Raw genomic sequence first — 71905 nt, forward strand, 5'->3', positions numbered from 1 at the left:
AGAGATCCAAGGATAAGAAGACCCACCTGTTGGTGGCAGTTGACAAGTTCACTAAGTGGGTGGAAGCAGAGCCAGTCAGTAAGTGTGATGCAGCCACGGCGATTCAATTCATCAAGAAGGTGATTTTCCAGCTTGGTTTTCCACACAACATCATAACTGATAATGGCACTAATCTGTCCAAGGGTGCTATGAAAGAATTTTGCCAACATGAGCACATCCGGCTTGACGTATCATCAGTGGCTCACCCCCAATCTAATGGTCAAGCGGAGAGAGCCAATCAAGAGATTTTGAGAGGCATCAAACCCTGGCTCATGGTTCCTTTGCAACGGACACCGGGTTGTTGGGTGGAGGAGTTACCTTCTGTGTTATGGAGCATCAATACCACGCCCAACAGATCTACGGGTGACATGCCTTTTTTCATGGTTTACGGAGCAGAGGCGGTCCTCCCTAGTGGCATCCGTCATGATTCGCCTCGTGTAGCAGCTTATGTCGAAGCTGACAATGAGAAGGCACGACAGGAAGCACTTGACCTGTTAGATGAGGAGCGTGACATTGCAGCAGCTCGTTCGGTGATTTACCAGCAAGATCCGCGTCGTTATCACAGCCGCCGGGTTAGAACCAGAACTTTTCAAGAAGGTGATCTGGTGCTCCGACTCATCCAGGATCAGACTGATATGCACAAGTTATCCCCGCCTTGGGAAGGGCCCTTTGTGGTCAGCAAGAATTTGCATAACGGGTCATACTACCTTATAGATGTTCGAGAGCACAAAGACTCACGTAAATCGGAGGAGGAGACCCACCGGGCGTGGAATATCGCTCATCTTCGGCCTTACTATACTTGAGCCACAGGCTCTGCTTATATACATAGTTATGACAATGTATATATTATGATCAATATAATAAACCAGGGCCTCAGCTAAAGTGGGGTATCTGTTGTTTTTCTTACATCATGTGTGGTTACATGGGGGCTTCTGTTTATAAAGCGGAGTCTGGTTTACCTCTTGATTCATCTTATAAAGCCATATATAAAAATCACTTGGGGGCTTGGTCGTATTCGAACCATAGCTACACCTCTTGATCGGCGCAAGGCCACCAGGAAAATCGCTTGGGGGCTTGGTTGTATTCGAACCATAGCTACACCTCTTGAGATCGGCTCAAGGCCAAAAGAAAATTACTTAGGGGCCAAAGAGAGTGTTGCAAAAGCACAACTCAAACATAGGCACCCGCTGAGCACAGCTCAAAATATTGCTTGGGGATTCTTTGCTTCGCAATGAACAAAGAATCTACACTTGTAATAGGCTATCAAGCCACGGCTTGGAAGCCAGGTGTATTCACCTAAAACCCTGGGTTATCCTGCCTTTTTAAGTAAGCCACTCCGTCCAGGTAAACCTGGTATGACCCGCCGAACTTTTGACAAGTCAATCTCATAGACCTTGATCTTGTCAAAGTTAAAACGATGATTGGTTAAAGATTGAGGTCCATCTTAAAAGGCTTTGTAAAATGGTTTAACTCAGTGGCCTGGCAGCCCATGAAAAGCCTCGATTTGGGGCCTGGCAGCCCGTGAAAAAGCCTCGCATGTTCTTTTTATGCTTTTATTTGCCAAGTTCTTTTTCCTTGGATGAAATTTATAATATTTTTGATAAACCAACGTTTTATGACCCAGCTTGGCTTTCAACTACAAGTTGTCAGTACATGATCAGTTATAATCCGACGCTTATTAACCCGGTCTGGTTTCGGCTATAAGTCGCCAGTATTATATATGGATAAACCGGTGTTTATTACAACCCGGTACGGTTTTATCATAAGCCGGCACAATATGGAAGGAGTTATCAATACTCATGATTGGGTTATCGCCCTTACTACAAAAGTTGGTCAACCAACGATGTGATTCAATATCACAGGTATCATTTATTTTCATATTTGATCATCTTTTTACAGCCTTGGTTATAAACCCTGGCTAGGTATTTGGGCATCATGACCCGTCCGACGGTAAACCGCCAGGACACGTTTCAACTTCTTGTATGCAGGAGCAGCTACGGATTACAAACATCATATATCTTAAGCATGGCAAATTAACGGTGTCAAGCAAAATAAATATGCGCGATGGCATAGCAGACCAAGTGTTTGAACTAGCCTATTACAGGGCGCTTTAATGGCCAAAAGAATAATTGTTTTTTGGCAAGTGTTGCAGAACGTAGATGGTTAAACTGGCCTCCGGATCATGACTCCTCACCAGCCTGACCTGACGGCTGTGGATCATTGTAACGCCCAGATAATTATGCTATAGTAAACCCTTGTTAATGGTGCCATGTCATCATGTTACTGTTGCTAATCTCCGCTTGATCCAAATCGCATTTCAAATTCAAAATTGAGTTTAAAGACAAAAATTCAAATTTTGTCAAACATGCAAACTAAAATGCTCAAGTTGTTGCAAATAATCATTTGGTAATATTGGTGGAGAAACCAAAATTTTATAGAATGTTTAGATGCTCTTAAAATAAATAAATAAATAAATAAACATAAAAGGGGAGAGGCCCAATCCCTCACTGACCTCGGCCCAGGTAACCCCCAGGCCGGCCCACACGCCCCCTCTCTGGCCTACAAGGCCACCCCGACCCAAACCCTAGCGCTAACGACCCCGCACGATCTCCCCCACTTCCCTCGATCTCTCCCACGCCTCTCTCCCCTTCCCCCATCTGGATCGGGGAAGAGGAGCCAGATCCCGCGCCGCTCCGCGCCCCTGACGCCGCGGCCCTTCCCCAGTGCCACCACGCTGGCGCCACCTCGCCGAGCGCCGCCCCGTCCCCGTCGCCTCGCCGGACGCCTCGACCTCCTCCTCGAACGCCATCGCCTACCGTCACCGCCACCCCGTCGTCGTCCCGTCGACGACCACCGGTGCCCCGAGCTCCGGCGCCTCCCCGAGCTCACTTTAGCACCTCTACAGGGCCCAGTGAGCACACTCCCCCTTCCCCCTCTCTTCGCTCGCCGTATGGCGTCGTCTCCGGCCGTGGCTCGCGCTTGCCCCGCTGTGCCCGCGTCCCGACCGCGCACCGCCGTGCGCCACTGGAGCCGCGCCCGCATCGGCTGCCGCTCGCCGTGTCCGCCTCCGCCCCTGTCCCGCTGCTCGCCGCCCGCGGCGTCGGTCCGCCGCAACCACGGCCTTCCGCCTCGCCGGCCACCACCCACCAGCCGCGCCGGCGCCGTCCCTTGTCGTGGCCTCGCCCGCCATCTGACCCGCCCGGGTCTGCCCCCTCGGGCACGACCCGCAGCCGCTACACCCGCGTGCCCGCTAGCCCCTGTGCCACTTACACGTGGGGCCCAGCCCCTAAAACGAAAATAAAAGGGTTTTAAAAAAAGAATTAAAATAATAATAATAATAATAATAATAATAATAATTAATCCTATTAATTAACCTAATTAACTTATTGACTAACTAAACTGTTAATTAGTGTTAGTCAATGACAACCGGGACCCACGTGCTAGTTTGACTAGTCAAACAGGCTGTTGACTGATGACATCATGCTGATGCAATAACCCCATTTTAGAATTAATAATAATTTCAGAATAATGCTAGAACTTTAACAATTCATAGAAAAATGACCGTAACTCGGATGAAAATACTTTGTACATGAAAGTTGCTCAGAACGACAAGACGTATCCGAATACGCGGTTTGTTCGTCCGCCACACGTCCCTAGCATAGCAAACATGCAACCTTTCCCCTCTTTTTCATTTGTCCGGAAATGCCAAACTTCGGGAAAGCTTTCCCGGATGTTTCTCGCTTCGCCGGTAGCGTGTAGTGCCGCATTAGAACACGCCTAGTGCTTCTTATTGTCTTGTCATGCACTTGTTTGCTCTGTATTTACTGTTTCTTCCCCATCTTCTCTCCGGTAGACCCCGAGACCGCTGCTGATGCCCCTGTGATCGACTACGTCGACGACGACCCCTCCTTCTTGCCTGAGCAACCAGGCAAGCCCCCCCTTTGATCATCCCGATATCGCCCATTCCATTCTCTCATGCTTGCATTAGATTTTGCTACTCTATTTGATTGCTCCTATTCTGATGCATAGCCTGCTTTTGTAACCTGCTTATTGTTACCTACCTGCTTATCCTAAACTACTTAGTATAGGTTGGTTAGTGATCCATTAGTGACCCCCACCTTGTCCTGTTGCCCCTCCTTCATCTTTGACGACTCGATCAACGTGATCGATGACCAGAGCCTGACACCTCACATCACATCACGCCCCTTTAGTTGCTCGACTCTGCAGAGCTACTATCGAGTGCCGAGGGTGATCCCTCATAACGCACTCCTGATGATAATTCTGTAGTGTAGCTATTCGGTCGTGGTCATCGAGGGTGATTTCCTCTTTCACCATTCCCGATACGGCTCTATCGTTCAACACCTCAAGGGTGGTCCCTCTTATGTTCACCTTGATGATTACATCGAGTAGAATCCTCTGAGGGTGATTCCTTGGGTTTTCTCCTTGATGTTTGGACACACGGTTACCTGGACTTTACTTGAGACCCTTGGGAAAGTCGGGCGGGCCCGGAGAGCACCCGCAAGATGGTTACGAGGCACGGCCGGGCAGGCAGGCCGCCCCGGAGTGGGCTGGGCTAGCCCTTGCCGTATTTCCTCGAGACGGGGCGACGGGGTCACATTATCGTGAGTCTCTACTCATCTCCGCAAGCTAATAATACACTATGGTTTGGGTATTTGTTTTGAGTTGGCCTTTGGCCTTTACGCACTAACCACCACGCGAGAATAGTTATGGGCCTCGGCGACATAGTATCAGCTGAAGCTTTGTCAGACGTCCAGTTCAGCATTGCGGCACGGTCGGATCGTGCTGGCCATCCGAGGCGGTGCTGGTATTCACCCTGCGCGCAACAATCCGGAGTGCAATGGGCGATGGGCCCACACCCCGGAGTGCTTAGGATGTAGACCGGCGGGGACCTCTCTGCTGAGCCTAGGTAGGGCTACGCCGTGTTGATTTTCCGAGGCCGGGCATTGACCCAGAAAAGTGTGTCCGGCCAGAGTAATCAAGCGTGTTGGAAAACGTGGTGCACCCCTGCAGGGAAGATTATCTATTAATAGCCGTGTCCACGGTAACGGACGTTCAGACTGATATCCTGATCTTTTACAACTAGAAATGGATACTTGAGATATGTGGCTCCGAGATTGCTTTCTCGCGGGGAGTCGAGGAAGGATCTCTGGGCATTAATGTTACAACATGCTTGTTAATTAAACTGCTATTCTTTACTCTTCTACATGCTGCAAGACGCTTGGAGCTGCTTGAAGATGCTAGTCTTCGATAGGCTAGGCCTTCCCCTCTATTCTGGCATTCTGCAGTTCAGTCCACAGATACAACCCTTCCATTTGATACCAATGCATACTTAGTATAGATCTGATGCTTGCGAGTACTTTGGATGCGTACTCACGGTTGCTTTGCTACCCCTTTTCCCCCTTCCTTCTTCTTTCCGGTTGATGCAACCAGTTGGTGGATCCTTGGAGCAAGATGCCACCGCCGACGGATACTACTACATGGAGGCCAACGAAGACCAGGAGTAGTTAGGAGGTCCCAGGCAGGGGGACTTGCCTCTTCGATCGTGTTGCTTTTGTGCTAGCCTTCTTAAGGCATCCTTGTCTAACTTATGTCTGAACTCAGATATTGTTGCTTCCGCTGACTCTTGTGTATCGAGCTTGTATTCGAGCCCTCGAGGCCCCTGGCTTGTAAAGCTTGTATTATTTTGATTTGTGTCTAGAGTTGTGTTGTGATATCTTCCCGTGAGTCCCTGATCTTGATCGTACACATTTGCGTGCATGATTAGTGTACGGTTGAATCGGGGGCGTCACAATCGTCTTGCACCGGTTCATCCTCCTCCTCTCTACCCAGTGGCTAGAAGTCAACGGTTGCCCAATCGATCCCAGTTAGGGCTTGGAATACAGCTTCATCGCTTATAAGTGTGGACGGTTCAATGTCAGGGGCATAGGTGTGCTTGAGGATTGGTGGGATGAGATTTTGAGCCTCAGGAGTTGGTGCAGCAACCCGTTTGTTGTTGACATCATAACTCGCCTAATAGTATGAAAGGTCAGCTTCTTCAGCCAATTGGGAGGCCAGTGGACGCATCTCCCTGGTTATGACTCGGAGAGCATCATTGTCAAACTCTGATACGTCCTCCCTTAAGCTCGGAAAGCCTTTACCCACATCAACCGGATCAAGATCAGGCACCCATGCTTTAGCCCGGGTTAGCGCGGTCAGAGCACCTGCCCTTGCAGCCGATCTTTTCAATTCTTCAATCTGGGCAGGCAGCATTGACAAGCTTTCTAAGGTTTCTTTGATTAAGGTTGGGGGCGGCTTGTTGTGAGAAGCAGTGCATAAGACCCGTTGCGCGCCGGTATATAATTGCTCTATAAGAGTATAAGCAGCCTTCAGTTTCTTTCGTATGTCAGAGCCCAGATGACTAATGTGAGTTCCTGCATCATTGCGAACATCAGTAAACCAGCAATGAATGGGATGATATGTTGAAAACTTAAAGCAAGGATATTTACCAAACACAGCAACAGTCATGGCATGTATTTGCCGCTTCACACCAGTTAACTCATCTACCACCGGTTTAAGAGCTGCTTCTGCGTCCTCGGCTCTTTTTTGCAATGCGGATTTTTCTATGTCCCAATCCGCCCGCTCCTTGTTGAAACCCTCATTCAGCTTTTCCATGGCGGCTAAGGCACTGGTCAGCTCATCTTTGGCTTTGGAGGTTTCTGCTTGCTGGGACTTGGTGTTTTCTTGCAGATCACCGGTTTGAGCTTCCTTTTTGCTCAGCTCAGCCTATAAGAGATAGACATATCATGAGTCGCCAGTACATATTTGAAGTACCAAGCACATAACAAGTTATGCACCTGATACTTGGGGGCTAATGCCTATTTGCTTGTTATCAGAAATTTCTACAAGTCCCAAGCACAATACAAGTATTACCCTTGGCACTTGGGGGCTAATGTATGTTTGCTCAAGGTTACATTATGGGTATTCTTCTAAAGTCCCGGTTTACCTTGAAAAGATAAACTGGCCCTTGGGGGCTACACCGGCAAAAGTTACAATATTACAATTCTAAAGTACCGGTTCATCTTAAAAAGATAACCCGGCCCTTGGAGGCTAAGCATGCAAAGTTGAGATGTTACAAAGTCCCGGTTTAGATGGTTATCATAAACCGGCACTTGGGGGCTACTGGAGTTGATATTGGAATTGGACATAAGAGAGAAACAGTTATGCAGTTACCTCATATCGCTCCTTCATCAGATTCACTAAACCGACTTCAAAGTCACGGCTTGTGTACAGACGGTTTAAAAAACCAGAATGGATGTCTTGAGCGTTGAGATGGGCATAGCTTGACAAATCTGTGTTCCATTTGCCTTTGCCTATAGCAGAAAGCTCGTCCTTGGCACTATGCTTCGATAAAGCAACAGGATTGCCAGGAGCGGTGTGGCCGAAGCCAGTAATCATAATGTCATCTTCTTTATCATCAGTAGCCTTCACTGGAGTTGACGGTTTATCAGCAGCTTTAGCTGGACTTACCGGTTTATCATCAGTTTGGGCCGAGCTTGTCAGTTTGTCAGTATGACCCGTTGTATCAACTTCTGCTTGTTCAACAAAGAAGTCATGATCTTGTGGTGGCGGGTCATCAAGCATGGCGTCAGTATTGGTTTCCTCTGGATCTGGAGTTTTTTCCGGTTCAACAACTGCATTTTCATCAGACGGTTTATTTAACCGAGCCTTCTTGCTGGGCCTTGGCTTAGCACTGAGAAGAACAAATATAAAGGTCAATACATTGGGTGAACATAAGGCATTAAAGGTAAATTTAAAAGTATGACTCACCCAGGAACTGTCTTGAGGGGTGGAAGTTGTGTGGCCGTTGACTCGCCAGAGGATGAGTGAGGCGTGCCCTGATAATTCGAATCAGACGGATTAAGAGGCTGACGGAAACAACCCGCCTTGGGGCAAGAAGTATCAGGAATATAAGAGACCTCTGATCGATGTTTCCGGACTGGAGTGTTCGGTAAACCGGCGGAGGTAACTACCTGGCCACTGTGTCGGGTTGTGCGGCGGGCTTCGTGTTGCTGCTTCTTCAAAAGAAAGTTTGGGTCCAAGTAAGCTAGGGGTGAGAAAATTTTACTTTCCGGTTTGTGTGACGGATTTTCTGTGTTGGCAGAGGATCTGAACCAGAGGAAAGGATAATTACCTCTGCATCCTCAGCTTGGCTGCCTTCAGCGTCATCCTGATAATAGTCATTGTCAATGAGGTGTATCAAAAAGGAACCAAGGGAGTCAAGTTCTACCTCTGAGTCCGGATTATCCAGATCAGCATCAGCATTCGGTTCAGAAGACTTAGTGGTCCTCTTCTTGGCAGGTTTTTTAATAACTTTGGTCTTGGGGCGAGGTGTCTTGGCCGGTTTATCCTGAGATTTTTTCTTTCAGAACGGATCATCACCCTGTCAAAGATTAACGCAATTTTGAGGGAATATTTAAAGGGACCAAGTTAAAACAGGAGTCATATGATACTTACAGCCGGCGGTTTATTGGAGGTACAGAATGGATTCGGCCCTGTTTTGCTGCAAACAGCCACCGATTCATCCAAAATCTTCTTAACAGCCTCAGTAACTTCATCTTCTGTTAGCTGAATGTCGATATGTTGTTGAGGATCTTTCAAATCCCCTGTGTATTCACACATTAAACCGGGGCGTCGGCTTAAAGGCAGAATGCTCTAGGAGATCCAGCAACGAACGAAATTAATGCATGTTAAACCGTTTGCAACAAAGGCCCGAAGCTTTCAAAGCTGTGGTGCGTATTTGGATCGTTCTCTGGCATTAAGACATTGGGGAAAAGGATGTGTATTGCTAAGCCGGTGAGGACGATAACCCGGCAGGGGATTTTCGTCAGTTGGAGACGTATCTCGGCAGTAAAACCAGGTCTGATTCCAGTCCTTTGGGTGACTGTGATGCTTGGCGTGAGGGAAGCTGACATCTTTCCTCTTCTGAATCGCCATCCCGCCAAGTTTAGTATTGGGTCGATCTGTAAATTCGGTGCGGCGGTTCAAGTGGAAGAAATCCCTAAACAGTTCAACTGTGGGCTCCTCTTGAAGATAAGCCTCGCAAAATACTTGGAAGTTGCAGATATTGGACACAGAGTTTGGTCCAATATCTTGAGGATGGAGTTGGAAGTTAGCAAGCACATCTCGGAAAATTTTTGATCCGGGAGGGCTAAACCCTCGACCCAAATGATCAACGAACACAATCACTTCTCCGTCCTTAGGCTCAGGAGGATTTTATGGGCCAGGGACCCTCCAGTGGATGGCCTCATTTTTTGCTAAAGTGCCCATGTTGACTAAGTTGTTCAATTGTTCCTCGGTAACCCGGGATGGAACCCAATTGCAGGACAAAAAATGCTTGGCCATTTCAAGGAAAGCTGGAAAAAGATCAATGCCGGTTTAAGATTTATGACAGACAAGCGTAAAGCGATGCAACGTCAGAAGCAAAAACAGAGGCATATACACATTGTTAAACCAGAGTTTTGACATTGTTAAACCAGAGTCTGGCATTGGAAGAGTTACAAAGATAAACGAATTGGCGGTTTGAGAGGGGACTAATGGTACCTGCCGGATTATCATTTTTCTAAAAAGTTAAACCGCCTACTTTGATATGGAGGGTACAGATCTAAAATACCTAAGTGAGGGAAAAACAAGTTTCACAGATTGATATGATAATTTCAGATCTGCGGTGCAACGGAAAACTAGAATATATTCAGACCTAAATTTTAGGTGCCTAAACAGTTCATCAGGTTCAGATGAGTTTTTCTATATGCAGGGGATGCTCTAATGAGGAAAAAGGAACTATAATTATGACGGCACTGGAAAATATCAGATCTAACTTGCCATTTACGCTACTGAGAAGAACAGGGTAGAACAGCCCTAGAACTTCGATGAACTCCGATGAATACAAACCCTAATGACAAGATCTAGGGTGGAAGGAGAGAAGACTTACCAGTGTCACAGGAACAGCGGAGAGGCGCCGCGGCTTTCTGGTTCGATCAGGGTGATGCAGCGGCCGTTGTTGGGGCAGAAGCGAAGGTCGACAGGGGTGGTAGAGCTCGAACGTTCGGTCGGCGTGAGGAAGAGGACGATGTGAAGGGGCACGAAGGGGAAAAATGAAAATGACCCTTGGCCTTATTTATAAGGTGAATGGATAAGTGACAGGCGCGAGAATCGAGGAGCCCAAAAATTGGATATGTGACAGAGCGGTCGCCTCGATTGTCGGAGGCTCATTAATGAAGGTTGGATATATGCAATCTTTAAATGACAGGTGACGTCATGGCGGTTTATCATGATCCTAGAAGATGACATCATGACGGTTTACAAGATTTACGTGAAGGTGCTGACGGAGGAATTTTCCTAAGTGTTGAAGATTGACATGAACCAGTTCAAATTAATCTAGGGCCTAATGTTGGGGATATTACTGCTGGGCATAAACCGGCCAGGAGAGGCCGGGTTATCCCCATAATGAATTATTATATTTGAAGCCCATGAAGACAAGGATTGTGACGCTTTACGAAGGCCTAGGGCCCAAAGGCGGATTAAGGCCTGTAGACATAAACCGACATTGATATGTAGACTTGTGTTGTAAGATAGGAAGAGTAGAGACCGGGCCGGACACGTTTATGAACCGGCCTCGGGATTCTGTAAACCGGCGGGCGTCAACCTATGTATATAAAGGGACGACCCGGTGGCGGTTTAGGAACAACAAACAATAACTCGAGAGCCAGGCATAGCGAATTCGCTCCCTGGCCATCGAAACCCTAGCAATTCCACAACAACTGGATTAGGCCTTTACCTTCACCGCAAGGGGCCGAACCAGTATAAACTCCATGCGTCCTTTGTCCGCTTTAACCCCTTTAAGCTAACCCGTCCGGATGGCTCCACGACTAAGTCCTTTCACTAGGACATCTGTCGTGACAAAACCACGACAAGAATGGTCTTGAACGAACCTGCCATGCTAGCCGAGGTGATGACGTCGCATCGATCAATGAGTTCCTCCACCGCGTCATCATTCGGATCGGGGCAAGAATAACGGGGTCGTTTCCGGCTTGTTCCCTCCATGGAGAAGATGATCAAACAATGGCAGACGGAAGGGTGAAGGCAAATGGAGGAGGGAGGAAGAGCTAGCGTGCGACAGCAGTTCCAAATCGAGAGGGAAAGGCGAAGAGTCGGTGGACGGTTGCCACGATACACGGAGAGGCGCCTGGGGAGCGAACGGTTGCCACAGAGGTCACACACTGACGACAAGGCCCGAGTGAACCGCATGCAATCCCATCGCACAACACACACGTCTTGTTAAGTTGAACCGTTTCTGTTCTCTTGTGTCAACGCAAACAGTTCATCCGAGTGAACCGCATGCCGTATATCGCACACACCTTGATCTAGCTGACCGTTTCTTTTGTGTTGCCTAATCACAAACAGTTCATCTGAGTGAACTATATGCTGTATATCGCACACACCTTCATCTGGCTGCCCATTTCTTTTGTGTTTCCTAATCACAAACAGTTCATCCGAGTGAACCGTATGCTGTGTATCGCACATGCCTTCATCTGGCTGCCCGTTTCTTTTGTTCCTCCTCGCCACAAACAGTTAATTGAACTGAACCGTATGCCCTTCATCGCACACGCAACTAAAATCTGAACCGTGTTTGATGCATCCTCCATCGCAAATGTTTTCACCTTTTTTGACGGTTTTCATACACCACCGTTTGCGATTATTGCATCGCACACAGTTACTCGAAGGGTCTCTGATCGTAGTGTCGCGTTAGCAGCATCCTGCAGTAGTGGGGATCAAATCATTAGGAGAATGATGTGATGGACAAGACCCATTCGTTAGCTTAGCATAATGATCGTTAAGTTTTATTGCTATTGCTTTCTTCATGACTTATACATATTCCTTTGGCTATGAGATTATGCAACTCCCGAATACTAGAGGAATACCTTGTGTGCGCTATCAAACGTCACAACATAACTGGGTGATCATAAAGATGCTCTACAGGTATTTCCGAAGGTTTTTGTTGGGTTGGCATAGATCGAGATTAGGATCTGTCACTCTGAGTATCGGAGAGGTATCTCTGGGCCCTCTCAGTAATACACATCATGATAAGCCTTGCAAGCAATGTGACTAATGAGTTAGTTGCGGGATGATGTATTACGGAACGAGTAAAGAGACTTGTCGGTAACGAGATTGAACTAGGTATGAAGATACCGACGATCGAATCTCGGGCAAGTAACATACCGATGACAAAGGGAATGACGTATGTTGTCATTGTGGTTTGACCGATAAAGATCTTCATAGAATATGTAGGAAACAATATGAGCATCCAGGTTCCGCTGTTGGTTATTGACTGGAGATGTGTCTCGGTCATGTCTACATAGTTCTCGAACTCGTAGGGTCCGCACGCTTAACGTTCGATGACGATTTGTATTATGAGTTATGTGTTTTGGTGACCGAAGATTGTTCGGAGTCCCGGATGAGATCACGGACATGACGAGGAGTCTCGAAATGGTCGAGAGGTAAAGATTGATATATTGGATGATAGTATTCGGACATCGGAAGTGTTTCAGAATGTATCGAGTATGTATCGGAGTACCAGGGGGTTACCGGAACCTCCTGGGGGAAGATATGGGCCCTATGGGCCATAGGAGGGAGGCAAGGCAGCCCACAAGGGTGGCGCCCCCCCCCCCCAAGGGAGGAGTCCGAATTGGACTAGGGGAGTTGACGGCGCCCCCCATTCCTTCTCCTTCTCCCTCTCCTTCCCCCTTTCCCCCTCCGATAAAAGGAAGGGGGCGAATTGGACTAGGGGCCCAAGTGGGACTCCTCCCACTTGGCGCGCTCCTAGGCCGGCCTCCTCCCCTCTCCCTCCTTTATATACGGGGGCAGGAGGCACCTCTAAGAGAGATCAATTGTTCTTAGCCATGTGCGGTGCCCCCCCTCCACCGTTTACTCCTCCGGTCATATTGTCGTAGTGCTTAGGCGAAGCCCTGCACGGATCACTTCACCATCATCGTCACCACGCCGTCGTGCTAACGAAACTCTCCCTCGACACTTTGCTGGATCAAGAGTTTGAGGGGCGTCATCGAGCTGAACGTGTGCAGAACTCGGGGGTGTCGTATGTTCGGTGCTTGATCGGTTGAATCGAGAAGATGTTCGACTACATCAACCGCGTTAAGCTAACGCTTCCGCTTTCGGTCTATGAGGGTACGCGGACACACTCTCCCCCTCTCATTGCTATGCATCTCCTAGATAGATCTTGCGTGATCGTAGGAAATTTTTTTAAATTGCATGCTACGTTCCCCAACAGTCCGCACAGGGTAACCCATGTGCCAACCCTAGATCTCGTGCGCACGGGGTGTATCCAGAGAGATTTAGCACCCGAACCCATGTGCATGGCGTCGGAGGGGCCATGCGCATGGGGTGTCTAGAGAGATATCCCTCGACCCCGTTGCATGGGGTACCCAACACAAGTCATCTTTGGAGGGGGTTTAACCCATATTTTTTGTAGTAAGAGTGGGCAGGCTTGGTATATATATTTTGCATGATGCACATCCTTATGCAATCACCTCGACCCCTCTTAATAGTGAGGTTCTCCTATGATTGAAAAGAAACCAAAACAAAAACTTTGAGTCTTCAGAAAAACTGATGCCTTTTTTCCCTTTTGAACTAGGGGATCATTCATCTCCATATATAATCATTGAGAGACAAATGTAGTGAGATAAACATAGAAACCGACATTAGTCTCACTAATCATATTGTGGCCATCACCAGAATATCATTAGAGGATAAATGCACTTTCATCAACTAGCTCGCAACTATTTATGAGTCGACCGAGCTCGATATCCACCGTCATTTACCACCAATAGATATGAGCTACGTTTTCTTAATTTTATCGGGGTTTTTTGTTTTGTTTTGGAGTACTTCAAATGTAGGACATATATATTAAGTTCCAGTGAGAGAAGACTTTGACCAAGAATTATTTTATCACTGTGGGGTTTATAGGATAAAAACTCACATTTATTAGTAAGTACTAAGTATTGACGAAACAAAAACTAATGATACCAATTTCATGCCATATAAACCACATATTGACAAAATAATTCTCAGCCAAAGCCTTCCCTTAATGAAATCTAATATGCCCTACATACAAGAAATGCAGAAGTATAACATAATGTTTCACTAGATGGTAACAATGTTTCATTGGTTTACAAGACTATTTGAGACACCTGTAAATAACAAAGGACAAGACTACAATGTGATGTCACATCATAGAGTCTTCACATGTGACACCAATTCACTCTCTCACTTATGCATGCATGACTGCGATATATCAAGATACCACGCATGTAAGCATGTAATAAAACAATATATCACATATGTAAGCATGACATCAACAACTGAATTGTTTTTTAATTTTCAAGAAAAGATAGCTTTCAAACCATTAACCTGGTTGACGATTTATTTCACGATTGGCTTCATTATGACAAGATCTTCAAAACTAGATCTCAGGGATGACATTTTTCTTCTAGTAGTTGCTAGGACATACGACTGACTTGCGAGGTCATATGCATATTATAGCCACTTGATTGCCATGTAGCAACTTGGTTACCAAGTTACTATATGTTACACTCCACCCCCACATAGGATTTGCATGATAACACATTTATTGATGTCATCTCTACTTGCACAAAAATTTCAAGACTCACTCTCTAGGCACAATATTGCAATGTCTGGAATATTATAATTTATTACTAGATAATCATACAACATATTATATGGTGACCTAATTTTATAGTATGGTGCAGAGTGGCAGGCCTCATTTTGTAGTATGGCACATGGCCTTGCTTTTTCTCCAAGCAAAAACACCGCTAGTTCAGTGAGGCCACGGTGATGCTCTCATCCTGGCATTAGTGCCCCCTTCTCTGCCCTTCTCTTCGTAAATCTTTCATCATGTTGCTCTAGATATTCCTTTTTAAATACATCAACACATAGCATCCGGTGACTGGTTTGGACCCACGATCGATGACATTTTTGCAAGGTTGTGTTATGCACGCATGGCTGGCTTGATCTCACACTCTGTTCTCGACTGAGATAGTCTGGAGACATACCTGTAGGGAGAAGAAGTGTGTGAGAACAACATAAAGTGTGTGAAAGTGGACAGGAGAGGGTTTAGAAAGTCCACTAAAACAAGAAAGCCACAGGAGCTGGGAGCATATCAAGGCCAAGTCTTTTCCAAAAGGTTGTATATAGCCTCAGTTCAATTGTAACAATATATGAAAGCCTGCAAAATATAGCTCATGCGGCATTTGGTTCATTATGAAATGATAATATATACATTCAATGAAACTTTTTAACCACCCTCATCGAATGCATATATTACTATTTTGTTGTTAAGACAAGTTTTAAACCAATAATAGTCTTCCGGTCTACATCGACGATTTTCGGCCGCTGTTTCTACAAGCTCCTGCGTTTCAACAAGGTTGCTCCGGTGAGATGAAGGCTCGGAAGGGGCAACGAGCTTTGCTAACGGTGTGTCGTCGATGAATGCAGAAGGAAGACGATGCTGGTTTTTGCAAGGACTTCACTATAATTTCTTTTCTTTGTAAGGAAGTTCTTGTAAGGGCTGATCTTATTTAATATATGGTCTTTGGCCTTTACGTTAAAAGAAGATCATGTGACATGAAACTAGTACCACTAGATTAATTCGCTTTGAAAGTGTTTACGTTTTGTTGATACACTAAAAGATATTGTACTACTTATTTGCAACAGTAATTGCACATCACATGAATAAACCATACGCTACGGGAGTAGATCTCTTTTTTCTTTTGAACCGGAATGCTCTCTATTCCATTAACCAGCACAACCAGCCAAATCGCTGGTAATCATAGCGTGAACAAAGTCTAGCGCCCCATCCGGCCACAAGGCTGAGGATGCATGGCCCATACGCACACTAGGAGCAGCTAAAGTATCAGCTACTTTATTTCAGCCTCTAGGGCAGAAAACTATCTCAAAATGAGAAAAAAATAACCTAGCAAAGATTTTAATCTCTCTGAGGCCTTGTTCGGTTTGGCAGGGTTTGAAGAGGTTTGAAAGGGATTAAATCCCTTGCAAGTCAAAATCCTTCTCAAACCTCCCTAATCCCCTTCAATCTCTGTGGCAAGAGGATTAACCGAACATGGCCTAAAGATGGCACCAATTGCAGATTGGTCATAGTCCCTTCCTTTCATTGCATGCATTAGGACGGTGGAATCCGTCTCCACGATCACATAGGACATACCCAGCTGATTATTTTATTTTATTTGTGCGGCTTGTTTTAGGCAGGCTACAGATTTCAGTGTGTGGGGATGTTAAGGTATATTGCCCAGCGACAACCGCTTGACCTCACCATTGACATACAGGCACGCATGCGTTTCCAGATTGTAATAGGCGACAGATAATTTTGTGATGGACAACCTCCTAACCGGTAGTATTCAAGTATGGCACGGTAATAACACCACCGCATATGTTGGTATAGTAGTAGGATTGAAACGACGTCACTTTTGTCCTGATAACTTTATACCCAACTTTATACCCCCTCCCCCACAAAGCAATTTCACTTGACTAAGATAGCAATTATAGCAACCTGCATGCTTTATCAGAGATCGAACCCTACACTGCACTAGAGGCCCAATTGGCAAAAAGGTTACAATAGTAAACATAAGGTAAGCCTATATATAAGCATTGGTAGTATTCAACATCACATGAAAGAAAAGCAAAAACACTGTGATTATATAATATTAAACGCATAACCACCCTCGTCGACCAGGCAGCGGCACATACAGTTTCAGTCTCGCAGGCCAACTTTCTCCATGTACTATGCTTTGAGTTTGAACCCCAACTGGTTCTTTCGTCGGGGTGCGATGCCTTGCGTCCTTTTTTCTTTTCATTTTTTGAAATTTGTTCAAACTTCTTACGTTTATACATATGTAAACGGCGGTAGCAAAAAAGTAAATGAAAAATTGATATGGTGTTACAAAGTGCACCAGGAAAACAGCAATGTATACTCCATTAATTACTGTATTGCTGCTTTTGCTTTCTGGGCCTTGGAAACATCATATCATTTTAACTTAATTTATTTTTCGCAACCGAGGGAGGGAGGAGAGGACGCTCTAACCGACCAACTTTTCCAAGGCAAAGTTAAGAACTATCGGAGAGCACACACGCGCGCGTGTAGTCCTGTGCTATATAAAGCCCCACTGCCAGGTCCATTGCATTGCAGCAAGCGCAACAAAGAGTAGCGAAGCGATCGGTGCTGGCCAGTGCTACTGCTACCGCTAACGCTACCCATCCGGGCAGAGAGGCTGCAAGAAGTAAAGATGAGCCCCGGCCCGGCGGCCACGGGCGGAGGCGGCGGCGAGCGGCGGAGCATCCGGGGCCTGTTCAAGTTCGCGGACCGGGTGGACGTGGTGCTCATGGCCCTGGGCACGCTGGGCGCCATCGGCGACGGCTGCTCCACCAACCTCCTCCTCATCTTCGCCAGCGACGTGATGAACTCGCTGGGGCGCGGCCACGCCCAGCAGCAGGGCAGCGCCACCAGCGTGCACTTCATGCATGACATCGAGAAGGTTAGTTCCATGTCTTTGGAACACATGAATGAATTTCAGGGGAAATTCACTGTTATTCACACTTAAGAAACAAAAACAAAACGGAACAGGCCTAAATGCATAGCACATGGTTTTGTACACATTTCACCATTTCCCAGTGCCAGTTGCGCTTACACTAAGTTGTTGCCTCCATTTTGCGTCCTGCAGTCGTGCCTCAACTTCGTCTACTTGGCGTTCGCCATCCTGGTGGTGGCGTCCATGGGTAAGCTTCGAGTTTTGCTACATAGATCACCAGATTGTTTCAACAATAGTACTAACTCGTACCCCTATGGACGCACGCACTTACAATCGCAGAGGGGTACTGCTGGAGCCGGACGAGCGAGAGGCAGGTGCTCCGGATCAGGCACCTGTACCTGGAGGCCATCCTGCGGCAGGAGGTGGCCTTCTTCGACTCGCAGGAGGCCACCACCTCGGAGATCATCAACAGCATCTCCAAGGACGCCTCACTCATCCAGGAGGTGCTCAGTGAGAAGGTACTACACCTACGTACACACCAGTCAAACCTCCTTGGTTGGTTAATTTGCTTTTCAATGACCTTGATCATGCGTACGCGCTAGCCAGTCTTCCCAAGTCACGCACGCCTCGTTTTTATATTGTTGGATCCATCCATCCATATGTAGATTCGCCTTGGAACTTGGAACCTTCTTCCTTCTTGATTCATGTACTCCTAGCAGTGGTTTGTTTAAGATGAACCAAGGACAGGAGAAAAGTTGCTACTAGCTTTGTCATGGTGGCATACCTACCTACCTTGCCACTCTAGGTCGTCACTGAGTCAGTGCTGAATCTAATTGTTTGACTAGTTAATGCTACCCAACCGCAGAATCAGGAGAGATAGAGAGATTAGTATATCTTGTTTTAAAGAAAATCCAGATGAAACACTGATGCTACAAGCATATCCCTGGTTCTGTGATTAGTAGTAAGTACTGTATCTACCTTAAGCTCTCTTGATTCACACCTTAAAGGTAGACCAACAGAGGGAATATGGGATGGGAGCACATGGGAGTTCCGTATGCGACAAAGCATGGAATGTTAAGAGACTTCCTATAATAATGTCTGCATTAAATTAAGTCCAAAAAAAAACATGTCTTAGCTGGAGCTATTAAGACAGAAACTTCCTGTTGTGGTTAGTTAATTTTGGAAACACATACGTGCTAAAAATAATTTTGGAAAAGGGACAATAAGAACTAGTAGATCTGGAATGTGAAAAGAAATAACAGCAGAAGTGACTGTTTTTCTTGATTCTTTTACCTTGAACAGGTTCCTCTGTTTCTGATGCACTCCACGGTCTTCGTCTCCGGGCTCGCCTTCTCCACCTATTTCTCCTGGAGGCTGGCTCTGGTTTCCTACCCTCTGGTCCTGCTCCTCATAATCCCTGGTCTCATCTACGGGAAGTACCTTCTGTACCTCTCCCGCGAGTCGCGCCGCGAGTACGCCAAGGCAAACTCCCTCGTGGAGCAAGCACTTGGCTCCATCAAGACCGTCTACTCCTTCACTGCAGAGAAAGGGATCATCCAGAGGTACACGGCAATCCTCGACAAGACCATCAACCTGGGGATCAAGCAGGGCATTGCCAAAGGCCTCGCTGTCGGATTCACCGGTCTTTCTTTCGCCATTTGGGCCTTCCTCGCCTGGTATGGCAGCCGGTTGGTGATGTACCATCATGAAAGCGGAGGGAGGATATACGCCGCAGGAATCTCCTTTGTTCTGGGTGGCCTGTATGTTATTCATGTCCCTCCTCCCTTACTGACTTTTGATTATGTAATAGAAGCTTAACTATACAAAAAACTGAAATGTTGTTGCAGATCCCTTGGAATGGCACTCCCGGAGCTGAAACATTTCATTGAGGCCTCGGTTGCTGCCACGAGAATTCTCGAACGGATCAACCGTGTGCCCCAGATCAACGATGATGACCCAAAGGGCCTTGTTCTGGATCAAGTCCATGGAGAGATTGAGTTCGAATCCATCCGCTTTGTGTACCCGTCCAGGCCTAATATGACAGTCCTCAAAGACTTCAACCTCCAGATTCCTGCTGGCCAAACAATTGCTTTGGTCGGCTCAAGTGGCAGCGGCAAGTCTACCGCAATAGCACTGGTGCAGCGCTTTTACGATGCCAGTGAAGGAACTGTCAAGATCGACGGTGTCGACATCAAGAAACTTAATCTCAAGTCGATTAGGAGCAAGATGGGACTTGTCAGCCAAGATCATGCACTGTTCGGCACATCCATAAAAGAGAACATCTTATTCGGCAAACCAGATGCAACCATGGATGAACTCTATGCAGCAGCCATGACAGCGAATGCTCACAACTTCATAATGGGGCTTCCTGAGGGATATGAGACTAAGGTATGTTCATCATAAGGAAACAGAACATTCAGGCGCCTTAATAACCTGTCTCCCTTGCCTTATTGGTGATTTCACTGTACTTGCAGATTGGTGAGCGCGGAGCATTGCTATCAGGTGGCCAGAAACAGCGCATTGCCATTGCAAGGGCGGTCCTCAAGAACCCTGCTATACTTTTGCTTGATGAAGCCACAAGCGCACTTGACTCAGAGTCGGAGAAGCTAGTGCAGCATGCACTTGATCAAGCATCCATGGGAAGAACAACACTGGTATATTGACTGCCTCGGCTCTTCCTACTTTAGAATGCTAAGCTTAGGATTTCCTGAATCCTTTGGCACTGTAGCACTCATTATTTATACCTTAATACTGACCAGGTCGTAGCTCACAAGCTTTCCACTGTGAAGAATGCCGATCAAATCGCGGTAGTCGATGGGGGCAGCATAGCTGAAATTGGGACACATGATGAGCTGATCAACAAGGGTGGCCCATACTCACGACTTGTGAAATTGCAGAAGATGGTGAGCTACATAGATCAAGAAACTGACCAATTTAGAGCCTCCTCAGCAGCAAGGACCAGTGCCAGCCGTCTCAGCATGTCCAGAGCAAGTCCCATGCCACTCACGCCAGGTGTTTCAAAGGAAACCGAGTCATATGTTTCCCCACCTGCACCGTCTTTCTCCAGGCTTCTTGCAATGAATGCACCAGAGTGGAAGCAAGCACTCATAGGCAGCATCTCTGCATTGGTGTATGGTTCCTTGCAGCCCATCTATGCTCTAACCATCGGAGGAATGATTGCTGCATTCTTTGTTCAGGACCACAATGAGATGAATGCAATCATCAGCCGCTATGCATTGATCTTTTGCTCACTATCCCTGGTATCCATTGCTGTTAATCTATTGCAACACTACAATTTTGCCTACATGGGGGAGCATCTTGTTAGGCGTATCCGAGTCCAAGTGCTGGAGAAGATCTTAACCTTTGAGGCAGCATGGTTTGATGAGGACACAAATTCAAGTGGCTCGTTGTGCTCTCGGCTAAGTGACGAGTCTTCTCTTGTCAAAACCCTTGTCGCAGACAGGATCTCTCTGCTTCTTCAAACAGCCTGTGGAATTGTAATTGCGGTGACAATGGGACTCATAGTAGCATGGAAACTTGCCCTTGTCATGATTGCTGTACAGCCCTGCACGATGATATGCTACTATGCCAAGAAGATAGTTCTTTCAAATGTGTCAAGGGACTTGGCAAAGGCTCAGTATGAAAGTACTCAGATTGCCATAGAAGCTGTTTACAACCACAGGATGGTGACCTCATTTGGATGTTCATCAAAGATTCTTCAGCTCTTCGAGCATACACAAGAGGAACCATTGAGGAAAGCAAGGAAGAAGTCATGGGTAGCAGGGATAACCACAGGGCTGTCACCGTGCCTCACATTCTTATCATGGGCATTGGACTTCTGGTATGGTGGGAAATTGGCACAGTCCGGGGAGATCTCAGCAGGTGATGTCTTCAAAACCTTCTTCGTCTTGGTGAGCACAGGAAAGCTGATTGCTGATGCTGGCAGCATGACATCTGACCTGGCAAAGGGATCAAATGCCGTTGCTTCAGTTTTCGAGGTGCTAGATAGGAAATCTATCTCTCCGCAAAATTCACAGGTAACACATTCATACTCTCATGAGCATTGTATGGAATAAAAATCAGCAGCCTCGCAGAAAATAATGATTTTTAGGATGCTAGATTGCTGTAAGATAAAATACTAACATGGCTACACTGCAGGTGGAAAAGGACAATCCGAAGAGCAAAATACAAGGACGGATAGAGTTCAAGAAGGTGGATTTTGCATATCCAACAAGACCACAATGCCTGATCCTGCAAGATTTTAGCTTGGACGTCAAAGCAGGAACAAGTATTGGCCTGGTGGGGAGAAGTGGATGTGGTAAATCCACAATCATAGGTTTGATCCAGAGGTTCTATGATGTTGATAGAGGTTCTGTAAGGATAGATGGTATGGATGTGAGGGAGATGAATGTTCTTTGGTATCGAGGATTCACCGCTCTAGTTAGTCAGGAGCCTGCAATGTTTTCTGGCAGTGTCAGGGACAACATTGCCTTTGGTAAACCAGAAGCTGATGAAGAAGAGATTGTCGAAGCTGCTAAAGCCGCAAATGCACATGAATTCATCTCGTAAGTCTTAGCTATATTACCCGCTTGCATATATATTAAGCTATGTACTCGCAGTATCCAACATATGAAACTTACAGCTTACGCCTTTTCAGATCTCTGAAGGACGGATATGACACTGATTGTGGGGAGCACGGAATACAACTATCAGGAGGACAGAAGCAAAGAATTGCAATTGCGAGGGCAATAATCCGAAATCCAGCTATACTACTTCTTGATGAAGCAACAAGTGCTCTCGATGCACAGTCCGAGCAAGTGGTGCAGGAAGCACTTGATCGGATCATGACAGGGAGGACCACAATCGTAGTGGCACATCGACTAAACACAATCAAGAATGCAGACTCAATAGCCTTCTTAGGAGAGGGCAAGGTGATTGAGCGTGGTACTTACCCACAGCTCATGAACAAGAAGGGGGCATTCTTTAACCTGGCAACCCTTCAGAAATAAATTGATTGTATAATGTAACTGCGGCAATAAGTGATATCATAGCCTAATATAGTATAATATCAGCACTCATTGACAAATTTTGGAGCAATTCTCGATCATCAGCTTAATTTAGGAAGTGTTACTAAAACAAAAGAAAACAAGGAGGAGTGTGTGCACTAATGTTGTTCTCCTCTCCTGATAACATGCTGCGGATTTTAAGTTGTAACACGATGCTAAAGGATTACAACAGAGTGGAACATAGCCAGAAGAAGGAATACCTACAACTGAACATGGCCATCTCTCCACTATTACTTGAAAATGATATTTAGGAGTCTTCCTTTGGATATCTCGATCTCCTTCCTCAAGTTATCCATCTCTACCTTGACCAATGCATCGACATCAATTAATCCAAGTTCATCAGAGGCTAGCCGCTCTTTTACTTCGGCAAGAACCTGCTTATAGCTCTTTAGAACCGTCTTAACCCTTACTCTTTCCATTAAAGACTTCTGTACTAAGCTCTCATGCTCAGCAACTTGATGCACCAATTTCTGTATTTCATTCTCCATCATCATGGACTGCTGCAAGCCTTTGATCTCATCCTGAAGGGCATGCAATTTTTTCTTCTGTTCTTGCGATGTCGAGACAGCGATGTTACCATCACATGTTACTTTCTTGTAATCAAATTCCAAGGAAGTGCATACGCTTTCCAGCTCTTTGAGCTGCCACTTCAGCTGATCTTGTAGCTTTGTGGAAAACTCTTCCTTCCGGCTCTCCATATTGAAATTGTGAATCTCCTTGATTTTTTTAGCATGCTCCAGTAATGCAATCACTACCCTTTGAGCATCAACATCCTGAAGACATGAATCCCACTTAAGAATTTCTTTCTGCACAACAGCTTCAATTATAGCCGCACAATGTAGGTCTGAAGGAGAACTGCGAATGATTCCCTGAACGTGTGTGATGGTCTTCATAAAGTTGTCACATTGAATATGAAGTAACACATTTTCGAGGGAATTGGTGTGTACTGAGGGCTTCCATGTCAAACATAACTCGTTTATTATCATAGATGACAACTTGGACTTGGTCGGCGGTGACGGGTCTATCCAATCCCTCCCCATGAACGACTCAGAAGTCTCTGCAGCATTTCTATCGACTTGCTCTTCAAAGATTTCTCCATTATTTCCTTGATCTATTTTCTCCTCATTTTCTTGATTATGCTGAGGTTTCTCACTTAGGCCCACCTTACCTCGTGTTCGTTTGAGTCTCTTGAAGTCTTGAGATAAGGAACCTACAAAGGCACAAATCGGTTTAACTGCAGTATAAGGTGTTCGAAGGCAGTTGTGAGTTCTGATTAAGAAGAGACCAAGAATACCTATAGCATGCTGGCGATCTCCTTCGAAAACATGCTCTGGTTTCTCGTAGAGTAAACACGCATGCCCTGCTCTGTGCTCCACCTGATCAATTGTGCTGGATGGTGATGATTCTAACACTTCAGGTTTTTCTTTCAATCCACTATCTATGCTGCCGCCGGAATTCTTCAAGTGTGCCAGTCGTGGTGATCTTCGTGGTGTTTCAGAAATTTGCTGTGATCGCGACTTGACTATTCTCCTCTTCTGTTTGTACGACAAATCACATAACTCATGGTCGTCAACTAGCTTACTCTTCACTGCTGGCAGGTAATTTTGTAGTGCCTGAGTCGACAAGTTAGGCTCCTCAAGACTGCTCTCCCTGCTATCACGTATTTGAGGAGGACAATCATCCCCTGTGGGGAAGAAGTGTCGTAGTTCCCTCTTTATAAAATCAACTGATCAATAAAAAAAGATGTGTTTCAACATGCTAGATGCAAAAATGATAGAAAATGAGGCAATAGAAGTACTTACATTGCAGAACAAGTTTCTGCTTTAGAAACTGGTTCGGAATTTGTGGTTTGCCTCTACATGTGTTCAAAACCTCTGCAGCCGCATCTGAGTCCCACTTATACAAACAGAGTGTAGCACAGAATAAGTCAACTGTAACTCTGTCAACATGCAATCTGCTCATTACTTCAGCTATTACTTTAGCTTTATCATCATCCATTGGCACCTTCAACAATAAGTATATCTTTAACTCATCCTTCAAACCATCTACTTCATGAAGATGTATGTCAGCGAAGCTCTGTGGAGAGATATGTCCATTCCCCTTAGTACTCCTTTGGAAGGGAAATATCTAAAAATTAATATAAAATTATCAGTTTAAGGAGACAAAAATTACTGCTAAGGTGATAATCAACAATTTTAAGCCTCTGCTCCTCTGTGCACCCAATGTGAGACATGTGAAAACAAAATGACTTTAGGACCTTCTAACTTGACATGAAAAAATAGATCTTCTGATCCCTAAGCTTCCCGAGTCGAAGATAATTTCAAGAAAAAATTGTTTTACAGATGATAATGTGTTCTATATATGATTCCAAAATAAACTTGTGAACAAATTTGCACATAAAACTTATCTAAACTATTTGGAAAACAAAGTGACTCCATACAAACAAGAGAGTAGGCAAAATGTAGAGAGAAAAATGTGGCTTGTACGAAAATTACTTAATTATGTGCTCAAGATTAGAACAAAAGATTACTTTTGTATCAGATTGATCTGGTATCATAACCAGTGAGTGACTCTGCCTGAGATTATTGATGGTCTTCGTTAGTTCATCACCACTATGTCCTCGCTTACGAGTGGGTAACATATCACATGGGAGTTTCCTTTCTAGACTTTCAGTAGCTTGAGCAGCACTTCCTGAAGACCGGACTGCTTTCTCACAAGCATTCCGACCAAAAACCGAAACCATGAAATCCATTTTCTTGTCATGTCTGAAGAGTAGGAACTCATATTCCCGCAAAGAATTGTCCACCACAAACTTGGGCCATCCGGTGGTCAGAAATACACAGCGATCAACCTTCTCTAGCTCAACAACCCAAGTCTTCCCTTCTGAACGCTTAAGCATGGCTTGAACAGGTGAAATGTTGGAACCCCTGAGGCCCACCTCTGGAATGTAACTGAGGAAGTCTCGAGGTATCTCCTACGTGTGGAAGCAAACAAGGTTAGGGCATACCTTAAGCCATGAAATAGAGAGTCAAGATGCAAATGCAGCATGCACTCTTGTTTAATCATTGAAAACCAAAAGTGTATGCTCACAATGTGAAGCTTTACTTTCACATTTGCAGAACACGCATGCAGAGGGAAATAAATGTAGTATTCAGCAGCTGACTTTTTTCCGATAAATGGTGGATTTTATTGGGTCAAAATGGAGCATCAAGAGAGGATACAAACACAATGAGCCGACTCTTTCTTGGCCCAGCCTATCAGACATTGACACATTGCTCTGTTTTCTAGGAAAGATGATGTTTATGCATAAACAAGCACGCCATTTGAAGCTTCGATCCACCTGCACTGCATCGCATCGAGTTAAAAATGTTACAAATCGCACGCATGCGCATGCAAACATATTTCTTTTTAGGAAGGCGCACATGCAACCATGGGATTCCTTTCTTTATCTGAAAAATAGCAGCCATGGACTTCATATGGAGCATCCAATCCACAAATGAAGATAGTATACCACTTATCGGATAGCGCGTTTGCCGATAGCGCAAACGCAATGCGAGGATCTTGGAGTAGGAACAGCTATTGCGGGAAGGGGGGAAAGTGGAGCAGGGGATTCCTTTTTTGCCCTTTCTGATGAAGGGGGCCAAAAGGCGCGCGCATGCAACCACCGCGACAACTGAAACTGAAAGAAAGGAGGGAAGGGGGAGGAAGGAATAATACGCACGAGGCGACGGGCGAAGTCGCCGACGAGGACCTTGAAGAAGCGGGGCCTCCCCTCGTCTTCTTCCATGGCGGATCCCGCAGATCGATCTCCGTTCATGTTCATCCCTCCTCTCGCTCCGTCCGTCGCTCGAGGGGGGAGAGGAGCGAGTGCTGGGGTGGTTGGCTGGTGTGATGGATGGAGAGTGACCTCGGGCGGCAGAATCACCGCCGCTTCTCCGGCCCTGTCGAAGCGGAAAGCGATCCTTCTTTATTGCCTGCCACCTGGCGTCTGGTTCGGGGCGTGATGGAGGGAGCACGCCTACACGGCTTGTCAGGCCTGGAAACGGCTGCATACACACATCCGTAGGGCACGGTCTAGGCAGGCTATACAGCCAGGTAGGAGTAGGGGTCGACTAACGAGCAGCTCGGTTCGTTAAGCTCGTGCTCGTTAAACTCGTGGCTCGGCTCGTTTGAAGCTCGTTAAGCTCGTGAGCGCTCGTTAACAGATTATAATGTATTACGATATACAGTATGAATGTGTAGGTGTGGCTTTCAAGATGAAATATAATGACTACAAACAGAAATGCAGTAGTTTGTTGCCTCATATGTCGATTAGATTGAATAGATGGCTAAGGTTCTACAGAAGTTTGTCACGTAAGATAAGAATATGTGTTGTGTTGTTACTAACGAGCTTAACGAGCTACTCGTGAAACTCATTAGCTCGCTCGTTAAGCTCGTTAAGCTTAACGAGCTGAAATCAATGATTGGCTCTGTTCATTAAGAAGCGAGCTACGAGTTTAACGAGCCGAACTATCGAGCGCTCATTAAGCTCACGAGTTACGAGCTTTTGGTCCAGCCCTAGGTAGGAGTGATCAGTAAAACCATGGTGTGCTCACCCATCGTGGGCAAAATTTCCCCTTTTATGATACAAATTCAGGATTTGACCCCGGTTGGAAAAAAATCGAGATTTGACCTTTTTTCTTACCGCCAGGGGTTTTGGCGGTAGGGTTAGACAGACTACCGCCAGGGGCCCTGGCGGTAGGATACTAATCCACGTCAGTACGTGGAGACGACCGCCGTCCCCCTCCGTCGCACCCTACCGCCAGGGCACCTGGCGGTAGCCTGTCTAACCCTACCGCCAGAGCCCCTGGCGGTAGGGTCCGGGCAGTTATTTCGACCGAGACCCTGCGCCCCTGCCCATCTCCCCACCCCTCCCCCTCCCCCCCCCCCCCCCCCCCCGCGTCGGAAGTTCCTCATTTTCTTCCCCAACTCGCCCCTCTCTCCCTCTCTCATCTTCTCCACTCTCCCCCTCGGATCTTCACCGTTTCTTCATCATTTTTGCGGATCGAGATGGCCCCGAAGAGAGAAACATAAGCTCCTCCAATCCCTCCAATTAGTTTTTGCAAACTTGCTTCCGATTCGACGGATTATTTGCTTGAAATCCCTCATATTTTTAACTTAGATTGGGTTTTTTTTCACCTAAGATTGTTTTAGCTTGATTGTAGTTCTAGTTCTTAGTTCTTTAGTAACTAGTGGTATTGAATATGAACTCTAATCAATAGTTCATATGTTAGTGTGAAGATGAACCTTAGTTCATAAATTTTTTTGTTAAAAAAATTATGATGTAATGCATGTGGGAGGACTTGGTTGTAGTTTTATGATGCATGTTGATATGATGATATGAAGATGTTGTTTGGAAAAAATTGTTTAAAAATATGATGATATGATGCATGTTGGACGATTTTTTTTTTGATATGATGCATGTTGATATGATTTGATCCATCATGTGTAGTAGAGGAATATGCTTAAGATTTTATTTTGATATGATGCATGTTGATATGATTTTGATATGATTTGATTTCACTTTTTGTTTATGTATGCTTATGCATATGATGCTTTTGTTTATGAAATTTTATTAAGGCGGGCACCTCTTGCGGACAACATCGGCCCACGGTACTCCATGCTTGACTACGCATTCGACAAGGGTCATCGTGCCCGTTTCATAGATAACGGAGAGGTAAGTAATATGAATGAAATATTGATCAAAGTTTTCGGATTGATGAAAATAATTTCCTAACTTTTGGCGTTCACTTTTTGACAGATGCTCCAGCCACTGCGCATGAGGGGTCACGGGGTTCATGGGCATATGGACTACGACGAGCGCTACGCGCCGTTCTTCAAGAGAGCCCGTCTGTTGGGTTTTGTGTTGCAGTTCAAGCGTCAGCCGCCGACGCTTGTCCATGCAGCTCTGACAGCTTTGATTGACCGGTGGCGACCGGAGACCCATTCTTTCCATCTGCCATGCGGGGAGATGACGGTGACCCTCGAGGATTGGTCGATGGTTACTGCCATGCCGATCGAGGGTCATGCACTCACCGGGCGAGTGGAGAGGACCAACTGACAGCAGAGGGTTACCACCCTCATCGGCGACTGCCCCGGTGCTAAGGGTAACCGTACATCCGGTGTGTCGTTGCCCTGGCTCTCGGAGCACCGGAAGACATGCCCCGAAGACGCCGATGAGACGACTGTGGAGTGGTACGCGAGGGCCTACCTGTGGTATTTTCTCACGGAGGTCGTGTTTCCAGACAGCTCCGGGAACTCTGCCAACTGGTCGTATCTGTTCTTCCTAGCGGACTGGGATGCAGGGTACAGTTGGGGGACCGCATCTCTCGCCTACCTATATCGTTCGGTAAGAGAGTATCTAATTGCCTACCTACGAAAGTATGCCCATGACATTTTGTTATATCTTATCCTCATTTGATGTTTTGCAGCTTGACGACGCAACGCAGAGGACAGGAGACAAGTCCAATATGGGTGGCTTTGTCTGGGCCTTCTCCATTTGGATGTGGGAGCGGCTGCCGGTGGGGCGTCCGGAGAAGATGCCAAGACGCCCATGGGGTGCCTATAGCGAAGACGGCGACGAGACTCGACACCCCATCGTAGCTTATGAGTGGGACGTTGTCAAACTCTACACAAGCCTAAACAAGACTTCGTACAAGACCTACACCAACAAGTTGGACGCTTTGACGCATAAGCAGGTATATGAACTCGCTCAACACCTTTCTCTTTGATTCCACTTTTGACCGAGAGTGGGAACTTACCAACGTATATGTAATAGGTAAACTAGTGGCCGTATCATGACCGAGAGTGGGACTTTGATCTGAACGTGATGTGCGATGAGGACCGTGGTCTCTGGCGGTGCATCGTGCCCATGATCTGTGTGTACGCCGTCGAGTGGCACTTGCCACACTGCGTGGCCACGCAGTTTGCGGTGTATCAGCATACCCCACCGGGCCCGCCCACCGATACCGGCGGCCACGCGCTCCACCTGTGAGCGCTTTGTTCTCTGTGCCCATGATTTCATTGTGTGGCGACTTTATTATGATGTTTCTTGTGGCCTATGCCTTGCAGGATGAGCCGGCAGAAGAATCAGTCGATCACAGACTGGGGAGAGGAGCATAAAACTCATGTGACGGAGTGGAACCGACGGAGGTACCGGAAAGACGTGGAGAGGAAAGTGACTGACTGGGATGCTTACCTGGACCGACACATGAGGTGGTACGATGATGGCCAGAAGCACCGTCTTCATCTCAGTCCTAGGTGAACGGAGGAAGACATCGCGGAGATGGAGAGGGATGACCCCGAGGAAGAGGCCTACCAGACCGGCATCAGAGACATGCACGGTGGATTTAGGGAGTTTGCACCCCTCATCAACAAAGTGGTAAGTTTGAACCGATGGTTGTATTTAAATTATTTTATTCGTCATCGTGACTGACTTATGCCGTTGCAGTCTGGTGAGCTGAACAGATGCATCTTTGAAGCCTCAGATGCACTAGGTGATGTCCCCGGGAGCGTACACTCTGAGAACAAAATGAGGGAGACGATGAAGGTACAATTTCAGCCTCCTCGGAACAGATGCATCTTGTTCACTTGCAATCATAAACCTGATACTTATTATGCCCTTGTTTCATTGTGAGTGCAGAAGTTCGTGAAGCGTTGTCGCAAACTAGTAGGGCTGCTTGGGTGTGCTGGAGCTGGGTCGGTTGAAGCTTATCGGCATGTAGCCACACAGGGTCACATCGGCTCATCGAGCCATGTTCCCTCGCCGTCTAGGTTGGTTGAGGACGAGGAGGAGGAGGAAGAGGAGGAGGAGGAGGAGGCCACACATGAAGAAGGGGAGGAGGAGGAGGATGAGAGCAACGGGGAGGAGGAGTACGATGAAGATTATGGACCTCCACCAACTCAATCATCTCAACCACCTCAGCTGCCGAAGAGGAACCCGAAGACGAAGGATTTGCTGAGTCCGGGCCCTTTCTAGAGACCGGTTACTCGACGGCCCAAGAAGAAGACTGAAGAGACTCGTTCAAAGAGTAACGAGGACCATACCTCCAAGAGGGGAAGGAGCAACTAATTCTGCTCTTCGATAGTTGGCTCTTGTAGTTGGAACTCCGTTTGTGGAACGGTGTGTTTGCTACTTGTGTGTTGGAACTCCATTTGTGGAACTCCGTTTGTAGCTTATTTGTGGAATGGTGTGTTTGCTACTTGTGTGTCTATGTGGAACTCCGTTTTCTAATTAGATGAACTCCGTTTGCTATTTGTGAAACTCCGTTTGCTATTTGTGGAACTATATTATCTTCAAGTTTTGTTAATGTGTATGTGATGCCCAAGTTTAATTATTTAAGATCTGTGATATTGCTGTTATATTGATTTTGAAAAGAAGCAAACAATTGAACTTGAAACAACAAAACACAGGACCCTACCGCCACGGACCCTGGCGGTAGGGTCATACAGCCTACCGCCAGCCCCCCTGGCGGTAGAGTGAACCTACCGCCAGGGCCCCTTTCATATTTCGTTACAGAAGGTTTGCGAGGCAAAACCCAGCCACACCCTACTGCCAGGGGCTCTGGCGGCAGGGTTAGACAGCCTACCGCCAGGGGATCTGGCGGTAGGGTACTTATCCACGTCAGCTCGGGCAAACGGCCGCCGTCCCCCTCCGTCGTACCCTACCGCCAGGGCCCCTGGCGGTAGGCTGTCTAACCCTACCGCCAGAGCCCCTGGCGGTAGCAAAAGGGTCAAATCCCGATTTTTTTCCAAACCGGGGTCAGATCCTGAATTTGTATCCCAAAAGAGTCAAAACACGAAATTTTGCCCCCATCGTGGCCGTGCGTTTGGTCTGGCAATGAAGTGAAAGGTAACCGCGGAGAGGGGTATTAAGCTTGCTTAGGGTCAATTAGGTACCGTAGAATAGAATCATTAGGTTTCCATGTTTGGTTGCGCCCCGATGATGCGCATAGCCTCATCGGAGGATGTGTGGAGGTGTGTCTCCGTCGGATCTCATAGGATTCGGTCGGTGCTGTTCTTCAATGGTTCTATTTGAATCCAGTTTTTGTTCGTCTTCGTTTGTATGGTTACAGGTTTGATCTTTTCGATCTGCAACTCTCTTCATCGGCGATGGTTGCTGCTCTGGTGCGTTGATCCTTTGGGGTCTTAGCACGATGACTTCCCAACTGTCTACTACAACAAGGTTTACCCGGCTCCGGCGAGGGAGGGGTGATGATGGGGGCGCGACTTCGGCTCGCTCCAGTGTTTGTAGTCGTCGTTATGTGGTCCATGAACCTGGTTGTAATTTTTACTATCTGTAGTGTTCTTTGTACTGCCATGATTGAGGAATAGATTAAAAATTTCTCTCATAAAAAAAATACATTTGGATAGCTCGCCACTTTGTAAGCAATGGTGAGATTATCACCCATGTGTAAATTGTGTATTATGAGCATTTACAACTCTTTGTGTTTTAAGCAACAGATTATTCCAATTCTCAGCAAACATTTCAATTGTATTTGCGGCATCGGCATTTATAGTTCACAAGCATAACATACATAGTACTCCATTTCTTTTTAGTCCAACTTTAATACTTTATAAAGTTTGATCAACTTTATAAAAAAAATCAACATTCATAATATGAAATTAATATCCATACATTTCCATAACATACATATAACTTTAGTATTGTATATCTTGATATTTTATAATAGTATATAAATTTGGCTAGACCAAACTTTTCCCTCCAGGTATACCTGGCCAAATGTCGGGCCGGGCCAAACAAAGCCCGCTGCAAAAAAACCTGGGCCCAGGCCCGGCCCGGGCGTCGGGCCTAAATATCAGGCCCAGGCCAAGGCCATCAGTGCAAAAGCCCGCCAGGCCTTGGGTCGAGCCCTTCCCTAAATCGCAAATATGCCGGGTCCGAGCCCGGCCCGGCCCGGGCGTAAGGCTTAGATCCATGGGCAAGGTCGGGCCGGGCCGGGTATCCCATTGCCAGGTCTACCTCCAGGCTTCACCGCAAGTAGATTAGGCTAGAGTTTTTTAGTCCTCACAAATGCGACACTCGAGCGGATGGCGGCACTTCTTTTTTGAGTTTGTCTTTTGGGCTTCTATCCTCTCGAGTTCGTCTTGACGAGGTTAGCATTTCTTCAAGGACACGTGCACGAAGACTTCCCAACTAGACCTGGCCATGGGATACCCGGCCCGGCCGGCCCGACCTTGCCCACGGGTCAGGCCTCAACCTGAGATCTAAGCCCGACGCTCGGGCCGGGCCGGGCTCGGGTCAGGCATATTTGCAATTTAGGGAAGGGCCAGGCCTGACGGCCCGAGGCCCGGCAGGCTTTTGCACTGATGGGCCAAGCCTGGGCATGATATTTAACACAACGCACGAGCTGGGCCGGGCCCGGGTTTTTTGCAGCGAGCTTTGTTCGGCCCGGCCCGAAGCCCGGCCCGACATTTGGCCATTGTCATCAACGAGGTCAAGCCAACTCCTATAGGGGAAATTTCAAAAAAAAAACTCCTATAGGGGAGAGTGGTATTCGGTGGCCATCTCGATGTAATTTCTATTATGTATGAGATGCCCTCTGCTTCCGATGAACTTATATTAGATATGATCTTTTTCAGAAAAAAATAAATCAATGGGGCCAATGTGAGGTTGCACGGAGATGAGCTGGTGCAATTTTCTCCAAATTCCTTCATTTTTCCCCTTTCTTTTCTCCCTGGCTTGTCCTTGCAATTTATTTGCTCTTATTGTTCGGCCCAAAGAAGGAACTAGTAGTACATGTTGAGTGCTTTACACTAAATTTACCATTGGCAACAGCAGCCATAGTGTAGGAGATATGCCCTAGAGGCAATAATAAATGATATTATTTATCTCCGAGTTCATAATTATGTTTATGTTCCATGCTATAACTGCTATGATTCTCGAGTCTGCAATAACCACGAGGCTCGGAGGAAGACTCATATGCACGTGTGGAATAATAAACGGTAAAATGTATTCCTAGTCTGGCTTCTAAGACTAGCTCAAGTGTTGCATGATGGTTATGTTTTCCTGATCATGGGCATGTCTATGTGCAGCAACCTTGAGGGCACAATGTTAAGAGAACATTTGTGTTGAATCGACCCGGATTGATGTTATGCTATGAGATTCATTCGTCACAAGTTTATTGGTACATAACACAGAGATGGTTAACGTTTGCATGATTCCTTAGACCATGAGAGTATCGAGTTTCTTCATGCTTGCTTCATGAACTTTGGGGTTTGTTAAACGTCATCCGTAAATGGGTGGCTATTACGGCGGCTTACGGGTTCATGGAAAAGTGTGTCAAGTAACTTGATAGCTCAAGATTGGGATTTGCTCCTCCGACGATGGAGAGATATCTCTGGGCCCTCTCGGTGTTACGGTATCCATCATCGTCTGGCCAGACACTTTCTGATTTGATCACGGGGATGCCGAAACACGATAACGAGAAAAGAGAACAATACCGGTAACGAGGTAGCTAGCATAGTGGACAAGTTGTTGATCCACAGGAATGCCAACATGTCTCACCTCGGGTATTTGTAACATATCGCGAAGCAACAGGAATAGCACACGGCAACTGGAGGTTCACTCGAATATTTATTCGTGTGGGTATAGGGGTCAATATGGGTGTCCACGGCTCCGATGTTGATCATTGATCGGAAGGGGTTCCGGGTCATGTCTATACTTCACCGAACCTATAGGGTCACACGCTTAAGGGTCATCTATCTGCTGAATACTAGACAGGGAGTCTGAGAGAAAATCACCGAAAAAGTTTCGGACACCGAAAAGTTTCGGACAGCGGAATCGTACCGCAGAGAGAGGTCATCGGATAAGTTTCGATGAAACCGAAAAGTTGTTTCGGGATACACCATTAAGTCAAATTGGTTTCGGCACATGCCTGATAATTCTTGGAGGATGCCAGAATCATTCTGGAAGCTTTTTGGAATTTTCTGAGATAAAAACCGGAAATGTTCCGGAGCTGCCGGAGCCACTTCAGATGCGTTTCGCAGATGAAAATCACTAAAACCGGAATTGTTTCGGAACGCGTTGAAAATCATTTTAGTGGGTACTGGAAATGTTCTTAGCCCACATAAATATTTTCAGTTCGATCAGACGCTGAAAAATGTCGTCGTGAATAGTGAAAATCAGCTTTATGGTTACTTTATGGAAAGCCACCTTTTGGGGCTTTGCTCCAAAAGATCTTGGGGATGACATGGATGGATAGGAGCCATTTTTTGGGCCCCTCATGGGGGTGTGGCCGGCCACATGAGGTATCCCCCCTTGGGGACCCTCTTGTTCCTTGGTTTCACTCCTAGGTCCTTGTGGAAGGACTTCATTCATGTGCATTTTGGGTTTTTTGTGAAACTACCCTACCCCCTTGGGATTTCCTATAAATAGAGGTGGAGGGGCAGCCCTCCACACTCATCCCTTGCTCTCATACACATGCCATGCATTATCTGGCTTCTTCTCTCCCTCCCACGAAAAGAGTTTCGTAGAGCCGTAAGGCTGTCTGGGTTCCGGCAGGAACTAGTTCTGGACGGCGAAGCCCTGCTGGATAGATGACACCGTATGTGTGCAACTCTGTAGAGAGATCGTAGTTTCGGTCTTAGTTCGTGAGTCCCTCCCGAAGGGCTGTCCGTGTGACCGTCCGAGTTTCGAAGGTCCTCCCGAAGGGCTGTCCGAGTGACCGTTCGAGTTTCGAAGGTCCTCCCGAAGGGCTGTCCGCGACACCGTCCGGGGGGGCTGTTCGACCGCCTCCCGGAGGGCTGTCTGAGGAGCAGATGAGGGTACACATCCTCGCGGTTGGGAGGTTGTAAATCCTAGCTGCGGGGATCTGCACCGCCGATCGTCATCGACTCTACTTCCCGCTGCGCTACGAGTCGGTAACGAAAAAAGATCAAACCATGTATGCAGTCTCCATAGTGGTCCTGGGCTGGTGCGTAGGTCGGAAATTTTTTGTTTTCTGCTGCGTTCCCCTACAGTGGCATCAAGAGCCGTGCTATGCGTAGATGCAGGTTTCGATCTAGAATACATGGAGATGTATGGGTATTGCATAATATAATTAGGTAGTAGATGAGATCTATTGCTGAAAATTATTTATGCGGGTGACAGATGAAATCTGTTACCCGAGGTTCTTGTTGCTTCCCTAGAATTTGCGTTTGCTCAATCTCGAGACAGCATGGTGGAATTTGACAAAGTTCTGGCAATCCGTGATCCTGATTGATCATGGAAGTGCTATCAGTTCTTTGGGTTCTGCCGTAGTCAAAAGAAAGATGAAATTCGCAGATGAAACGGCATTGCAGATATGATCTGCACGGCGGTCATGCGTATGACGAAGTTTAGTATGGGGCTCGAGATTTAATTATCCCGTGTTTCATACACCCCGAGATGTTAATCTAGCAACCTGAATAATCATACTTGATGATGAACGTTGGTCGCTGCGGTTTAAGTCAAAACCTTAGAAGCCACGTAAAATAAATTTTGCATAAACCGATTAGAGGCGTCTAACTTGGTTTTGCAGGATGTGCATGTGATGTGGTATAGCAGTGCTCATACTAATTCGATTATGTATGAGATGACTATATGATGTAATTTGATTAACATGACCTGTGTGTCATGATTCGGCATGATGGCTGGAGCCATATGATTGCACTTTAATGACCTGCGTGTCAACCTTGTTGTAATGCATTATTTTGTTAGCTATAGAGATAGCAATATTATCTGGTGCATCGACAAGGTGGTGGCAATCTTCGCGAAGGTGAACACCGACGCGAATGCCGAAGACGAAGAAATGAAATACTTCTCCGTCAGAAAGGGCTATACCATATCATGCTATTATGAATTGCCTGAGATGTTTATCCCTTATGATGCACCCTTCTTGATTGCGCGGTAGTCGCTTTTATTAGGGTGATCTCTCACTTAAAATATCAAGTAGTTAGTGTTCTCCCAAGTGTAGCACCGTCACGGCACCTATCTTTTCGGGGTGCGCCATGGATGCATGGGTACGAACGATTAGAGAAGTGTGAGGCGGGTGAGGTCAGACCTCGCAGCAAGATCACTTGGTTGTCTTGACGTTCATGGCAGGATCGTCCTGAGCTCGGAACACACGCATCGAAAGATGAGCAAGAGTCACATAGAGATGTGATCGGCAAGTTGGCCTACCGATTAAAATTCCCGTTATGAGATGATGATTCTATGGCGATGAATTGAAGTCTGGATCTTGTATCACTCAAAATTAATTGTGAGAGATATTGATTTGAGTGGGAGCGCACTATTGAGTTAACATGTTTAATTCTCAGTGCAATTAATTATGAACACTGTCTAAGTGTTTTTTGCATAATAGTTGTAGAATAATGGCTCGCATTTCCACCTTCCCTATTAAAATTGAATAGCTGTTAAATATCTGGTTAAAACTTTACGATTGGTAACGTAATATGAGGATTGTCCTCAAAAGTGCCGAGAAGGACTTTGTCCTATCGCATGCTTTCCGTATCCTCCCGCTAATGTTGTGGATCATGTGACTCTCGTCCTTCGATCCAAAAGCTAGAATTCTGTTACGGTCAAGTGGAATATGGTTGCTTCCATGAAACCCAAACTTCGAAAGTTGGGATAGTTATATGATATTCATGGAACTGAAAATTATTTTCAGATACAAACAAAGCAATGTTTGTTTGCAAGTATTAGTAAAAGTGTTTACTATGCATTTGACTGTTGGGAAAGGGATCCAGAAGAACGCCTGTCATATAATGAAAGGTGAATAAAACAACAACTTAAAGAGAAAGGAAGTGTCCAAAGGGTGTTAGTATGACTTACACGCCTAGGAAGTCCGGGGCTAATGCCACTCTTAAGTTGGGTGCTTCTTCTGAGAGTAGGAGAAATACTAAAAGTTAAACTGTTAGAAGTATAAAGGCAAAAGGAAAGAAAACTGGAATATCCAGCTCAAGTATGAATGTCATACAAGTTTTTGATGTATAGAAGGCTGGTCAAAGATATAGTTCTTGCGAATTATGGTTAAACATGTTAATCACTAATTCTTGGGTATTGTGAGTTCATCACAAAATTGCCCGCTCGATTGCATTCTGTTGCAACTCGATGTAAGAACTACTATGGCCTGAAAGACTAGCTAGAAATGAGGTTAAGGTATACACAGGGAACATAGTAAATGTTACTATACCTTCCATCGGTGTATTGCCGTCTGTATTTATTTTCATAATTCATTTAGAGTTTTACAAACTCTATCCCATTGCATAAGGTATCTTGCAAGAAGGTTGTTCATAAGAGAACTTTTTATGTTCGATGTTATGAATAACACAAGGGCCATACTTTCATTATGAATGAGATGTATGTTATGAATATTGATAATAATACAATACCTCTGGGTTTACTTTCATAATTCATTTTAGAGTTTCATACACTCTAGCCCATTGCACAATGTTTGTTGCAAAAGAGTTGTTCATAAAAACAACAATTGTTGTTAAGTATTATGAATAACATGAAGGGCCATGCTTCCATCCAAGATGGCATGTATGTTATGAATATTGATGGTAATATGATACATCCATAACACTGACGCTAAATGTCGCAAGACTAAAAGAATACCACACAAGTGTGGCACTACATTTGGTCACATTGGAGAAACCGCATGGAAAATTCCATTATGATGGATTTTGAAGTCTTCTTGATTTTGAATCATCTGACACTTGCCACTTTCCTCCGAAAAGTGAAGTGACTAAAATACCGTTCACAGGCCATAAGGAACGAACAACAAACTTATTAGTGATCATACATTTGATGTGTGTAGTCCGATAAGTGTTGTTAGTGGTGGATTTATTTATCTTCAGAAATGACTCAAGTAGATATATGGATATTTACTTGATGAGACGTAAGTCTGGATCTTTTGAAATCATTCGAAAGGTTCTCAAAAATGAAGTAGAAGTTATTGTAACAAGAAAATTATGTTTCTGCAATTTGATTGCACAAAGGAATATTTGAGTTACATGTTTAGCGAATGTCTGATGAGTTGTGAAAGGGGTTTCATAACTTGCACCTCCCGGAACACCACTGCAAGTGGAAAGTCTGTGGAGATGTAATCAAACCATTTATGACATGGTAAGGTGAAAGATGACATAAATAAATTTGCCATTATCCCTTTTAAAGTGATGCTTTAGAGACTGCGGCTTTTACACTGAAAAGAGCTACATCGGGTCTGTTGAAATGAAGCCATGGTATGGTACGCCCAACCATGTTATATCTTTTCTTAACATTTGGAATGTGGGGCTTGTGTAAAAGGTTACAAACCTATTCCAAATCAGACAAGTGCTACTTTGTAGGTTATACCAAAATGTTGGGTATTCCTCCCTCACTATACCAAGGCAAATAGTTTTGCCGCGAAACGGTGTGCTTTTAAAGAGAATGGTTCTTTCAAAAAGGTGAGTGGGAGAATAGTGCAACTCGACGAGATAAACAGTATCTACGTCATCAGATCAAAGGAAAGAGACCTTGGAAGTAATTCCAGAGTTTCCTACCGCGACTGATACGGAAGTCTCTACAATAAAATGTATGAACTTCGGTCGAACTTGCAGCTGAACCACGTAGGCAAGGCTCGTGCAAACCTCTCAGGTGCGCAAACGAGATATTGTTGTTAGACAACATTATACCTACGATACACAAGGAAGCGTTGATGGGCCCTGACTCCGGAATTGGCTAAATGCCAATACAACCCGAGTTAGTTTCCATATAAGTGATTCAAGATTAAAACCTTGATACACCTTTCGGAAGACTTAGAGTCTAAAGAATATTTATGGAACTTAAAACTGATACGGATAAAATGTTTTATCCATAAAGCTCGACTTGTTGAAATAACAAGTTCAAGAGTTGACTACGATGAGGTTGTTTTCATCGTAGCGATGCTTAAAGTCAGTTCGGGTTGAACTAGCAATTAATACATATTTCAATCATGAGATATGAAACATGGATGATAAAAGGATTTCCATCTGATGGAAATGAAAGCTAGGACTTGTATATGATACAGTCCAAAGTAATTTGTCGATCCAGAGGATGCTAGTAGGTATGCAAACTTCAGAGTTCCAGCAATGGACAGAAGAGAGCAAAATGGAGTTGGAATCTTCGGGTTTTGATGAAATGGTCAAAGGGGTTTTGACTTCATCAATGGGTAACGAAGATGCTTGTAATTCAAGAAAGTGAGTGGGAGCGTAATAATATTTCTAAAAACCTTATGTGCTTGGCACATTGGTAATTGGAAATAAATTTCTTGACACAAATTAGGACTTCATTTGAAAATAGTTTTTCGATGAAGTGCTTAGGCTAAATAGCCTCAATATTAGGCATGATGATCTATGGATATTGATTTACCTAATGGGGCTAAGCAATGAATGCATATTGACAAGATGCTAAAACCTTTTAGCATTTAAAACGCCAAGGAGTGATTCTTGCCAAAGTCACATGGAAAGAGTTTTTGCAAGACTCGGTGTCCCAAAACACTGATGAGTAAAATACATGATGCAGATTCCACACACTTTTGTGTTTGGATTAATCATGTATTCCATGGTATGTAAAACAACCGGATATGTCCGATACTCCCATGGTGTTGCGAGTATGGATACTAAAGTGATCAAAGTACTGATCGTGGGACAACAATGAAAGATGTCATTGAGTACTAGAGTAAGTACTGATGATATGTTTTCTTGCAAGCGGAGATCATGAAGAGTTCGTTGTAAAATGTTACATCGATAGTCTTCATCTTTTCACCGTGCGATTTTCGATTTAAGTTAAGGGTTTTGTGTAACACACAATGTGGTGGCACAGTTAGTTGGAATTTGTTCAAACTAGTTACTGTGGCGAATTCTATAACAAGGGCTAAGTATGTTGACGCTTTAGAAGCGACAAAGAAGATGTTGAATCATATAGTTCATTCATGAACTTAGTATAGTTCCAAGATGGCTTTTGACAATGGGACACTACTGCAGGTAGTTGCTCCAAAACTCAGTCTGAGGAATCCAGGTTCGACCTGTGATTCACATACATACAAAGCCAAGTCCACACAAAATATGAATTTTGTGAAAACGTGAAAACGCGAGGACATGCAAAGATACACACGGAACTGAAGTCGTCAGATCCGTTGGACATCAGGCTATACCACAAGCGAAGCATATTTACACCGGTGTGCCACAGGTGTAAAGTGCATTAGCATTAACTAGATTATTGACTCTAGTGCAAGTGGGAGTCTGTAGGAGATATGCCCTAGAGGCAATAATAAATGATATTATTTATCTCCGAGTTCATAATTATGTTTATGTTCCATGCTATAACTGCTATGATTCTCGAGTCTGCAATAACCACGAGGCTCGGAGGAAGACTCATATGCACGTGTGGAATAATAAACGGTAAAATGTATTCCTAGTCTGGCTTCTAAGACTAGCTCAAGTGTTGCATGATGGTTATGTTTTCCTGATCATGGGCATGTCCATGTCAGCAACCTTGAGGGCACAATGTTAAGAGAACATTTGTGTTGAATCGACCCGGATTGATGTTATGCTATGAGATTCATTCGTCACAAGTTTATTGGTACATAATACAGAGATGGTTAACGTTTGCATGATTCCTTAGACCATGAGAGTATCGAGTTTCTTCATGCTTGCTTCATGAACTTTGGGGTTTGTTAAACGTCATCCGTAAATGGGTGGCTATTACGGCGGCTTACGGGTTCATGGAAAAGTGTGTCAAGTAACTTGATAGCTCAAGATTGGGATTTGCTCCTCCGACGATGGAGAGATATCTCTGGGCCCTCTCGGTGTTACGGTATCCATCATCGTCTGGCCAGACACTTTCTGATTTGATCACGGGGATGCCGAAACACGATAACGAGAAAAGAGAACAATACCGGTAACGAGGTAGCTAGCATAGTGGACAAGTTGTTGATCCACAGGAATGCCAACATGTCTCACCTCGGGTATTTGTAACATATCGCGAAGCAACAGGAATAGCACACGGCAACTGGAGGTTCACTCGAATATTTATTCGTGTGGGTATAGGGGTCAATATGGGTGTCCACGGCTCCGATGTTGATCATTGATCGGAAGGGGTTCCGGGTCATGTCTATACTTCACCGAACCTATAGGGTCACACGCTTAAGGGTCATCTATCTGCTGAATACTAGACAGGGAGTCTGAGAGAAAATCACCGAAAAAGTTTCGGACAGCGGAATCGTACCGCAGAGAGAGGTCATCGGATAAGTTTCGATGAAACCGAAAAGTTGTTTCGGGATACACCATTAAGTCAAATTGGTTTCGGCACATGCCTGATAATTCTTGGAGGATGCCAGAATCATTCTGGAAGCTTTTTGGAATTTTCTGAGATAAAAACCGGAAATGTTCCGGAGCTGCCGGAGCCACTTCAGATGCGTTTCGCAGATGAAAATCACTAAAACCGGAATTGTTTCGGAACGCGTTGAAAATCATTTTAGTGGGTACTGGAAATGTTCTTAGCCCACATAAATATTTTCAGTTCGATCAGACGCTGAAAAATGTCGTCGTGAATAGTGAAAATCAGCTTTATGGTTACTTTATGGAAAGCCACCTTTTGGGGCTTTGCTCCAAAAGATCTTGGGGATGACATGGATGGATAGGAGCCATTTTTTGGGCCCCTCATGGGGGTGTGGCCGGCCACATGAGGTATCCCCCCTTGGGGACCCTCTTGTTCCTTGGTTTCACTCCTAGTGCATTTTGGGTTTTTTTGTGAAACTACCCTACCCCCTTGGGATTTCCTATAAATAGAGGTGGAGGGGCAGCCCTCCACACTCATCCCTTGCTCTCATACACATGCCATGCATTATCTGGCTTATTCTCTCCCTCCCACGAAAAGAGTTTCGTAGAGCCGTAAGGCTGTCTGGGTTCCGGCAGGAACTAGTTCTGGACGGCGAAGCCCTGCTGGATAGATGACACCGTATGTGTGCAACTCTGTAGAGAGATCGTAGTTTCGGTCTTAGTTCGTGAGTGCCTCCCGAAGGGCTGTCCGTGTGACCGTCCGAGTTTCGAAGGTCCTCCCGAAGGGCTGTCCGAGTGACCGTTCGAGTTTCGAAGGTCCTCCCGAAGGGCTGTCCGCGACACCGTCCGGGAGGGCTGTTCGACCGCCTCCCGGAGAGCTGTCTGAGGAGCAGATGAGGGTACACATTCTCGCGGTTGGGAGGTTGTAAATCCTAGCTGTGGGGATCTGCACCGCCGATCGTCATCGACTCTACTTCCCGCTGCGCTACGAGTCGGTAACGAAAAAAGATCAAATCATGTATGCAGTCTCCATAGTGGTCCTGGGCTGGTGCGTAGGTCGGAAATTTTTTGTTTTCTGCTGCGTTCCCCTACACATAGAACATGAAAATTGTATCCATGGTAAGTATCCACCAACGATAGTTTCTTTCATGCTTTTTTTCCAAGCTGATAATCACGAGGGACCAGATTAAAATGACCGAGCAAATCCAGAGATTGGCCAAACGAAACATACACCTAACATTAGGTTATCTTCCATGTCCACAATGCCATCCACAAGGATTCAAATGTAAGTTCTTCCGGTGTCACTGGGGCGAACCAGTTTACAATATGTTTAAGTGACCAATTTAAAACATGAGACAAGCTTCATGGACCGGAAACTTTTCTTGTTGGAGACAGTAAATTGCCCAGGGGCAACTTACTCCACCTCTTCCAAGAAATCCTTGATCTCTGATGGAGTTAAAACTCTGCATTTTGAACGGGAAGTGTTGATAGTCAGAATGCAGAAAGGAATTTGTACACTAATCAAACGGCCTTATTATGACAGTTACAACCGATAAAAGAGTAGAAGCGCACACATATTGGACATATACTAAAAATTGCAGGCAAATACCAACTACACGACCAAGAGAAACATGAACGGATTAAATTGAGAGTAGCACAAGTTGTTAGCGAGCAAATGAAAGTTATTGTGACCAATGCTAAGTTAGGAAGGGTTGGAAGGCAAACGAAAAAATTGTACTCCCTCTGTCCCAAAATAAGTGTCTTAACTTTAGTACAACTCTGCACTAAAGTTAGTATAAAATTGAGACACTTACTTTGGAACGGAGGGAGTATCTGATAACTATGTTGCAGTAAAAACAGCGTAATTGACTTTGTATACATACTTAAATTCACGGTCAGCCCGGATAACTCCAATTTCAATGTTGTTGGCAGAGATTTGACCTTCATATCTGCAAGTCCGGAAACAGTCAGTACTCAATAAGCAACCAAATTGCTAGCATAAGCCAACTACTAGAAAGATGTAGCTACCCTTCTTTCAGAGTCAAAATTGCAGTATGAATGGCATCATCAAGCTCCATATCTTCGGTGTATCTAGAAGTTAAAGCTATGTCAGCTAAATCATGACCATGCAAAAAGGGAAAATAATAATAACCTTGACAAAATACATGCTGCTTGTATTAGTGAACAGATGGACAGCAATAGAATTTAATTTAGTATGATTATCAGATTGAGATAAATAACGCTGAAACATTAACAGTGACCAATAGTAATGGTAGGATAGATAGATCCTTCATCTACCTTTTCTCAAGAAATGTCTTTGCATTTGACACATTTTTCCCCATCGCTGATGCTTTCCAGGAGAAGTAAGATCCTGATGGGTCAACCTATAGAAATAATCAATAATGAGAAATCCAACATTTTTGTAACTATTAACTACTACACCCTAACAATATGAGTTTATGCCATGTGAAACATCAGTCAAAAGTAATACAAATCCTATGACATGTGAAATATCAGTCAAAAGTAATAAAAATCTGGTGCAAACTAACAAGCAACTGAATCTGAAATAATGGGAAGGGAAATAAGAAGATCTATATCATGTAGCTCTTTGCACATACCTGATACAACTGCGGACCATTGTCATCATACCCAGCAATCAACAGTGATACACCAAATGGTCTTACACCACTGCAACAAATAAGGTTATGAGTACAACATATATTTCTATTTAGTTTTGAACTGAACTTTTGCGATTTGGCTGACACGTGTAAAACAAATCAAAACGCATGTGACAATCAAATCTTATCTACTATTATATGTAGTGTCGAATTGCGTCATGACTAGCATTTTAAAACCTCAGTTTCTCGAGCTCACCTATTAAGTAAAGATCTAACAAATCGGTTGCACATAGTGAACTCTGGCCCTATACATTGTTGTGTTTCACAATTAAGTGACAAAATCAACAGACATTGAAGTTATATTTCATATTTGAATTCTTGTTAACAAAAACAAGTTACATCAAATGGTATTGTGAAGCTTTCGGTAAAACTATCAAGCAACTTATATTGTTCTAATAGTAATTTAGGTATAACAAGTGAGTGATTTAAACAATTTCATAACTTCATTAGTAGTAGAATAAATAGAAAGTGCCAAGTATAGTAACATACCCAGATTGTGTGAACTCCTGCATAACAGCAGCAGTCTCTCGGACAAGCTGGGTCACGGGGATGGTTTCCTGCATTTGGAAATAAATAATAATCAGAAAACATATAGTATTTGCTAGGGAAAACTGAGAGAACATGGCTACAGGTGACCTGCACATTATACAAAGTAGCAATTTATTAAAATAACATCTTACCTTGTACAACCGATAATACTGCTGTGCCTGCTTCCGACTTTTTCTGACAAGAACGCGGAAATCTGGACCCATCCCACTGGAAACAACAAGTAGGTAAGTGCACATACATGAAACAAGAGACACTTGGAAATTGCAAGAAACACCAAATTTGAGTAACAAGAACTGGAAAATATATTAATGGAGCCATGGTGGCAAGTCGGGAGATTTAATAAACAGCTTGGAAAAGGTGTGGTTATTCTGATAGCTTACGTGTTGGCACTACAGGTCTAGCTGTTGATCTCCAATGTGCACTTCTGTGGTCAAGCAAGGCTCTAGGTCACACCAGTACTAGTTTGCATGGTAAATTGGTAATGACAACCCTGCTTGCCCATTCATCATGTTGCCTAAAAAGGGTGAATGATTCATGTTTTCTCCCAGATACCTTAAGTTGATTGATCTAATCAGCTGGTTTCCTTGCATACTTTGTACAGGTATTTTAAATTTTTGCCTTTTCAGGGTCATCTACATATAAGGTGAAATGGATAAAGGGAGGAACCTCAGACAAATTGTTCATCTTATCTTTTATATATACAACCAGCTCATCAGTGATGAAAGTGAAAACACAGCAATACTAGCTCAGACACCATTGAGAATTAAGAGCATTAACCAATACATCATTAGTTAGGGTAATAGTAATACAGTAACAGAGGTAAATATTTCTACAATATAGAAAAATGAATAACAAGCAACACTGGAAAATACCTGTAGACAACTCCAATATTTGGAGTCAGTGACTGAATCTTCTGCACCTAGAAATTTGCAGGAACGGATTAATTAGCATTTTTATTTTGAGATAGCAACAAAAGATGGCAAGTAGAGAAAAAAATAAGGATGATGTTACACTTACAGATGTTTCGTCCACTAAAATAGAAGGCAATTTCTTCTCAGTGGCGATAACTACACCATTGGCAGCTACAAACATGATGCATATATCTCAGAATCAATAAGTCACTCAGAAAAGGAAGTGAAAGTGCTGTAGAACAGTAAAATAACTGATAAAATATGCACCATACAAACTAAGCTTAAATTCGTTCAATCATTAGTAATTATAATAGAAGAAAGAAACGTATCCGTGCTAACTTGCAGCTATATAAAGAGTGCATGTCAAACATTGATTTTTTTTTTTTTTTTGATATCAAACATTAGTTTCATTCAGTTGTTAATAAAAAAGGTCATAGGCGAAAAACCAATAGCCACTCTTTAACTTCCACAACACAACACAATACAACTGCTTGGTATGCTGAAAAGCAAACTAAGTGGTATGCTGGAAAAGAAGAAAACAAATAATGTGCAATTGTGCACTTATCATGAATTTATTATTCTAAATCTCCTAGGGCCTCGGTGAGTAGACATCATCCGGCCACACTACCAGTAAGCAAAAAGAATCGAACAACTCCAAGGTACATATAAATCCAACTTTGCAAAGAACGCACTCTAACAGTTTCTGTGGAACATCCAAGTACAAGAAGGCAATCAGAACTCCAAACTTTACAATGGATGTGCTCCTATGTAGTCAGTAGTTTACAAAACATATGTATACTTCTGAAAATATGTCACACCAAACATCAACTTCGCACTCATAAGCACAATGTAAAATAATACAGATTAAAAATGAACATGATATGACAAACACATTGGCATCATGGGCATGTGTCTATCAAAAGCATTGGATTATGAGCTGGTATATCAGTCTTTGTAGACATGAAGAAGCTCCGAAAGCTCAGGACGTTGCACACACACACGCAATTCCATTAAGGAACATTGGGCATAGATCTGCAAATAATCTCAGTGCCTTAAATTGGCACAGTAGCCCTGTCGCCAGCCGCAAACAAAAGAGCAGTGATTATTAATTACTCCCTCTGTAGTGATCTAAACGCTCTTATATTTCTTTACTGAACAAGTACTGTATTTCTTATGTGTTAAAAAGGCCTGCACTCCATTCTTGTCGTTGGAAGCCTGAATTTACGCAGACTAATGATTTCCATATCATATGCAATCGATTAGTCCCACAGCTAGTAGTGTAAATACTACCACGTGATTCTATGATGCCAAAGATACAGGAGAAAACCTAACTGAAGAACGGACATCAGCACTGTCATAAGCCGCACCACGTCGCCCTAAAATGCGAGCTAAATTCACACTTGAGAAACGAGAATGGAAACCCTCAGCATTGACCTAATGTTGTGCATAAAACCTTCACGTCGCTGTCTTAAACTTGTCTAAAATCACGAAACTTCCGCCGCAAATCGATGCTGGCAGCGTATAAGACTACTAATAGCAGAAAGTACAGGGCAAGATTACTGCGCGCACCGCACCTTTGATGCCAAGCGAGGTTTGGCCCGATCCGACGGCCGTGAGCGCGTGCTCGATCTGCACCAGCTTCCCCGACGGGCTGCAATGAAATCGGGGGAAAAGTCAGATCAAAGCCCCTACATCGCACCTGATCAGACCCAATCGAGAGGGGGGGTGGGGGTGGGGGGGAGCACAAACCTGAAGGTGGTGAGGGAGAAGGAGTACTGGCTGTCGCCCATGGCCGACGTGCGGGACTACCTCGTCGGCTTTCTCGGGCTGCGGGAGGAGATCGGACGGAGCGAGAGGGCGAGGCGGCTGCTAGAGAAGAGAGACGGAGGGGGGATGGGACGGAAGTAGTGTCGAACGCGAAGAGAAGAGGAAAACGGAGAAGAGCAGAGTGTTTCGCAAGAAGATGATTCTGGGCCGGAACCGGAAACTGCAAGGTTTTTGAGAAGGCGCTGAGACCCACTCTGCCGATTTTCTCCGAGGGCTCCTTTCTTTCAAAGAAATTTTATTAAAAAATAGAGGATTTGGATTCTTATACAAGGAAAAAAAACGGTGGCCATTTAATTCATACGATTATAATCTTTAGAAGTTTTTTCATAGGATTTTATTTGTAGTACTATAATTTGGAGCAATTTGGAGGAAAATTTTCATCTACACAAACTTTTTCATATAATTCCTTCGTTTTTCTTGTGATATCAAACACTCTTCTATTCACGGAGCTTTGCGTGTATGCGTGCGTGCGTACCATGTTAGAGGGATAGAGAGATTGGCGGAATTATTGATGGATGTTGTATTGAGCCTCGAGGTTGAGTATATATTGAATACAAGACTTGAAAGACAAGAAGTCTCTCCTGAAGATAAGATAGGAGACCCATAATATCAAATACATGTAACCCAAATATATATCTAACACGCATGACCTCAAATAAATACAAACCGAGTTGCAACAAACAAAAGCAATGTCTTTCGAGCAAACTTCTTGAGACTTGGATGCTTCCTCTTCTTGTTTCCATGCACCTCCCATTGAGCTAGCATCAATGCGACCTCCTCCACCAAGTCATCATCATATAAAACAAATCATCATTGACATCATTCGAGGATGAAGAATCCTCAATAACTCCTCCATTGGTGAGCTCATCTACATGAACTGTGCAAAAAATATCATCTACACGAAACAGAAAATCGTACACCACGAAAATCTAGGAATTCGAGCTTAAATTACCTCTTGTCAAACATCTTGAGGGTGTTGAGCTCGTCATCGAGGGATGTCATGAGGAGGTCCGTAAGTGGGGGTATGGGAGAAGGGAGAAGGGGTTGTGCGGCGCCCCCATGGTGCTCGAGTGGCCTGATAGGGGCATCAGTCGATGGATGTAGCTTGGCGTGAGAGGGGGGAGCTCGAGCGACTGATATGTCCTCGATGTATCTACGACTTTTGAAGTTTTCATGTCGATTTCTTCTAGTCATACAATATTTTAATATTTATTAGACTAGCCTACTAATTATCGCCATCGGGGGTAGAATTGCATGTTTATCTTGGTGCGTTCATGAACCTTTTAAAACTCTAAACAATCAAAGTATCATAACTGAGCTCTCGCCCGAGCCGCTCCCGCGGGCGGTAGGGCGAACCCTAGCCGCCGCCGGACCGCTCCTCCTCCACACCTCCTCTCCTCCTCGCCACCGTCGGGCGAAGCCAGGTCGGCGTCGGCGGCGGCGGGGTCTCCCGGCCTCCCTTCCCTGTTGCTCGCGACGCGGGCGCGGCGGCTTGGCGGGGACGCGTCGCTCGCGCGGAGGAGCTACCCGGGAGGCCATGCTGGCGACGCGGCTTGCCGGTGGAGCGGCGATGACTGCGTTGTGGTTGGGTGGCTGGCGAGGCGGAGATGGAGGGGACGACTCCTGCTGCGGGTGGTGTCGCCAAGTCGGCCCAGATCCCTTTGTCGGTCGGCTCGGGCTGCGACAGCTTGGGCCGGAGGGCACTCTACCTTGGCTGGGTGGTGCTCCGACGAGGCTGAGGGGCCTCCTGCTGTTGTTGGCTGGTGGCGGGAGCGGCTCGGGAGGCGGAGTGTGGCGGCACGAGGCAGGCTGCGGCTTCGGCGGCGCGCCTCTGCTGCTGCAGGGCAGTTCGGGGCTCCCCCTCGGGGTCCCGGCGTGGATTTGGGCTGCCACGGCGTGGTGGTGGTGTTGGGGAACATAGTAATTTCAAAAAATTCCTACGCACACGCAAGATCATGGTGATGCATAGCAACGAGAGGGGAGAGTGTTGTCCACGTACCCTCGTAGACCGAAAGCGGAAGCGTTAGCACAACGCGGTTGATGTAGTCGTACGTCTTCACGATCCGACCGATCAAGTACCGAACGCACGGCACCTCCGAGTTCAACACACGTTCAGCCCGATGACGTCCCTCGAACTCCGATCCAGCCGAGTGTTGAGGGAGAGTTTCGTCAGCACGACGGCGTGGTGACGATGATGATGTTCTACCGACGCAGGGCTTCGCCAAGCACCGCTACAGTATTATCGAGGTGGACTATGGTGGAGGGGGGCACCGCACACGGCTAAAAGATCAAACGATCAATTGTTGTGTCTCTAGGGTGCCCCCTGCCCCGTATATAAAGGAGCAAGGGGGGAGGTGCGGCCGGCCAGGAGGGGGCGCGCCAGGAGGAGTCCTACTCCCACCGGGAGTAGGACTCCCTCCCTTTTCCTTGTTGGATTAGGAGTGGAGGGGGAAAGAGGAGGGAGAGAGGAAGGAAAGGGGGGGCGCCGCCCCCCTCTCCTTGTCCTATTCGGACTAGGGGGGAGGGGCGCGCGGCCCTGCCCTGGCCGCCTCTCCTCTCTTCCACTAAGGCCCACTATGGCCCATTAAGCCCCCGGGGGGTTCCGGTAACCTCCCGGTACTCCGGTAAAATTCCGATTTCACCCGGAACACTTCCGATATCCAAATATAGGCTTCCAATATATCAATCTTCATGTCTCGACCATCTCGAGACTCCTCGTCATGTCCGTGATCACATCCGGGACTCCGAACAACCTTTGGTACATCAAAACATATAAACTCATAATATAACCGTTATCGAAACTTTAAGCGTGCGGACCCTACGGGTTCGAGAACTATGTAGACATGACCGAGACACGTCTCCGGTCAATAACCAATAGCGGAACCTGGATGCTCATATTGGCTCCCACATAGTCTACGAAGATCTTTATCGGTCAGACCGCATAACAACATACATTGTTCCCTTTGTCATCGGTATGTTACTTGCCCGAGATTCGATCGTCGGTATCTCAATACCTAGTTCAATCTCGTTACCGGCAAGTCTCTTTACTCGTTCCGTAATACATCATCCCGCAACAAACTCATTAGTTGCAATGCTTGCAAGGCTTAAGTGATGTGCATCACCGAGAGGGCCCAGAGATACCTCTCCGACAATCGGAGTGACAAATCCTAATCTCGAAATACGCCAACCCAACAAGTACCTTCGGAGACACCTGTAGAGCACCTTTATAATCACCCAGTTACGTTGTGACATTTGGTCGCACACAAAGCGTTCCTCCGGTAAACGGGAGTTGCATAATCTCATAGTCATAGGAACATGTACAAGTCATGAAGAAAGCAATAGCAACATACTAAACGATCGAGTGCTAAGCTAACGGAATGGGTCAAGTCAATCACATCATTCTCCTAATGATGTGATCCCGTTAATCAAATGACAACTCATGTCAATGGCTAGGAAACATAACCATCTTTGATCAACGAGCTAGTCAAGTAGAGGCATACTAGTGACACTCTGTTTGTCTATGTATTCACACAAGTATTATGTTTCCGGTTAATACAATTCTAGCATGAATAATAAACATTTAACATGATATAAGGAAATAAATAATAACTTTATTATTGCCTCTAGGGCATATTTCCTTCAGTCTCCCACTTGCACTAGAGTCAATAATCTAGATTACACAGTAATGATTCTAACACCCATGGAGCCTTGGTGCTGATCATGTTTTGCTCGTGGAAGAGGCTTAGTCAACGGGTCTGCAACATTCAGATCCGTATGTATCTTGCAAATTTCTATGTCTCCCACCTGGACTAAATCCCGGATGGAACTGAAGCGTCTCTTGATGTGCTTGGTTCTCTTGTGAAATCTGGATTCCTTCGCCAAGGCAATTGCACCAGTATTGTCACAAAAGATTTTCATTGGACCCGATGCACTAGGTATGACACCTAGATCGGATATGAACTCCTTCATCCAGACTCCTTCATTTGCTGCTTCCGAAGCAGCTATGTACTCCGCTTCACATGTAGATCCCGCCACGACGCTTTGTTTAGAACTGCACCAACTGACAGCTCCATCGTTCAATGTAAACACATATCCGGTTTGCGATTTAGAATCGTCCGGATCAGTGTCAAAGCTTGCATCGACGTAACCATTTACGATGAGCTCTTTGTCACCTCCATAAACGAGAAACATATCCTTAGTCCTTTTCAGGTATTTCAGGATGTTCTTGACTGTTGTCCAGTGATCCACTCCTGGATTACTTTGGTACCTCCCTGCTAGACTTACAGCAAGGCACACATCAGGTCTGGTACACAGCATTGCATACATGATAGAGCCTATGGCTGAAGCATAGGGAACATCTTTCATCTTCTCTCTATCTTCTGCAGTGGTCGGGCATTGAGTCTTACTCAACTTCACACCTTGTAACATAGGCAAGAACCCTTTCTTTGCTTGATCCATTTTGAACTTCTTCAAAACTTTGTCAAGGTATGTGCTTTGTGAAAGTCCATTAAGCGTCTTGATCTATCTCTATAGATCTTGATGCCCAATATATACTCAGCTTCACCGAGGTCTTTCATTGAAAAACTCTTATTCAAGTATCCCTTTATGCTATCCAGAAATTCTATATCATTTCCAATCATCAATATGTCATCCACATATAATATCAGAAATGCTACAGAGCTCCCACTCACTTTCTTGTAAATACAGGCTTCTCCAAAAGTCTGTACAAAACCAAATGCTTTGATCACACTATCAAAGCATTTATTCCAACTCCGAGAGGCTTGCACCAGTCCATAAATGGATCGCTGGAGCTTGCACACTTTGTTAGCTCCCTTTGGATCGACAAAACCTTCCGGTTGCATCATATACAACTCTTCTTCCAGAAATCCATTCAGGAATGCAGTTTTGACATCCATTTGCCAAATTTCATAATCATAAAATGCGGCAATTGCTAACATGATTCGGACAAACTTAAGCATCGCTACGGGTGAGAAGGTCTCATCGTAGTCAATCCCTTGAACTTGTCGAAAACCTTTCGCAGCAAGTCGAGCTTTATAGACAGTAACATTACCGTCAGCGTCAGTCTTCTTCTTGAAGATCCATTTATTTTCAATGGCTTGCCGATCATCGGGCAAGTCAACCAAAGTCCACACTTTGTTCTCATACATGGATCCCATCTCAGATTTCATGGCCTCAAGCCATTTTGCGGAATCTGGGCTCACCATCGCTTCTTCATAGTTCGTAGGTTCGTCATGGTCTAGTAACATAACCTCCAGAACAGGATTACCGTACCACTCTGGTGCGAATCTTACTCTGGTTGACCTACGAGGTTCAGTAACAACTTGATCTGAAGTTCCATGATCATCATCATTAACTTCCTCACTAATTGGTGTAGGCGTCACAGGAACCGGTTTTTGTGATGAACTATTTTCCAATAAGGGAGCAGGTACAGTTACCTCATCAAGTTCTACTTTCCTCCCACTCACTTCTTTCGAGAGAAACTCCTTCTCTAGAAAGGATCCATTCTTAGCAACGAATGTCTTGCCTTCGGATATGTGATAGAAGGTGTACCCAGCAGTCTCCTTTGGGTATCCTATGAAGACACATTTCTCTGATTTGGGTTCGAGCTTATCAGTTTGAAGCTTTTTCACATAAGCATCGCAGCCCCAAACTTTAAGAAACGACAACTTTGGTTTCTTGCCAAACCACAGTTCATAAGGCGTCGTCTCAACGGATTTCGATGGTGCCCTATTTAACGTGAATGCAGCCGTCTCTAAAGCATAACCCCAAAATGATAGCGGTAAATCAGTAAGAGACATCATAAATCGCACCATATCTAGTAAAGTACGATTACGACGTTCGGACACACCATTACGTTGTGGTGTTCCGGGTGGCGTGAGTTGCGAAACTATTCCGCATTGTTTCAAATGTAGACCAAACTCGTAACTCAAATATTCTCCTCCACGATTTGATCGTAGAAACTTTATTTTCTTGTTACGATGATTTTCAACTTCACTCTGAAATTCTTTGAACTTTTCAAATGTTTCAGACTTATGTTTCATTAAGTAGATATATCCATATCTGCTCAAATCATCTGTGAAGGCGAGAAAATAACGATATCCGCCATGAGCCTCAATATTCATCGGACCACATACATCTGTATGTATGATTTCCAACAAATCTGTTGGTCTCTCCATAGTTCCGGAGAACGGCGTTTTAGTCATCTTGCCCATGAGGCACGGTTCGCAAGTACCAAGTGATTCATAATCAAGTGGTTCCAAAAGTCCATCAGTATGGAGTTTCTTCATGCGCTTTACACCGATATGACCTAAACGACAGTGCCATAAATAAGTTGCACTATCATTATCAACTCTGCATCTTTTGGCTTCAACATTATGAATATGTGTATCACTACTATCGAGATTCATCAAAAATAGACCACTCTTCAAGGGTGCATGACCATAAAAGATATTACTCATATAAATAGAACAACCATTATTCTCTGATTTAAATGAATAACCGTCTCGCATCAAACAAGATCCAGATATAATGTTCATGCTCAACGCTGGCACCAAATAACAATTATTTAGGTCTAATACTAATCCCGAAGGTAGATGTAGAGGTAGCGTGCCGACGGCGATCACATCGACTTTGGAACCGTTTCCCATGCGCATTGTCACCTCGTCCTTGGCCAGTGTTTGCTTAATCCGTAGTCCCTGTTTCGAGTTGCAAATATTAGCAACAGAACCAGTATCAAATACCCAGGTGCTACTGCGAGCTCTAGTAAGGTACACATCAATAACATGTATATCACATATACCTTTGTTCACCTTGCCATCCTTCTTATCCGCCAAATACTTGGGGCAGTTCCGCTTCCAGTGACCAGTCTGCTTGCAGTAGAAGCACTCAGTCTCAGGCTTAGGTCCAGACTTGGGTTTCTTCTCTTGAGCAGCAACTTGTTTGCTGTTGGTGACCAGTCTGCTTGCAGTAGAAGCACTCAGTCTCAGGCTTAGGTCCAGACTTGGGTTTCTTCTCTTGAGCAGCAACTTGTTTGCTGTTCTTCTTGAAGTTCCCCTTCTTCTTCCCTTTGCCCTTTTTCTTGAAACTGGTGGTCTTATTGACCATCAACACTTGATGCTCCTTTTTGATTTCTACCTCCGCAGCCTTTAGCATTGCGAAGAGCTCGGGAATCGTCTTATCCATCCCTTGCATGTTATAGTTCATCACGAAGCTCTTGTAGCTTGGTGGCAGTGATTGAAGAATTCTGTCAATGACGCTATCATCTGGAAGATTAACTCCCAGTTGAATCAAGTGATTGTTATACCCAGACATTTTGAGTATATGCTCACTGACAGAACTATTATCCTCCATCTTGCAGCTGTAGAACTTATTGGAGACTTCATATCTCTCAATCCGGGCATTTGCTTGAAATATTAACTTCAACTCCTGGAACATCTCATATGCTCCATGACGTTCAAAACATCGTTGAAGTCGCGGTTCTAAGCCGTAAAGCATGGCACATTGAACTATCAAGTAGTCATCAGCTTTGCTCTGCCAGACGTTCATAACATCTGGTGTTGCTCCTGCAGCAGGTCTGGCACCCAGCGGTGCTTCCAGGATGTAATTCTTCTGTGCAGCAATGAGGATAATCCTCAAGTTACGGACCCAGTCCGTGTAATTGCTACCATCATCTTTCAGCTTTGCTTTCTCAAGGAACGCATTAAAATTCAATGGAACAACAGCACGGGCCATCTATCTACAATCAACATAGACAAGCAAGATACTATCAGGTACTAAGTTCATGATAAATTTAAGTTCAATTAATCATATTACTTAAGAACTCCCACTTAGATAGACATCCCTCTAATCATCTAAGTGATCACGTGATCCAAATCAACTAAACCATAACCGATCATCACGTGAAATGGAGTAGTTTTCAATGGTGAACATCACTATGTTCATCATATCTACTATATGATTCACGCTCTACCTTTCGGTCTCAGTGTTCCGAGGCCATATCTGCATGAGTATTCTGCGTGTGCAAAACTGGCTTGCACCCATTGTAGATGGACGTAGAGCTTATCACACCCGATCATCACGTGGTGTCTGGGCACGACGAACTTTGGCAACGGTGCATACTCAGGGAGAACACTTTTATCTTGAAATTTAGTGAGAGATCATCTTATAATGCTACTGTCAATCAAAGCAAGATAAGATGCATAAAAGATAAACATCACATGCAATCAATATAAGTGATATGATATGGCCATCATCATCTTGTGCTTGTGATCTCCATCTCCGAAGCACCGTCATGATCACCATCGTCACCGGTGCGACACCTTGATCTCCATCGTAGCATCGTTGTCGTCTCGCCAATCTTATGCTTCTTCGACTATCGCTACCGCTTAGTGATAAAGTAAAGCATTACAGGGCGATTGCATTGCATACAATAAAGCGACAACCATATGGCTCCTGCCAGTTGCCGATAACTCGGTTACAAAACATGATCATCTCATACAATAAAATTTAGCATCATGTCTTGACCATATCACATCACAACATGCCCTTCAAAAACAAGTTAGACGTCCTCTACTTTGTTGTTGCAAGTTTTACGTGGCTGCTACTGGGCTTAGCAAGAACCGTTCTTACCTACGCATCAAAACCACAACGGTAGTTTGTCAAGTTGGTGTTGTTTTAACCTTCGCAAGGACCGGGCATAGCCACACTCGGTTCAACTAAAGTTGGAGAAACTGACACCCGCCAGCCACCTGTGTGCAAAGCACGTCGGTAGAACCAGTCTCGCGTAAGCGTACGCGTAATGTCGGTCCGGGCCGCTTCATCCAACAATACCGCCGAACCAAAGTATGACATGTTGGTAAGCAGTATGACTTATATCGCCCACAACTCACTTGTGTTCTACTCGTGCATATGACATCTACGCATAAAACCTGGCTCTGATACCACTGTTGGGGAACGTAGTAATTTTAAAAATTTCCTACGCACACGCAAGATCATGGTGTTGCATAGCAACGAGAGGGGAGAGTGTTGTCCACGTACCCTCGTAGACCGAAAGCGGAAGCGTTAGCACAACGCGGTTGATGTAGTCGTACGTCTTCACGATCCGACCGATCAAGTACCGAACGCACGGCACCTCCGAGTTCAACACACGTTCAGCCCGATGACGTCCCTCGAACTCCGATCCAGCCGAGTGTTGAGGGAGAGTTTCGTCAGCACGACGGCGTGGTGACGATGATGATGTTCTACCGACGCAGGGCTTCGCCAAGCACCGCTACAGTATTATCGAGGTGGACTATGGTGGAGGGGGGCACCGCACACGGCTAAAAGATCAAACGATCAATTGTTGTGTCTCTAGGGTGCCCCCTGCCCCGTATATAAAGGAGCAAGGGGGGAGGTGCGGCCGGCCAGGAGGGGGCGCGCCAGGAGGAGTCCTACTCCCACCGGGAGTAGGACTCCCTCCCTTTTCCTTGTTGGATTAGGAGTGGAGGGGGAAAGAGGAGGGAGAGAGGAAGGAAAGGGGGGGCGCCGCCCCCCTCTCCTTGTCCTATTCGGACTAGGGGGGAGGGGCGCGCGGCCCTGCCCTGGCCGCCTCTCCTCTCTTCCACTAAGGCCCACTATGGCCCATTAAGCCCCCGGGGGGTTCCGGTAACCTCCCGGTACTCCGGTAAAATTCCGATTTCACCCGGAACACTTCCGATATCCAAATATAGGCTTCCAATATATCAATCTTCATGTCTCGACCATCTCGAGACTCCTCGTCATGTCCGTGATCACATCCGGGACTCCGAACAACCTTTGGTACATCAAAACATATAAACTCATAATATAACCGTTATCGAAACTTTAAGCGTGCGGACCCTACGGGTTCGAGAACTATGTAGACATGACCGAGACACGTCTCCGGTCAATAACCAATAGCGGAACCTGGATGCTCATAGTGGCTCCCACATATTCTACGAAGATCTTTATCGGTCAGACCGCATAACAACATACGTTGTTCCCTTTGTCATCGGTATGTTACTTGCCCGAGATTCGATCGTCGGTATCTCAATACCTAGTTCAATCTCGTTACCGGCAAGTCTCTTTACTCGTTCCGTAATACATCATCCCGCAACAAACTCATTAGTTGCAATGCTTGCAAGGCTTAAGTGATGTGCATCACCGAGAGGGCCCAGAGATACCTCTCCGACAATCGGAGTGACAAATCCTAATCTCGAAATACGCCAACCCAACAAGTACCTTCGGAGACACCTGTAGAGCACCTTTATAATCACCCAGTTACGTTGTGACATTTGGTCGCACACAAAGCGTTCCTCCGGTAAACGGGAGTTGCATAATCTCATAGTCATAGGAACATGTATAAGTCATGAAGAAAGCAATAGCAACATACTAAACGATCGAGTGCTAAGCTAACGGAATGGGTCAAGTCAATCACATCATTCTCCTAATGATGTGATCCCGTTAATCAAATGACAACTCATGTCAATGGCTAGTAAACATAACCATCTTTGATCAACGAGCTAGTCAAGTAGAGGCATACTAGTGACACTCTGTTTGTCTATGTATTCACACAAGTATTATGTTTCCGGTTAATACAATTCTAGCATGAATAATAAACATTTAACATGATATAAGGAAATAAATAATAACTTTATTATTGCCTCTAGGGCATATTTCCTTCAGGTGGCTCATGGCGTGGTGGTAGACGTCATACTCTCTTAGGTTGTGAAACTAAGGCTATGATCACCAAAGCTATGGAAATAAAGGCAAATGAAGACAAAGCTCTGATACCACTTGTAGGATCAGAAGTAGGTCTAGAGGAGGGGTGATTAGACTACTTGACCAAATAAAAATCTAGTCATTTCTCAATTTTAAGTCTTGGCAGATTTTAGCAAGTTAGCACAAGTCAAGAAATCAACCGACTCATGCAATTATAAGAGTATAACAGCGAAAAGTAAAACATTGCATATGAAGGTAAAGGGAAGGGTTTGGAGAAGGCAAACGCAATGTAGACACGGAGATTTTTGGCATGGTTCTGATAGGTGGTGCTATCGTACGTCACGTTGATGGAGACTTCAACCCACGAAGGGTAACGGTTGCACGAGTCCACGGAGGGCTCCACCCACGAAGGGTCCATGAAGAAGCAACTTTCGCTACTGCAGGATGCTGCTAACGCGACACTACGATCAGAGACCCTTCGACGAAACTGTGTGCGATGCAATAATCGCAAACGGTAGTGTAAAAAACGTCAAAAAAGGTGCAAAACGTTTTCGATGGCGGATGCATCAAACACCGTTCAGATTTTAGTTGCGTGTGCGATGTAGGGCATATAGTTCAGTTCAGTTAACTGTTTGCGATGAGGAGGAACAAAAGAAACATGCAACCAGATGAAGGTGTGTGCGATATTCATCATACGGTTCACTCGGATGAACTGTTTGTGATTAGGCAACACAAAAGAAATGGTCAACCAGATCAAGGTGTGTGCGATATACGGCATGTGGTTCACTCGGATGAACTGTTTGCTTTGAGCCAAGAGAACAGAAACGGTTCAATATAACAAGATGTGTGTGATACGTGGCAAACAGGTCTGTAATCAGAAATGTGTGCGAAGACTGATAATAACACAGACGATTGATGCTAATAAGCCGTGTGTGTTGTGGGCAAACGCTTGGTGGTATACAATTGTCAGCGATTGATGAAATCATCACCGACGGGTTCCCCAGTATGGTCCGTGTGCGATACCATTGCACACGGAACAATAACATATGTACTTATAACTTACAAGGACTTGATTCCATAAACAGATTGAACATCCAATTACATATGTGGCTAGTACACACATGACCTTTTCACACACCAAAGTATGTTCCAAAATGCCTAGGAAACTCTAATAATGTATAAAAAGGCAAAACGAACCGTGAATAATTTCATATTTTTAGGATGACGCTACTATAGTTGCATGTTGCCTCTGTAAAATAAATCAAGGCGGGAAGAGACAGTGCATGTCGTTTCGCATACATAGTTGACAAGGTCCCTCTCGGAACCATGAGCCTTTTTGAGAGAAGCTCCGGTTTGTAAGAAGTTTGTACCAAAACTTGTCCCAAATTGGACTAATTTTTACCACAACATGTTGGTGCTATGACATAACACCATGCCAAGTTTCATGATTTTGAGGTGAGTTTTGGACTTACAGTAATTTTAAAACCAGGTTTCGCAATGTTTACTGTCGAGTCGGCACCGTCCTGGATAGGCTTTTTCCTCGTGGGTCCCAAATGATAAATCCAAATCTGTCACTACCATGCAGCTTTTATTATTAAGAATTACAACCCATTTGGTGTGCAAGCTGAAAATAAGTTTGTGGGTGCTCGTGGGTGCTAAGAACTTGCGGTTCTGTAATGAACAAAGATCTCAAGGATCCCGCGAGAGTGATGTTATTTCCCTATGTTGTGAATGCTTATAATATCATGTCTTAATTAAAGAAATGGCAAGCCATTGGCCCACTATGAAAGAAAATATGGGTCAAAGCCGAGTTGAAAAGGGAAACAATATCTAACTCCAGCTAAAAAACAGTACAAAAGCACGAGGATTAATTGCTCATCAGATTTAGGCAAAATCCAGATTGAACGGGACAATGACATCTAACTCAACCAAAGTTTTCGGCAGTCACAATCAAATGGATCGGTCTTATCCATAAAATCAAGATCCCGACCCAGAAATTCTACTGGTCCATGATGACAAGCTGTTGTAAATAGAAGCCGAGCACGATCAGAAGCCCTTAGATCCACCTGAAACTTCTTTTTATGCTACTCAACACTTGCAACCGTAAGAAATTTGTTGTCGAAAAACTTAATCCTCACGGACAATAGTGCCCTCGCATTCAACCTGAAGAATGTGACAAAGCTAGTGTTTGCATTGTTGGATGCATATCCTTCCAGGGTTACTGTCTTCAAACGAATGTCAGAGATCTAAGAAAATCCTGGTGCTTCTTGAACCATCGATTGGTTATACCTTCTCGTCCATGTGTTAGTGCCTAAATAGAGATGAAGATATTGAATACAGTTAATGTCTAAAAAAGATTATGTTGAAAGAGTGATAGTTGAACGATTAATTATAGTACATTATATATGGGATTTCATTGTGCGTGAAATCATCACCTTTATATACAAATTCTCCACACATGGAAAGCATTGCAGCAAGCCAATAATCATGTTCAGATCAAAACACCACATACTGATATGTAAGGTCTTGACAGAATCCACCACCACTGATATGATGGACAAGCTCTTCATTGAGCATAGAACATAATATTAGTACCAAAAGTGTACTCCAAGATGATACTTAACTTATGCGGACAAATAAAAAAAGCAGATTACAAAAGTTTACGTGAATAATATATAATACCTCAATAGGTGTGGAGCCAAACACCATCTTGAACCATCTAAAAGGATCACGAATTGCACCCAAGGTCTCCAGTTTAGGCGCAGAGACTACAATTATTTGCGAAGGTACTATAACAGAATCAAGGAGCAACCTTTGAAGTGAAGGGGCATCTTCGACGATGAGATCATGCCCAACAAAACAAATTCCCATGCTTACAAGGTGGGGCAACTTTATTTTGAGAGAACGGATACGAATTTCCATTCCAAAAACAAGCAACAAGCGCTCCAGGGCAGGGCAGCTGGAGTGGATGATGTTGTGCAGTGCGGCCTCCGACAGATCAACCACCACAAGCGCAAGTTTTTTTAGCAGTGGGTGTCAAAGCATTTGTACCAGATTGTCTGCTAGATGGCACCAGGCGAAGGTGGTGGTGTGGAGAGAGGAGGTGATGTCGCTTGAAGCTACGTTGGTATTTCCCCAAAGAGGAAGGGATGATGCAGCACAACGGCGGTAGGTATTTCCCTCAGATATGAAACCAAGGTTATCGAACCAGTAGGAGAACCAAGCAACACAACGTAAACAGCCCCTGTACACAAATAACAACACCTCGCAACCCGACGTGTTAAAGGGGTTGTCAATCCCTTTCGGGGTACGGCGCCAGAAATTGCATGATGATGGGAGGAAGTTGTAATAGATTGAATAAATAGATCGCAAATAAAATAAAGTGCAGCAAAGTATTTTTGTATTTTTGGTTTAATAGATCTGAATAAAAATGCAAAGGAAAAATAGATCGCAAGCAAATATATGAGAAATAAGACCCGGGGCCATAGGTTTCACTAGTGGCTCTCTCGAGAAAAATAGCAAACGGTGGGTAAACAAATTACTATTGGGCAATTGATAGAACCTCAAATAATTATGATGATATCCAGGCAATGATCATTACATAGGCATCACGTCCAAGATTAGTAGACCGACTCCTGCCTGCATCTACTACTATTACTCCACACATCGACCGCTATGCAGCATGCATCTAGTGTATTAAGTTCATGGAAAAATGGAGTAATGCAATAAGAACGATGGCATGATGTAGACAAGATCCGTTTATCTATATGGCGGTAGATATAGATCTCGTCTTTTTATCCTTAGTAGCAACGATACATACGTGTCGGTTCCCTTTCTGTCACTGGGATCGAGCACCGTAAGATCGAACCCACTACCAGGCACCTCTTCCCATTGCAAGATAAATAGATCAAGTTGGCCAAACAAAACCCAAATATCGGAGAAGAAATACGAGGCTATAAGAGATCATGCATATAAGAGACCAAAGAAACTCAAATAACTTTCATGGATATAAAAAGATATAACTGATCATAAACTCGAAGTTCATCAGATCCCAACAAACACACTGCAAAAGAGTTACAACATATGGATCTCCAAGAGACCATTGTATTGAGAATTCAGCGAGAGAGAGAAATCCATCTAGCTACTAACTACGAACCCGAAGGTCTACAAGGAACTACTCACGCATGACCGGAGAAGCACCGATGGAGGTGGTGAACCCCATCCGAGATGGTGTCTAGATTGGATCTGGTGGTTCTGGACTCTACGGCGGCTGGATGAATATTTTGTCGACCGTCCTAGGGTTCTGGTATTTTTGGGGGTATTTATAGAGCAAAGAGGCGGTCCGGGGGCACCCGAGGTGGGCATAACCCACCAGGGAGGCCTGGGCCTCCTGGCGCCCCCTGGTGGTTTGTGCCCCCCTCGGGGCACCCCCCAGGTGCAACCAGGGCCCATTGCCTTCCTTCTGGCCCGTAAAAAATCATCGTGGAGTTTCGTGGCATTTGGACTTCATCTGATATTGATTTCCTGCGATGTAAAAAACATGGAAAAAACAGCAACTGGCACTTGGCACTATGTCAATAGGTTAGTACCAAAAAATGATATAAAATGACTATAAAATGATTATAAAACATCCAAGATTGATAATAAAACAGCATGGAACAATCAAAAATTATAAATACGTTGGAGACGTATCAGCATCCCCAAGCTTAACTCCTGCTCGTCCTCGAGTAGGTAAGTGATAAAAACAGAATTTTTGATGTGGAGTGATGTTCATCATGTCATATCATATTCTTTTTTTTTCTTTATAGCACGCACATTTGGACTTTTATGTGATTCAAAGCAATAGTCTAGTTTTGACTTAATAATTTAGATACTCAAGTATATCAACAAGCAACCATGTCTTTCAAAATATCAACGCTAAAATAAGTTATCCCTAGCCCATCATGCTCAAACATTGATCCATTCATGAAACACACTCGAATATTAACTACACCCAATACTTAAGCACGATCATATTGCCTCCTAGTTTGTGCTTTTTATGAGAGAAGATGGAGACTCAAATTTCAAAATAAAAATTGCATAAAGTAAAAGAAAGGCCCTTCACGGAGGGAAGTAGGGATTTGTAGAGGTGCCAGAGCTCAAAGCGAAAAAATTAGAGATAAAAACATTTTGGGAGGTTTATTCATCCCACCAACGAAAACGACTTAGAGTTCCCAACACTTTCCATGCTAGATATGTGTCGGGGGGATGAACCCCAAGCAGGCAACAGAACCCGGATCCTTTTCAAAAACAACGGGCCAGCATTGCCCCTCAATCCGGCTTGCACTTGGCCGGGTCGCTCAACCCGGCAAGTCCCTCGACCCGGCCGGACTCCTCAACTCAGCCCCAACAACCAACTCAAGACTTCCCCAACAAGCCAGCTCCACCCTTGGCGTGTTCTCCAACCCGGCCGAGGGTCAGCGGCCGTCCCATCCCGGCCGTACGATGGGACGAGTCTCCACCAACCGATGACCGAAGCCACAGTGCCCCGCTCGTGCCTCTGGTCAGCCGGGCGTGGCAACAGTGCCCCCCACCTACTCGCTGACCGCGGCCGGTGTGGCAATAGTGCAATCATCGTCACCCATGACGCCAGCAAGCGGCGACCTGACAGAACGCCATGTAGCCAACTCGACTCGGCCACACCCTGACGATCGACAAGACGACGCACAGTGCCCCTAGGCGCATGGGGCATGCGCCCGAGGAACCCGGCGAGACCTGGCACCCGGCGGGTCCCAGCATCGGGCTCCCTGGACACTGACAACCTGGCCCTACGGCCTTGTAACATTACCATTGTACCCCTGGGGGGTTGACCTATAAAACCCCCCAGGAGCCCTCATGCATACGGGCAATGCTCTCACCCATCCGCCCACTCACACACCTAGCAAGCAACACTTGAGGAGAGGGAACTGCCTAAGCCTTGGCCAGCCACTCTTCTTCCTCCATACAGCTCTAGGAGCAACCCTGTACTCATACATATCAACTACACCCGGCAGGACTAGGGGTGTTATCTCTCCGGAGAGCCCCGAACCTGGGTATGTCTTGCGTCTCGCGCTCGCTCATGCCAACCTCGCCTCTGGAGCCCACCAGTGCCCTCGAGCCTCCTCCTATCTTTAGCCATCCCATGGCATCTGCCGTGTGCCCACCATGACAGTTGGCGCCCACCGTGGGGCAGCTCGAGGTCCTGGTCGGGAGCATGCTCCGGACGGGGCTCCTCTCCGACTCCGACGAGCCCGTCATGCTGGCGGATGACGTCATCGACGCACTCGCCGCATCCTTCGCCGCGCTGCGCATCTCCGACGCGCCTACGGCCGACGAGTACCCCAACGAGGTACTTAGCTTTTCCGACTCCCCGCTCTCCATCAACGACGGCGCTCCCGCCGGAGCGATGGACCTCTGCGTGGAGGTTTTCGTCACCGACACCGGCGCCTCCTCCTCGTTGAGCGTGGCAAGGAAGGCCGCCGAAGCTAAGGCCGCAGCGGACAGGGCCGGCTCGCCCAACCTGCTGCGCACCACAATGCAGAGCCTCCGCGTTCCCATCGGCACCGACATCGATGCCTCCAACATCGCCAAAGCCCGGACTCGTCTCAACGAGGACCGCTAGCGCCTGCTGGAAGTCACCGAGACGCTTGGTGCTACGCAGCGCCGCCTCGACTCCGCTCGGCTGGAGCGCAACGCCGCCTATGGCTTCACGCCGAACGCGCCCGAGCCAAGCCGGGTCGCCGACGTGCAGGCCCGGGGCGGCGCGATCGGGCGTGCTTTCGGCGCTCTCCCTCCCGTCAACGAGACTCCCGTGAAGAACATGCGCGCTGCCCAGGCGGCCGCGGTCGGCCTGGACCAGATCGCGGGCGAAGAACTGCAGGACCGCCTCAAGAGGGTGAACGACCTCCTCGCTGCGGCCAACGCGCAGCAGGACCGCCTCAACGAGCTCGCCAGACCGGCCGGATCCGGCTCCGTCCGCGTCGCTGGACCCAGTGACAACCAGCACACGACATCCTCGCCACCCGGCGAGGTGCACTCCGGCCGCACCTGGACCCAGCACAACCCCGCTCCAACGACCGCCGGCGGCCTGGGCGATGAGCCGGCCTCGGAGGTCCGACGCCGACTCGATCCTCTGCTTCAACCCAGTCGACGTCCGGCTGGGCCCGCGCGCCATCGACGACACCAACGCCCGTCACCGCCTCGACCGACTCGTCCTCTCCCAGGAGCTGGAAGAGACAAGCCTCGTCGGATCGGCGTGCTTCGGGCCACGCATCCGGGGTGAGCCCTTTACTAAAGGGTTCACGCTCCCCCGCGACACCCCCAAGTACAACGGCACTGTGAAGCTGGAGCACCGGCTCATCGACTACACCACCGCCATCGGCATCGCCAGCGGTAACCACCGCCTCGCCATGCGCTACGCGCCTCTCATGCTCCAGGGGTCGGCCCACACCTGGTTGAACAGTCTGCCGGCTGGCAGCATCAAGGCGTGGGTCGACTTTGAGCAAGCCTTCGTGCGCAACTTCACCGGCACCTACAAGCGACCCGGCCGCCCCAGTTAGCTCGCCATGTGCGTGCAATGGCCGGCGGAAATCGGCCGCGAGTACCTCACACGCTGGACTGAGCTCCGGAACAGCTGCAAGGGCGTCCATGAAGTCCAGGCGATCCAGTACTTTGTCAACGGGTGCCGAGACGACACCCTCCTCAAGCACAAGCTCTTGCGCTCCGAGCCGGCCACCATGGTCGCGCTCATGGTGACGGCGGACAAGTACGCCAACGCCGACTCCGCCATGAAGATCCAGGTGGCACTGGATGAAGCCGGCAAAGCAAAGCCGGAGCCCCCCCGAAGCCGGCCAGTGAAAGCAGCCAACAGCAGCACAACCAGCAGAACAACAAGCGCAAGGCCGATCAGCCGGCCCAGCGCTACGACAACCGGCTCGTTGCGGTCACCGAGCAGGCGCCCGTGGCCGAACCGGCCGCCAAACGCCGGTAGACCGGCAAGACGACATGGCAGCCCACCATGAGCTTCGAAGAGATGCTCGACGCTCCCTGCAAGCACCACAGTGGCGCGAGGCCGTCCACACACGCTCTCCAGCAGTGCGCCATCACCAAGCGCATCGCGAGGGGAGACATCCCGCCGCCTCCGCCTCCACCGCCGCCTCTGGCCGGCGGCGCAATGCACGACGACCCCTACCCGGCCCAGAACGCGACCTACGTCGTCTTCACCAGCCTCGGCGACGACAAACGCAGCGAGCGCCTCCTTCGGCAGGAGGTAAACACCATCGTCCCGGCCAAGACGGAGTACATGCACTGGTCTGAGCGCCCGGTCACCTGGACCCGGGAGGACCACCCGGCCGTCATGCCGAACCCGGGTGGTTACACTCTCATCCTCGACCCCACCATCGTCGTGCCTCGGCACACGTGCAAGTTCTCCCGGGTTCTCGTCGACGACGGCAGCAACATCAACATCCTGTACCACGATACCATGACCAAGCTCGGCCTCGAGGCCAAGGACCTGGAGCCAACCCGGACAATCTTCCACGGCATCGTTCCCGGCCTCTCCTGCTCCCCGATCGGCCGGATCCGGCTCGACGTCCTGTTCGGTGATAGCAGCCACTTCCGATGCGAGCCGATCTGGTTCGAGGTGGTGGACCTATCCAGCACGTACCACGCACTGCTCGGCCGGCCAGCGCTCGCCAAGTTCATGGCGGTCCCCCACTACGCCTACCTGAAATGAAGCTGCCGGGTCCGAAGGGCCTCATCACCATCGCCGACGACTACCGCAAGTCCCTGGAGTGCGCCCGAGATGGCGCCAAACTAGCCGAGTCACTGGTCGTAGCCGAGGAGCGGCGCCAACTCGACCGGATCGTCGCCTTGGCCCAGGAGGCGTCGGCCGCACAGGTCCCGGCTGAGGAGCCGGCCGACGAGGCCGCGTTCAAGCCCTCCAAGGAGACCAAAAAGGTGAAGCTGAACCCGAAAGACCCCAGCTGCAGCAAGTACGTTGTTGTGGGCACCCGCCTCGGCAGCAAATAGGAAGGCGAGCTCGTCGACTTCCTTCGTGAGAATCGGGATATTTTTGCATGGACCCCTGATACGTCTCCAACGTATCTATAATTTTTATTGTTCCATGCTATATTATATTCTGTTTTGGACATTATTGGGCTTTATTATACACTTTTATGTTATTTTTGGGACTAACCTATTAACCGGAGGCCCAGCCCAGAATTGCTGGTTTTTTGCCTATTTCAGAGTTTCGTAGAAAAAGAATACCAAACGGAGTCCAAACGGAATGAAACCTTCGGGAACGTGATTTTTGGAACGAACGTGATCCAGAGGACTTGGACCCTACGTCAAGACATCAACCAGGAAGGCACAAGGTAGGGGGGCGCGCCCTCCACCCTCGTGGGCCCCACGTTGCTCCACTGACGTACTTCTTCCTCCTATATATACCTACGTACCCCCAAACTACCAGATACGGAGAAAAAAACCTAATTCCACCGCCGCAACCTTCTGTACCCGTGAGATCCCATCTTGGGGCCTTTTCCGGAGCTCCGCCGGAGGGGGCATCGATCACGGAGGGCTTCTACATCAACACCATAGCCTCTCCGATGATGTGTGAGTAGTTTACCTCAGACCTTCGGGTCCATAGTTATTAGCTAGATGGCTTCTTCTCTCTTTTTGGATCTCAATACAATGTTCTCCCCCTCTCTTGTGGAGATCTATTCGATGTAATCTTCTTTTGCGGTGTGTTTGTTGAGACCGATGAATTGTGGGTTTATGATCAAGTTTATCTATGAACAATATTTGAATCTTCTCTGAATTCTTTTATGTATGATTGATTATCTTTGCAAGTCTCTTCGAATTATCAGTTTGGTTTGGCCTACTAGATTGATCTTTCTTGCAATGGGAGAAGTGCTTAGCTTTGGGTTCAATCTTGCGGTGTCCTTTCCCAGTGACAGTAGGGGCAGCAAGGCACATATTGTATTGTTGCCATCGAGGATAACAAGATGGGGTTTATATCATATTGCATGAGTTTATCCCTCTACATCATGTCATCTTACTTAAAGCGTTACTCTGTTCTTATGAACTTAATACTCTAGATGCATGCTGGATAGCGGTCGATGTGTGGAGTAATAGTAGTAGATGCAGGCAAGAGTCGGTCTACTTGTCTCAGACGTGATGCCTATATACATGATCATACCTAGATATTCTCATAACTATGCTCAATTCTATCAATTGCTCAACAGTAATTTGTTTACCCACCGTAATACTTATGCTCTCGAGAGAAGCCACTAGTGAAACCTATGGCCCCCGGGTCTATTTTCCATCATATTAATCTCCCGTCAACAAGCTATTTCTGGCACCGTCTTTATTTTGATTTCTTTACTTTGCATCTTTATCATAAAAATACCAAAAATATTATCTTATCATATCTATCAGATCTCACTCTCATAAGTGACCGTGAAGGGATTGACAACCCCTTTATTGCGTTGGTTGCGAGGATTTATTTGTTTGTGTAGGTGCGAGGGACTCGTGCATGGTCTCCTACTGGATTGATACCTTGGTTCTCAAAAACTGAGGGAAGTACTTACGCTACTTTGCTGCGTCACCCTTTCCTCTTCAAGGAAAAACCAACGCAGTGCTCAAGAGGTAGCAAGAAGGATTTCTGGTGCCGTTGCCGGGGAGTCTACGCAAAAGTCAACATACCAAGTACCCATCACAAAACCTTATCTCCCGCATTACATTATTTGCCATTTGCCTCTCGTTTTCCTCTCCCGCACTTCACCCTTGCCGTTTTATTCGCCCTCTCTTTTCCATTTGCCTCTTTTTCGCTTGCTTGTCATTATGACTAATCCTCTATCTTCTCCGTTGTCTCCCGAGAATGAAGTTCTTAATTTTAAGCAAAGGGAGGGAGAAAATCTAAAAGACGCTTGGTATAGAATTTGCAATGCTCAAAATGGTTCTACCAGGAAGCAATCTACTTCCGTTCTTCTCCGCAATTTTTATGTAGGCGCTACTCCTTGGTACAGATATATCCTTGATACCATTACTGGAGGGAATTTCTTGGGTAGCCATACTTTTGATTCTTATAATGCTATGATAGATTTGTTCGGCTCACCGCCTCTTTTGGTTAATGGAACTATGTTAACTTTGGAGCATGTAATGCAGAGACTTGAAATTATTGAAAATAAAGTTGCTACCATAGAGTTAATTGAAAATTTGGATAAAAAGATCCACAACCAAATTACCCAATATGGATCTAAAGTAGGAGTCACTTTGAAAAATATTAAGGAGAAGGAACCCATAGTTAATGAAAGAATAAAACAGGATTCCACTAGAATCGATAAACTTGAGGGTATCATTACCAACTTGGGAACCACTTTTTCTTCCGTAAAGAATACTCCAAGCCCTCCAACTAAAATTGCCAAGCTTATGTATGTTCCTAAAAATAAGGGTGAATCCTCTAGCAAGGAAACTGCGGATCTCAAATCTATAAGTATTCATCCCAATCTTTTTGCTTTCATTAAGGAACCATTTGCTACAGATGAATTTTTTGATTTTGTGCCTAGAAGTTTGATAATTAATAAAAAGAAAGAAACTCATAAGGGTAATAGATGTCTCATTAAAGAATTGCCTACCAAAGATGGCAATACCTAGATCTATCCTTGCTTTTATGCCTAGCTAGGGGCGTTAAACGATAGCGCTTGTTGGGAGGCAACCCAATTTTATTTTTAGTTTTTTTGCTTTTTGCTTCTGTTTAGGAATAAATCTTTTATCTAGCCTCTGGTTAGACTTGTTTTTATGTTTTAATTGGTGTTTGTGCCAAGTTAAACCTATAGGATCTTCTTGGATGATAGTTATTTGATCTTGCTGTAAATTCCAGAAACTTTCTGTTCACGAAAACAATTGTTAAAAATCACCAGAACGTGATAAAATATTGATTCCAATTGCTGCTGGTCAATAAAAAAATTATCTAGGTCGTCCTACTTTTGCTGAATATTTTGAGTTCTAGAAGTTTGCGTTAGTTACATATTACTACAGACTGTTCTGTTTTTGACAGATTCTGTTTTTCGTGTGTTGTTTGCTTATTTTGATGAATCTATGGCTAGTAAAATAGTTTATAAACCATAGAGAAGTTGGAATACAGTAGGTTTAACACCAATATAAATAAAGAATGAGTTCATTACAGTACCTTGAAGTGGTGTTTTGTTTTCTTTCGCTAACGGAGCTCACGAGATTTTCTGTTAAGTTTTGTGTTGTGAAGTTTTCAAGTTTTGGGTAAAAGATTTGATGGATTATGGAACAAGGAGTGGCAAGAGCCTAAGCTTGGGTATGCCCATGGCACCCCAAGATAATCTAAGGACACCAAAAAGCCAAAGCTTGGGGATGCCTCGGAAGGCATCCTCTCTTTCGTCTACTTCCATCGGTAACTTTACTTGGAGCTATATTTTTATTCACCACATGATATGTGTTTTGCTTGTAGCGTCTTGTATTATTTGAGTATTTATTTGTTAGGTTGCCACAATCATCCTTGCTGTACACACCTTTTGAGAGAGACACACATGATTCGGAAATTGTTAAAATACTCTATGTGCTTCACTTATATCTTTTGAGTTATATAGTTTTTGCTCTAGTGCTTCACTTATATCTTTTAGAGAACGGTGGTGGATTTGTTTTATAGAAACTATTGTTCTCTCATGCTTCACTTATATTATTTTGAGAGTCCTACAAAACAGCATGGTGATTTGCTTAAATTGAGAAATTAGTCCTAATATGATAGGCATCCAAGATTAGTAAAAACTTTCTTATAAGTGCGTTGAATACTATGAGAAGTTTGATGCTTGATAATTGTTTTGAGATATGAAGATGGTGATATTAGAGTCATGCTAGTTGAGTAGTTGTGAATTTGAGAAATACTTGTGTTAGGACATGCCGGGTATTCCGAGGAAGTACGCCGAGCACAAACTCCATGTCAGCAAGGACGCCAAGCCTGTCCGTCAATCCCTACGACATTTTTCCGAAGAGAAGAGAAGGACCATCGGTGAAGAGGTCGCCAAGCTTTTGGCGGCCGGCTTCATCATGGAAGTGTTTCACCCCGAGTCGCTGGCCAACCCAGTCCTCGTCCTGAA

At 45.7% G+C, this 71905-nt stretch overlaps 3 protein-coding genes across 5 annotated transcripts; 1 reads left to right on the forward strand and 2 right to left on the reverse strand.

Moving 5' to 3' along the window:
* Positions 1-15060: 15060 nt before the first annotated feature.
* Positions 15061-26859, reverse strand: LOC109750965 (B3 domain-containing protein Os03g0120900). 3 transcript variants are annotated; one of them, XM_040404201.3, is made up of 6 exons: positions 26460-26859; positions 25269-25712; positions 24541-24865; positions 24033-24464; positions 22939-23948; positions 15061-15182 (listed from the first exon to the last, which is right to left on the reverse strand). In XM_040404201.3, the coding sequence occupies exons 1-5, from the start codon at positions 26559-26561 to the stop codon at positions 22969-22971; spliced, it is 2283 nt and encodes a 760-aa protein (XP_040260135.1). In that variant the 5' UTR covers positions 26562-26859; the 3' UTR covers positions 15061-15182; positions 22939-22968. The 3 variants fall into 3 exon arrangements, with proteins under 3 accessions (XP_040260135.1, XP_020165473.1, XP_045090841.1); XM_020309884.4 differs by lacking the exon at positions 15061-15182 and adding an exon at positions 18756-21631; XM_045234906.2 differs by lacking the exon at positions 15061-15182 and having other exon boundaries at positions 22697-23948.
* LOC109750964 (putative ABC transporter B family member 8) lies at positions 17322-22758 on the forward strand. Its single transcript, XM_020309883.4, has 9 exons — positions 17322-17678; positions 17865-17919; positions 18012-18190; positions 18975-19432; positions 19520-20060; positions 20147-20326; positions 20432-21709; positions 21831-22237; positions 22330-22758. Exons 1-9 carry the CDS (start codon positions 17430-17432, stop codon positions 22679-22681), a joined length of 3699 nt encoding a protein of 1232 aa, XP_020165472.1. The 5' UTR covers positions 17322-17429; the 3' UTR covers positions 22682-22758.
* A 16411-nt stretch (positions 26860-43270) lies between the features above and the next one.
* On the reverse strand, positions 43271-48206 carry LOC109764926 (proteasome subunit alpha type-2). The gene is made up of 11 exons (XM_020323708.4): positions 47946-48206; positions 47771-47847; positions 46303-46367; positions 46158-46204; positions 45417-45492; positions 45226-45293; positions 44677-44746; positions 44357-44442; positions 44087-44149; positions 43942-44007; positions 43271-43521 (listed from the first exon to the last, which is right to left on the reverse strand). The coding sequence occupies exons 1-11, from the start codon at positions 47984-47986 to the stop codon at positions 43473-43475; spliced, it is 708 nt and encodes a 235-aa protein (XP_020179297.1). The 5' UTR covers positions 47987-48206; the 3' UTR covers positions 43271-43472.
* Between the last annotated feature and the right edge of the window lie 23699 nt (positions 48207-71905).

This window comes from Aegilops tauschii, chromosome 3 (genome assembly GCF_002575655.3).
Source record: "Aegilops tauschii subsp. strangulata cultivar AL8/78 chromosome 3, Aet v6.0, whole genome shotgun sequence".
In the NCBI taxonomy this organism is placed as follows: Eukaryota; Viridiplantae; Streptophyta; class Magnoliopsida; order Poales; family Poaceae; genus Aegilops; species Aegilops tauschii.

Bases quoted from the DNA above. Each gene is read 5' to 3' on its own strand.
- LOC109764926 (XM_020323708.4), bottom strand. From the start codon at position 47,986: ATGGGCGACAGCCAGTACTCCTTCTCCCTCACCACCTTCAG. The intron at 47,848-47,945 runs GTTTGTGCTCCC...ATTTCATTGCAG, and splicing joins TTCTCCCTCACCACCTTCAG to CCCGTCGGGGAAGCTGGTGC. The intron at 45,493-46,157 runs GTATTTTCCAGT...TGTTGTTTCCAG, and splicing joins AATATTGGAGTTGTCTACAG to TGGGATGGGTCCAGATTTCC.
- LOC109750965 (XM_040404201.3), bottom strand. From the start codon at position 26,561: ATGAACATGAACGGAGATCGATCTGCGGGATCCGCCATGGAAGAAGAC. The intron at 25,713-26,459 runs GTGCGTATTATT...TTCCACACGTAG, and splicing joins GCGACTTCGCCCGTCGCCTC to GAGATACCTCGAGACTTCCT. The intron at 23,949-24,032 runs GTATTCTTGGTC...GTGCCTTTGTAG, and splicing joins AGATCGCCAGCATGCTATAG to GTTCCTTATCTCAAGACTTC.
- LOC109750964 (XM_020309883.4), top strand. From the start codon at position 17,430: ATGAGCCCCGGCCCGGCGGCCACGGGCGGAGGCGGCGGCGAGCGGCGG. The intron at 20,327-20,431 runs GTATATTGACTG...AATACTGACCAG, and splicing joins CCATGGGAAGAACAACACTG to GTCGTAGCTCACAAGCTTTC. The intron at 22,238-22,329 runs GTAAGTCTTAGC...ACGCCTTTTCAG, and splicing joins AATGCACATGAATTCATCTC to ATCTCTGAAGGACGGATATG.